A 72,089-nucleotide genomic window follows, 5' to 3' on the forward strand; every position below is an offset into this window, starting at 1 on the left:
CTAACTTCTTATTTTTTTAAAAGCATAATAAGAGTTCAGAAACTCAATTTATTGTTTCATAGTATTTACTGTCATTTAATTAGCTCATCATTTGTATCAAATTTTGGAATAAAGTACACCTGTGATATTGTTTTCTTCAAACTTTGTTTTGTAAAATCAATTTAATACTTTATGGCACATGTTAACAAAACAGAAACAGAACACAGAAAATACTAGAGTGCATTTCATTGCATGCACAAAATAAGGATACATATTGTTTTGTGAAACTTTTGTTTCATTCACATAGAGTGAAATGCAATAAAATATTTAATGATTCTTTGGATTTAACACTTTCAACACTCATATGGTAGACAACTTATATTTATTTATTTTTAAATTTATATTGACTTTTTTGCCTACTTATTTTTAACATCATATTTGATTCCTATCTTGGTTGGAGAATTCAAGAGTACATACATGCTATTTTTCTTTGAACCTTGACCACTTCAGAATAATTTTATTCCTTTAACAATGAAAATACAATTTAACTAAGTATAAATTTATTTTGCTACAATAATTTCACCATTATACTCTTAATCCATTGTCTTCTGATATTTGTATTATAGAGAATTCTAAACTCCTATTGTCTAATTTTTTGATCACTTTTTTTTTTGTGCACATGTAGATTTTCCACCTCCCCCTACTGTTTTAAATTATAATATTTTACCACCAAGTGCCTAGGAGTGAGTCTCATTTCTTTCAATCTGTGTGCACTTTCAATTTATATACTCATAATTATTGTTATTATCAGTGCTACACAAAAAGTAGTCCTTTCCATTTCCTCCTCAAAATTGTCAATTTAAAATTAGCGTCAAACTGTTGAGTTCAAATTTCTCATGCTTAATATAACCCTGCAGCTTCTATACAAAAGTGTAACTTGATTGACTACTTGAAGGACTCAGTTTTGTTCCCAAGGAACTCTTGCTTACAAGCTAAAATCAACACCAAAAGAAGTGGGCTCCAGAGAGCAGAATAAAACCTCACACTGGGATTTTCTGACCTTCTGCCACTGTCCCCTGACTTCCCACACTCCAGCCCTCCCTCCAGCCCACAAGCCTGGATGCACTCACAGCAGGAGTTTTGCACAAGTAGTTCCCTCTCTCTGATGTGTCTTCTTCCAAATCCTCTCTTGACTGGCCTCTCATCATTCAACTTTTGCATGAATATCACCTCCTCAGAGCAATCTCCCTTGACCACATCTAGTCAAACTTCTTAAGAAAAAACCTACTGGGTTTTTCTTCTTAGAATTTACCACTGTCTTATATTTTCTTGTTTATGAATGTTTATTGTCTCTCTCTAGATACAGGAAAGGATCTTATGTATTTCATCCCTGGAACTCTGAGGTTTACAACACTTCCTGATTAATAGACTGCTTCCTTCATTAATAAACAGTTCTAAAATTAAAGTTATCTGGTTGTAATATTTGAAATTATGTACCTACATATTTTTTAGCTTCACAGGCTTAATTCCAAGATGCAGTCATCAGAGTTTGTTATCTGAGACAGATTGCATTTGCCCTTTGCAGTTATTTTTTCTCATAGAAATTACCATTAGTTTAATATTTTGACTTTTATAAAGGATCAATACCAGAACCACTTATTTGAATAGTATCTTCTGTATATATTTTGTAAAGTTATATTTTAAGATTTTAACACTGATCCTAAAAATTCAACAAATATCATGCCATATCTATTCGTCCATGATATGTATCATAAATTTAATAAAAATTTCCTGGACTTAAAAATATACGTTTTCTTTGCCAATACAGATATACTATTTCCCTTAACATGTCCTACTTCCAAGAACTTTAAGGTAAACGAGTTCAAAATTATAATAAGTAGGCCCTTTCAGAGGCTTCACTGGTGGCTCAGCAGTAAAGAGTCTGCTTGCAATGCAGGAATCACAGGAGACATGGGTTTGATCCTTGGATTGGGAAGATCCCCTGGAGGAGGCCATGGCAACCCACTCCAGTATTCTTACCTGGAGAATCCTATGGACAAAGGAGCCTGGCAAGCTATAGCCCATTGTGTCACAAAGAGTCAGATAACTACTGAAGCGACTTAGCACATATGCATGCAGGTCCTTTTAGGTGCTCAGAAGTATCTAACTTTACTTTTAGGTCAGCAAATCATAATCTAATCACTTTCAGAATCAATGAATGTGGACAATCTCCATTAAACAAATACAATGTGCAAAAATATGCATATAATTTCAGTGGGTTCATGGACTTCACTGATTTTATTTACTAACTCAGATTAAGAGCTCCTGCCTTAGATGACTTTTGTTTATGTTCCAGGATTTTCATTTGCATTGCCTCATTTGTAAGCAGTTTGTAAATCTTTAAGAAAGAACTCAAGAATTTGACTTAAATTTGTGTAAGCGATTTGAGCTTTTTGTGACTTGTTCTTATAAAAATATTTATCATATAACCTTGGAAGTCAAGGTCGAGAAAGTCAAATAACTTATTTTTCAATCTTTATTTGCTTCTATAGTCATAGTTACATACCAAGTAATTAGCCCCAGAGGGATACAATATATGGTGAAACTAGACATCTCTTTGTTATAGTTTTTGTTCCAATATTTAAGATTCACATCAAAATTTCCAGCTTGGAGAAATAGATTGTATGCCATGTTCTTTCTCAAAGTCAGTTAGTAAGACTCTTGGTAGCACACTGACAAAGAACTCTGTTATTTTGTATCCTGATGCAATGAGTGTAATGAGAATTCTTTCCAACCAGCATAATGTTCATTATTACAAGTGAGCATGGTGAAAATCACTGATACAGATGCATGTCCATCTTGCCTTAGAACTGACCAATCTCATGACCTGAACTTTGTGTAAAGGTAAATTACATGGTGGATTTTCCCAGTCTGACTGAATTTGAAACTGGATACTTATTTATGCTTGAATGTATACAAACTTTAAGTCTAGATAGACTTAATAAATAATATTTATCTTGTTATTTTTTGCATTTTAAGCATTAACCTTGAAAGAAAATAAATTTATAAGTTAATAAAGTAGTGCAACCAGATCTTTTATTTATTTTTCTCATTAGACTGAAATAATAAGCCGAGTGAACAAAAAATATCAATAAAAGATTTAGCATGAAACATAATTTCTCAGAAGATAATGTTAAGGATATTATGAAAATGTCACATTGCTTGTAACTGAATTGCAGAAAATCAATGGATTTACCTTTGAAAAGCAGAGGTATTCATTGCTTCAAGCTCCAGTCTAGGACCTTAGGCTTGGTGCTGCTGGTCCTATAGAGATGATCTTCTCGTTTGTTATGAATGAAAATGGAAGAATCACTCTAGAAGGAAAACTCAGGTAATTTCTATCTCAACCATATCTATTCCATAGTGTATGTGGAATACAATGCTAGTTCTGCCTATCATTCTTTGCCAGAGTAGAAAGTTTCCAAATAAACAAGCCATAAAGCCCAAAGTAAGAATGAAATATTTAAAATTATAATTCACCTAACTAGTGAAAACTGAACACATTATCTTCTTTAGTTGGGGATTTGTAGTCATCTTTTACATACCATATTTAGCCAACAATCAAATTTTAATTTTAATTAGCATACATTAAAATATAATTAGCAAGTAACAGAATAACAATGCTACAAAAATTCATAAAGATCAAAGGAAGCAGCATTTTTTAGCCACAGCAAAAAGTGTTCTTTCATGAATTTAGGGACTCATGATGACTACTTCATCTTCCCCACATCCACTTCCCAGGCAAATTTTGTAGAGACAACATTGCTTTTTGACAAAAATGATGGTGATACAGGAATGGCTGTCAAAACAAAAGCACGTACTTTCTCAGAGTCAAAAGATCCTCAAACCCCAATAAACACCTTATATAAAGGAACATAACAGATTCCAACACAGCATACACACAACAAAATTAATTCATTTATCAGAGACCAATACAATTTTGAATATGCATTTTCCAGAAGGAAGCAGGGGGCAACAGAAGCCACCTGCAACTGTCAAACCTGTGGAAGTGAAACAATGCATTATAAAATCCCCACTATATAGGAATTATAAGTGAAAAACAAATGTTTTATCCAAAAACAAAGTTGGTTGATGGTCCAACATATAGATATTTATTTGTATATATTTATATAGAGAATGGTAAAAATCAGCTTGCATGAGGCTCAGAGTCTATCTACTTTGAAGTTGTATCACACATACTATAAGCAATTTACAGAATTTGTCATTTGAGTATACAAGAATTGCAAAATCACTTAAAATGCAACGAAATATAGAATGCTTAAAATGTCTTCATATAAACCTCCCAGGATTTACAGGGATTGGCCATAGTCAGCATTTGCCAGCATGGAATAAGAACTACAATCAAGAAAAAGGAGACAAACACAAGAAAAGGGGGAAATTAAAAAAAAAAAATCTATTTTATTATTTCTTATTTAAAATTTTTATTTCTTATTAAATTATTATTTCTTATTTAAAATAATGTTGTTGACTCGCAGTGTTGAAAATTTTGTTCTTGCCCCCAGCCAGGGGTTTTGTTTGATGATAGTTTATGTTCTGTAGCCTTTTGATCTCTGCTTACTTTCTGCAGATAATGGGTCTTTAGTAGGAAATCAGTGGTCTCTGTGGTAAATATTCACTATACCAAGGACAGTCAGGCCAACCCCTGAGCAGTCAGTGAGATGATGCTTTGAGTAGCCGAAAGAAAAGGAAAAATATAGATCTTGCTATTAGAAAATGTTCTATCACTTCACACTAATTCTCTTGAAATAAAAGATCAGCGATTTGCCCAAGAAAACGTTATGAACAAAGCATGAGATAGCCTCTTCGTTTATGCTTCCGAAAGCAGGCACTCCTTGTGTAGGTAATTAGAGTACAGTGGGTGCAGAGTGGTGCTTGGAGTTTAGGGTCAATTTTGCTGTCCGCTCCGTAGATTTTACAGGCGATTTGCTCTTTGCTTTAAGAAGAGAAAGTGATATTGGAAAAAAGTCAGCACTTTAGACTAAAGCAAAGCACCCTTCACAAAGCCACAGACAAGAAGCAGGACAGAAAGTCCATGGCTTGTAGCTATCCTCGCACCTGCGGAAGAAGTTATAAGATATTCGCTCATCTCGAAGATTTCCAATGCTCCTTATTAGGCTGTTTTAAACACATACATATATATATTTAATTAGCTCGCCAGCTTGGCTCTGGTGCCCATGAATGTCTTGGCATGCACTGCAAATAACAACACATACAAAGTATTTCAGTCCCAGGAAGTGGTCTTGTTTGCTTTGTCTGTTTTCAAACCATGCCATTTCACGGTTGGGAACACTGAGAGGAACAAATGCAGATACTTTTCCCTCAAGCAATTCTGTGAGAATTATTCCCTATAGTCATTTGGTTGTTCCTAAATGGGTGTCTAAAAACACATCCCCTCTTTTACAACTGCAAGTGTAAAACCACAGGAGGTGAAAACCAAACCAAAGGCAGCAGGCTTCTCAAGGGCAAGGAGAACAGGTTCTGTAGTGTGTGCATTTGGGCATCTGCTTTTAGAGGAAGAGCTTTCCCAACTTTTTATCCTTAAAATCTGAAGAAAATATAGCATTATCAAGAACTGGACATGTTTGACAGCTCTCTGAGACTACATAAGGGAGGGAATGAAATTGTCCTTTTGCATTTTTCTTCACATATTTTATCCATGAATGTAAATGATATACCTTTACTAGTAATAATCATTACTGATAAGAAAACAAAAATGTGATGGACCTTAAAGCATTTCTTTTCTTTCTTCCCTTATTTTAATTCAAGAAAAGTTAAAAGGGTTTGAACGGGGTGAAGGAAGGCAAATTCAATCTTTTGAATATTTCAGCTAAATCATGTTCAACTCCACATTGGTAGTGATAGAAATTAAGGTGAAAGCACACACTCTCAAAAAGTCACTGTAGAGTAAATATTTAGGGTTCTAAAGGGGTGGTTTAGCAGACTCACATTAATGTTTTCAGTTAGGTTACTTAAGTGTCACCATTGATTTGCCTTTGTGTAGGGGGCGAGTCATGTACTTAACACAGAAACCTGATAACTCAAAACCCAAGGTCAGTGGTGGGTGTCTGGAGCGTGTTGCTTCACTCAAGCTGGTTGACAAATTTCAAAAATGCAAAAGTAAAGGTACAGTCCACGTGTGGCTCTAAATATAAAGATTATAAAAGGAAAATATGTACAATCCATGCAGAATCACTTGCATCAGAGCCAAAATTAAATATGTGTGCTTGTTATCTTTGAAGGGAGACTCTTTGACAGGAATTCATTTATTAAGAGAAAGAAAGAAAGAAAATGATTACGTGACTCCTTAAATTGCCAGCAGTACTTGACACAAAGTATGTCTGATAGTGAATAAAAGTTTAAAAAATGCTAAAAACAATAAAACCAAGGAAAATGATTCACTCTTCAAACATGATGTTTTGTGAAATAATGCTTTCCTTTTCAGTATAAGCATTGCAGATTGGCTCAAACTTGCTGAAACTGTGAATTATGTGCCTCCTTTCTCAACTAATCAACACTTCACAGGATATGTCCATCATTCCTGAGAATGATGAGATTCGAAGGGAACAGCTACCATTCTGATACAACATTTTCTATTATATTGTGTCCATTATTGCAAATTAAAACAAAATTTACATGGGCAGTATAACTGCAAACAAACCCAATTATACACTGTAATGAATATTTTAAGGTTAATATTTTGCATTACCATCAGTTATGCAATAAACCATTGCAACACATAACATTTTTTCAGATTGTAATCATTCATCCACTTTAGGCACTTGCATTGCTAGCATATTGTTCATTAAGTGAAATTTATTTGTCAAGCCAATTAAGTTTTTTTTTTTTTTCTCTACAGTAAATTCTAGAGCAAATCTGTTTTGTCATCAAATCACAGATTATTTCTCTCTTCTTTCTAAAGGTTTTATTTATGTCTGGAAAGAAGGGATATGTGCTTCTTCATCTTTGTAACCCCAAAGATTTCAACAGTGAAATCTGAGAATCTAAAATGCTATACTGAGTCCTATGTAATTTTAACAAATAATCATCATAGTCAATTTCATTTAGATGTACACTGTTCTGAATATAGGACTTCCCAAGTGGTGTTATTGGTAAAGCCAATGCAGGAGATGTAAGAGATGTGGGTTAAATCCTTAGGTGGGGAAGATTCCCTGGAGGAAGGCATGGAAACAGACTCCAGTATTCTTGCCTGGGGAATCCCATGGACAGAGGAGCCTGGAAAGCTATGGTCCCAAAGAGTCAGACACAACTAAAGCAACTTTTCACACACAAGCACACATTCTGAATATAATATTGTTTTATCAAACATACTGTGGTTTATTTCAAAGAAAATTTTAAAAAAACAAGACTTTTTTTGTAAAGTGCAAACTTTGGCTACTCATCATGCTCTGTTGCTGTTATTGTTTTGGAATGATGAGATTCAGGATTGCAGTCAGGAGCCCTGGCTTCTAATTTCCTCCTCAGCCACTCACTTCTGAAATCTCAAAAAATGTATTTATTTCTTTGATGTTTCCTAAAATGAGCATAACAATTGTTTGCATTTTATTGTTTTATATATATTTTCCCATGAGGATGCCAGACATTGTGTTTGGTCATCTGTTTTGCTTTATTTGGCTTCCTTTTGCTCTGTGCTCAAACCAAGCTAGATAACCTGTTTTTCCCTAAAAATGATCATTCATTTAAGCAACTCTTCCCCTCAGATAACCTGCATTCTGCTGGGTCTGTTCCCATCAGGTAGCTGTAAGCTCTCTCTCCTCCAACCTTCCTGATGATTCTGGTTGTGCCTCTCTTATGGCCTTAACAGGGCTCACATTGATTTATAATTCATTATATTTGTATCTTACCCCACTGATTACACTATACACTCATTGAAGGCAGGAATAGAATTTTAGCAATTATTTTTTATTATTTTCAAAGTGTAAAGCAATGCCTTGAGTTTTTAAACTTTTGCCCCCAACATAAAATACCCTGTGAAGAATAAAGGGAGATGCTATTATCTAAATTATGGCTAGAAAATGTGCAGATAACATGCTTCAATGAGGAGCAGTCTAACAGAATCTGAAGATTTTTCTCTGATTCAGAATGTGATTTCATGATATCCTTTGACTTCAGTGTAATAATGATGCCTTTCATTTGTTTTTATGTTTAAAGATTCCTCAGTGCTCTCTCAGGTGAAATTTCTCATGCCTTTGTAAGGTAGGGGGAGGAAGGATTTGCTCCGTTTTGCAAATGGAAAAGTCTAAGAAGTCTTCTTAGAAGTTCCATGAGTACAGGCACTTAGCTTTCTTCTTCAGCCCTTTTTGTTTCTCGAAATAGTGCATCACACTGCCCTCACTGGGATGCAGGTAAACAAGACCGCTGCCCAGGACCCTGTCTGTGACTAATGAGTTTGGCCAATGAGAAATAGGAAAGAGAAAAGCTTCAAACATTTTATCTTCACTATGCATAACAATTATTTCAGAGAATAACAGAAAATTCCATCTACTTCTTTTATAAGAAACAAGACAAAATAAGAACCTATCACAACAACACAGAGTCAAGACCTTAGAGTCCTCGGAGATCAGGTGGAAAAGGAACCATTTACCCATTTACCCACATTCTCAGTCACTGCCTTCCTCCTGCCTTGATTAACTCAGCACAGCCTCCCAGCTGGAAAGCCTGACTAGCCCTCATCTGTTTGCCAGATGGAAGGATTTGGCTCCCTTTTTGCACCTTCCTTTTTAGATGGTTCCATCTGAACTGCCATTTTTTCCCCCTGCATCTACAGCCATGAGGCTGGAAGACACTGGGCAGATTGAACAAAGCTGCACCCTCTCCTTCGCGTCAACCTGGAAGATTCAGCACCTACTATGTCAGGGAATACGTATACATGTGACATACAAATATTGTCTTAGTCCATCCTCTCATTAGGCCCATGCAGTGAGCACACAGATTAGGAAAATTTAACTCAGTGGCATGGAATAACTCAATCTAGGTTACACAGTTAATAGATAGTTAAACAAAGGTACAGAAATGAGGACACAGTGATGCAGTCAGATCAACTCAGGGTCAGGATGTGCTTTTTTTCTGAAACTTCCTCAGGCATCGCAACCTTGCCTCACTGATTCCACATGTTAGATTAAAGTGTGAAGCAATTATTTAAATACACAATAATCTTTTCAGAGAAAATGCAACTGGCTTTAGGGAAAAAAAAAAATAAACTTCTTTCCTCCAAGACTGAACTGATAAATATTGGATACGGAAAGATCAGCTTCTTTATTTTCTTAAACATTAATAAATAAAGTTCGTTTTGTGCCATATAGTATGCCAAATGTCTGATCATATAATAGTATTTTGAAATGTTCACATTATAGTCTTTTACATCTTAAAGGTTCCTCCAAATTCATTTAAATATTTGAATGAGATGTGGTCCACCCTTATTCTTACATGTCTTCTTCTTTCTATGAACTCTTTTCTATACTTTTAATCCAAATTTGATAGCCTGGAACCGGGAAAAGTTAAGCTGATGTTCAAAGTACCACCATTAGTGATGGGAAGAGAAAGACAACCAAAGCTTCTGGCCACCAGGAAAGATATGGGATATGGATATTTAATTCAAAGAAGTAAGTAGAACATTGAGACAACTATCTGGATAATTTATCCCATCTAAATCTTGCCAGCTCTTCAAATATCCTCTTTCTCTGGGCTGAGATTTTTTTGATGGATTAATTTCCTATGTGAGGACAACTCTTGGTTTTGATACAGGGAAGAGTCACAATTCAGGGCACCAATCTACAGATGTAGGTATAATCCTCATAGGTTTTTCTTCTTCTTGTTTGAGTATCTAGTGGGATTAAAAGGAGCAAGAGAAGAGAAAGGACACAATTTCTGTCCTGCTGTGGCTCTCTGATCTGGCTCCAGAATCTTAATTTTCTCAAAGTGAATATTAGTGATGCTTATCCTATGAACAAAGTTAAAATTGAAATTTTCCAATAATAAAAGAAGCTACACTGAAATACCTGTTTTGCCTGTGAAGAGGTCTAGGTTACAGCTCTAGGGACAAACAGGCCTCTTTTTTATTATAGGTGTCAGCTTTACCACATGAAATTAGCTATGTGAGAAAATTTGAGCTATCTTTTAATGTAATTTTTATTCAGGTTTGCACATACTAAATCACGACTTAAGGGGAAGGGTCAAATAATAGGATGATTTTATCCTATAATTTTTTGAAAATAATATATTTTTATTAAATTCGTATGAAATTAGTGCCAATTTCTTATAGAGATCCATTTTTTAAAAGAAATGTGCTTCATTTTGACCTAATACATAAATTGCCTTTTTGCCCAGGCATGTTGGCAGCAGCTGTTTAAATTTCCTTTCCTGCTTTTCTTCAGTCAACAGATTTACACCTCTATTCTAGTTATGAGGCCTCTTGTAGCTGAGGGAGACAAGCACAGCTGCCCATGTACACAAAGGTCTAGGTGACAAGGTGCAGGAGCGATACCCCATTCACCACAGAAAGTTCCAGACTTTTTTGCTTACAGCAGGGTTTTGGGGTTCCAACTTTCTACAGCAACTCAAGAATGGGCACATGAAAGTGAGACTGCCTTCCCCCTGCTAGGACCACAGTGCATCTCAAAACAGCACATTTTCACTGTAATTGACTCATCCAAGTAAGAACTGATTCTGGTGCAGACAGGGTCATGATTAGGACAATAGCAGATAATATTTCTTCACCTCTGACTGTGGTCCCAGGAGGCTGCCACAATCATTCTGCTGATTAAGGAACTGAAACTGAGAGGGGTTATACAATACACTGTTTGCTCAGAGAGTAGGTGAAGGGCTGCTACTCAGGAGTTCTGTCTGAGGCTAGAAACTGATTTGCATCTTAACAAATGTTTGTCTGAGCACTTAAAGAAGCACATTCAACTCAAGAATAATCTAATTGGTGCCAAGGTGGGATGGCTTTGCTGAGGGCCTGTGAGCCAGAGTTCTGATCTCATCACAAGTAAGGACAGTGACCTAAGGAAGCTGATAAAAGGTGCCCCTAGCTTTTGCAATTTGCTTTATTTCAAGCACTGAGAGTTTAACCTGTATTGGATCTTTTAATGCAGATAGGATTCTGAATTCATACAGAAATGCTCTCTCGGACTTTTCTGAAGCACTCATATGAAATAAAACACGTTTAACATGTATAAAATCTCTCAGAGTATTGACTTTCCTTGGCGCCCCTGGGATCATCACTTTGATCTCCTCCAAACTGGGTGCTCAGTCAGTCACATTATAGAGAGAGAGGAAAAGTAATTGCATGAAATTTTATTTAAAGACTTTATATGTGCTTGATTTATTTTATCAATATAAATTTATCAAGATAATACCCATTATGTTTAGACAAATAAGAATAATTTGATGGTCAGATTCTCCAACCAGCTCCCAGAAAATAAGATATAATGTTCTTAATTTCAAGGCTGCTAGCAATTTCTAGGGATACCACTTTCACCATAGTGCTTTTAATATACATACACACTTGTGTGTACATGCATGTGAGTTTGTCATAAGCTTTACAATCACACAGAACTTTTACTTTGCCTTTGTTTATTTGTTAAATGTATTTTCTTTGTTTTCTCTCTCAAGAGCTGTCTGACATTGGCTTATTTTTAAATTTGGGCAATTTAAACTATCTTTTTCTTATGACAAAAGTAATAAATTATCAATGTACAAATGTTATCAATACAAACAAAACAATCAAATAATTTGATGGGCATTTTTCTATTATTTCTTGTCATTTTTCTATGTGAATATCTCAAACTGACTTAAAATTTAGTATTCTTTATGTTTTCACTTTCAAGTTTTATGTCCTATATTTTTTCACATTATATCACATATTGGTTCTTTTCTAATTTCATTAAACTTTCTTTGAAGACATGATTCTAGAAGGTGCTTACTACCCATTGTATGATTTTGTCATGCTCACTGGGACACTTCCCTCCTACTGGTCCTCTGAGTATTTCCCATTGTGGGTAGAGCTCTGTGATATGCATTCCTGTTCACAGGTCTGGGTCTGCCTCACTCCTGAGCTCCTTGGAATTTCTTCCCAGAGCATCATCTCAGGGTCAATCTCAAGTCCTGAGACTGATCTTTCTTGACAATTTTCCTCCAGAAGGGAAGTATCAATTCAACCTGCAAGCAATGATACAGCAGAATACCTGAGTCACTGTAACCTTGCTGACATGTGTTGATTATTAAGTGAAAGTGAAAGTCGCTCAGTCCTGTCTGACTCTTTGCAACCCCGTGGACTATACAGTCCATGGAATTCTCCAGGCCAGAATACTGGAGTGGATAGCCTTTCCCTTCTCCAGGGGATCCTCTCAACCCAGGGATCGAACCCAGGTCTCCCACATTGCAGGTTGATTCTTTACCAGCTGAGCCACATCTTTGCCAAATTACATGTGTCAACTTTTCAAAATTGACTATGGATTTGACTGGGAATGCAACGAATCTACAAATACTTTTGAAAAACTTGACATATTTCCAGTACTGAGATTATTCATCCAAAAACAGCATATTTTCTCATTTATTCAAACCTAAACTCTTCTAACAAAGTGTTCTAATTGTTTTCATATTTGTACTACTTATTTGCTATTCCCTTAAAAAATTAGATATGTTATATCCTTTTCTTGTTACTATTAAGGATTATATATTATGCTTCGAATATTTTCTATTTGGTTATTGCTGTCATATGGAGAACTGATTTAAGTTTATATCTTTACCTTGAGCTTATTGATATTACATGATCACTTTTGATTTCTCTAAGTCATTTGGAGTGGATTACATAATCATTTGCAACTCTAAAATGGACATGTTCCCTTCCTTCCCTGAGTATTAGACACGAATATTTCCTTGTCTGTTACACCACTTATTAGTTACACTTGATTTAATCAAACAAATGTTTTAAATTATTTATAGTACAATGTTATTTTCATTTGTATATTTTGTAACTTTAAACCTTCTTTAGTAACTTTAAATCATCAGGCCTCTGATTTTATGCTAATCTTCCTGTGTCAAATTTTTCTTTTCTGCTCAGCTCTTTAATTAATTGAAGTTCATTTGGATATGTAGCCTAAATTGTAATATCTTTTTTGTTATTTATTAAATAAATTCACCTTTAATTATTATATTTTAATTCATCAGATGTTATTGTATTTTATGATTTTAGAAACTTCTCTGTTTATATTTATGTTCCTTTATTGCCCTCTTTATATATGGTTATTTCAGAGAACCAAAAAGTGACGAACTCACTCATGTGCCAGGTTTACTCTGCTAGATGTTTAAAGTATATTATGACACAAGGCTGAAATATTATTTGGGGCACATGTGTCACTACCTCAGTTTTATAGATAAAGACTCTGAGGTTCAGAGAGATTTGTGTGCAGCTCACTCAACAAACAAGGTATCTAGGAAACAATCTGTTATCTATTACTACTATGCCATTCTTATTATAAGGTTCTAAATCCATTTTGCTTTTCTCTCTCTTTAAAGCTTTTAATAATATTCTTGTTTATGTTTTCAGATGCACCTATGGGGTCACAAAGAGTTGGACAGGACTGAGAGACTTTCACTTTCCATAGTTAATTTGTGATTTAAAAAAATTCTGAGGGTCTTTTCTGAAAACTTGAATTAATTACAATAGCAGACAGTGTGTATAACTTCAGCTACCAAAAGCACATTACTTATTCAGATCACAGTTCAAAGACTTAAAAATCCTTTGGAATTTTATTGTTTTGTTACCAATAAAGTCAACCATCTAGTTATAACCTTGGTCAAGACAGTTGGTGGCTAATGTGGTATGGTTATGTAGGAGAAAATTTATCATCAATTAATGTCACTATGACAGAACAAAAAAAGGAAGCTCTGAAATTACAAACAATAAAATTAGTCAGGAATGAAGACCCATTCTCCCTTCTTTAGCTCATCACCTACACACAGCCAACTTACTTGTCACTTATCGAGAGCTGATCAGTGACACACTCTCTATGTATATAATTTCATTTAATTCTCAAAACTGTGAGGATTATTCCTATTTAATAACTGAGGAAGCAGAGGTACACGCAGCTGTGAGTGATGGACATGAGATGAGAACAGTCTAACAACTGTGCCCACCACCTCCCCTGGTGAGAGAACCAGCTGGTCTAAGAAGTATGTTCCCCTGGATTTCTGCCTATTTGGCACAGATGTAAAGAATCTGCCTGCCAATGCCGTAGATGAAGGAAACGCTGGTCTGATCCCTGGGTCGGGAAGATCCCATGGAATAGGAAATGACAACCCACTCCAGTATTCTTGCTGAAAAATCCCATGGACAGAGGAGTCTGGCAGGCTACAGTCCATGGGATCACAGTCTCAGACACGACTGAGCAACTGAGCACGTGCAGCTGAAATGAATACACCTGTGTCAGGCTATAGGTGGCAGCACTGTTCCTTGGAAGAAGGAGCCTGTGCCTTTCTTGAGAATTTGCGCTATTCTGACCAACAGAGTGAGGTCTTTCCAGCAACTTCTCAACCCTTTGGTCATCTATCTAGATAAAGCTTCTCTGGCAGCTTCCTGAAACCTTAAGGAGAATGAAATAATTTGTGACAAGATCTTAAAACACTGGCAAATTCTGCTTCATGGCTCCTCAATCACAGAGCCCTAGTAATTACAAATTAACCTTGCAGAACCCCAAAGTGGCCATGCATTGAAAAACCCTTACAGCACACAATGGAGCCTTGGTTTTTCAGAACCAACTAGTTACTGTATTTCAACCAGTTAAGTTAAATATAGTTTACAAGAGAATTTAGCCAGTACAGACTCCTACTCTGCATAATTCAAGCTCCAACATAGCTCCAGCAGATCCTTTGACCTGTATTATCCAAAGCATTGCCTCAAATCTATTTTTCATCTTATTCATAGCTGCTTGATTTACATAGCAGCCATTTAACTGATAGAATTACAATGATAAAATTAATTTAACCTGTATAAGCAGCCAAGTTGGATCATTAAACCAAAATCAACATTGAGGTCTGGTTTATACATGTGGCTCTCTACCTAGATGTCGTGTACCATTTCCTCATATTTTAACTCAGGAAAATAATCTCCAGCAAGACACTGAGCCCCTCATCTACCTCCCCTCACCAGCTCTGAAATCTGCTGTAAGATCATTCCTCTAACTTTGACCACTTTTGGAAAGCTGCTACATTTGTAAGCCAGAGAGGAGCTTCTGGAGCCCTTGGATTCTAGCAGCTGGAGCAGCAGCTGCCTCTCAATGCTCAGGTTCACATCATGTTGAAAACACAACAATCACATTTCTGAGTTCAGAGAATCAGTATTCCTGCTGAGCAACCACACGTGGAAACATAACTACACCTTAACTTTGGCCAGTTTTCTTATGAGTGCCAGCTTGAAGAGAACAGCATCACAAAAGTCCAAAACAATACTGGAAAAAACAATAACAAAAGACCAGTTTCTAAAAGTGTATTTTTTAGTATCACACACATCCACACACATCTCACAGTACATAATAAATTTTTTTCTCTCACTCATAAGAACTTTTTAGAGAGAATGATTCTCATAATTAACTGCACATAAAAATGGATATTTCTGCTTCTAGACTCAGACATTTGTTCTGGGATATGAATGTTTTAATAAGCTTCCTTGTAAGTCTGGCACAGGAATCTGCACTTTGAAAAGCACTGTTTAGGAGTCTTGATCATTTTTGAAACAGAGGCAATGTAATCGATTTATGCAAATATAAGAAAAAAGAAGACAAAAGCAAAGTTATATCTGCCCTCTCTCTCTTCCTTTTCTCCCCAAACAAGATGTCCACTTGTTCTAGACACTTACAGGAAGGCAAAAGAAGTGGTGATCTCTGTAGCCAAAAAGTCATCTTTAGGGTGACTACTATTTTGTATGTGTGTCAGGTTTCCCAGAAAATGGGACTTCTAGCACTGAAAGGAGGAAAGCCCCAGGGAAAAGGATACAATGAGGACTTCAAAGTAAGTGTAAACAAGTTGCTGTGGGGACCTGAATGAGGAAACAGCCAATTCTAAGACAACAGGAGAAAGTTTTATAAAAGAATCTGCATTTGAGTATGAGTCCAGCAAAGAGGGAAAGAAAACATCATTTTCAAAGTCACAGAGGTAAGAAACATCTGAAAACATTCAGGAAAGAGCAATTTAGAAGATTATGTGTGAGAGCTAGGAAATCAGGAGAAACAGCTGGAAATGAGACCTTGAAAATCTGAAGGTGCTTTGGAAACAATAATTATTTAATACTTATGTTCTGTTGTGATGTGTTCCACATATTGAGATATGAGCATATTCAAGATTTCCTCATTACCTGTGATGGTGTTATTAAGAGAACTGGGGAACACCAGAGGAAGAACATTTCTTTTTGGTGAGAAAGCTAAAATAATAAATTCAATTTTTTAATATTTAGGGACCTGATCTAAATATTTATTGCTGTGAAACAAGTCACCCTAAAACCTAGCACCTTAAAACAACAATGTATTATTATGTCTCACAGGTCTGGGGGATGGTCAGCTGAGGCTCACATCAAAGGCAGGCTGCCTTCAGTCAGCACCACGTCTCAAGGCAGCTGCACTTGGTGCTCAATGGCTGGCTCTAAGGCCACAGCAGAGGTTGCCTATCCTCTTGTAGGAAAGGTCTGGAATTGGCTGGTGAGGCATTACTCCTTCCTATCTCATTGTCACAGTAGTCACAGTCCAGTCCAGGCTCAGGGTGGGGCCAAGGGGCACATGTGTCAACAGCTGCTGTCAACCACTGTGCAGGGGCTCTGCTCTGCAAAGGGCTCCTGGGACAGACATGGTGGTAATGGAGGGGGGGTGGTGGTGATGGGGACAGCACGAGCCCTTGTCTGGCTCTCCAGAGAGAAGTCAGGATCAGACTGCCAATTTGTTAGGGGAACCACTGACCAAAACCACCTGCCTTGGCCAGGCACAACAGTAATCACTCGTATGAGTTATCTTACAACAAGAAGTTCTGGTAAGGAATGTGGAACTAACAAGCTACCACTGACAGGAAGGATTTGGGAAAGGTCAAAAGAAGAGAGGAGATATCAGTCCATATGTTCGACCTGTGAGGTCCTATCCCCTCCCAGAATCCTCTTCGCTGGAACCCATTTTGGCTGAGTGATGTGAAAGCCACCAGCAAGGACCCCGAGTCACTAAATATGGGCCAAAAAGGATGATTGGCCACAGACAAGCTGGAAACTAACCCCATTACCATAAGCCCAAGACTGCAAGTCATGTGGCAGAACTTCTCCTGGGTTCTCATACGCTGCTGCTCTCCACCCAGGTGCCCCTTCCCAATAAAGTCTCTTGCTTTGTCAGCACATGTGTCTCCTCGGACAATTCCTTTCAGATTGTTAGACAAAAGCCCACTTTCAGGCCCTGGAAGGGGTTCCCCTTCTTGCAACAGATTGAGAAATTTTCTAAGGAAAACTTAGTAGTTAAACCGCAGAAATGGATGAGATTGGAGCACTGAGAATGGGAAAAGAACTACGTTTAAGAGAGGAATTAAGTTGGAGAAGTCCACAGAGAGAAAGGGGAATGCTAACAGTCAACTAGAAGGGGCCAGAGGGGAGTTCAGGAGACCAGCAGCAGTGACCTTTAGGGGTGTAGCTGCCAGGCTAGGGTGGGACTGGGCCAGGCTGCATTCACAGCTTCATTGGCTTGTTGGCAAGGGTGTGGAGAGGGGATCCATAGAAGGGAGTATAGACTGGGTGGGGAAGGACAAAAGTAGGAAACTGGGGTGGTCATGGATGGAGGGGATGTTTGGCTTCTGTATGAAGTAGATGTTCTCCATGAGACAGAAAGAAATGAGTAGAGAATGCTGTAGTTTACTGAGGTACTTGGGGATCTGTTCTCAGTGCAGATGGAACTAAACCAGTTCATGCTAGAACCAGGACTTGTTACCCTCAGAACACCTATAGGACATTCTAAATGTTAGTTATGGGTACAAAGATTGGAGAAGAGAAACAACTAAGGGATTGAAAAAGCTAAGTTCTATTTATTTGCTTTATGAGTTTTCTTCAGTATTTTGTTTCTAATCGTGGATTATCAAATGTAGGAAGAATTAAAAGAATTAAAAATAAATACCATAAAGATACAGCTCAATTGGATAGTTACATGCTCAATAGCTTTTGAAAAAAAAATCTGGTAAAGTAGCTATATATTTTGTGATATACAGATAATAAAATACTATTTTTCCATATTTTTAACATAAATTTCTGCTCTAGGAAAAATGAGTAATTTGAATGTTATAATATATATTCAGAGCTATTTTCAGCTAATACTTTTCCTTCAAAGAGAGACAAAACTACTTTGACAGAAAGAAGTATGAATTAGGAACTGAGTATTTCAAGCTAAATAGTTCAGTCAACTAAGTAAAAACTGTGATGAAAATAAAAGGCCAACGTCCCAGCTTTTGGTAACAGGTTGGTATTATAGTGTCACAGTACCATGGATGACGCATGCCTCCCTATATCAAGTGAAAAAACAAAAGGCTAATATAGCTGTTGGTCTGTAAAGGCAAGATTTCAATTATTTTGTCTTCATCATGTCTTGCCTTTAATGAAACAGGAAAAGAAAGATACATGGTCAGTGGAATTTACAAATATTTTGTTTTCTCACAACTGAAAATATAAAAACTATAAACTCTTTGAAGAATGGAAGTACATCTTCCATTTTTGTATCATTGTGCTTGGCATACAAGCTCTCAAAAGGATGGAGAGTGAATAAATGAAGCATGGGTATTGAAATCAGCTTTATTTGAATATAACCTGAAAATCATAAAGTGAAATTACAAATCAGGATGTGGGTGTTAGAGGAAATATTATATAGATATTTAACCCAAATACTGTATCTTATGCAATAATTGTGCAAGCACAGAGACTTACACATGAATAAAATGAGTGGCTCTGCCACCATAGCTTCTGCACTAGAAGTTAGAAAACATAAAATGTATATAAAATATTTTCCAGTATTCAGTGGTAGAAGAAAATAGAAATGAAAAACTTTGGTGTGTTTCAGATTGACCTTTGCTATTGCTGATAATTTTTAGTGGAAAAGGCTTTGGATGGATACAGGCTTCCTTGAGCAGTACACCTTGTTCCTTTAGAAGAAGCAATGGGTGAGGCTGGTGATGGGGTGGAAAATGAGTGGTGATTTCTCTTTGAAAATTGTCAGATTTGTATAGCCTTTACCATTTAGCACCAATCACAAGACTAAGAAAAATATATTAAAATGAAATGAATCTTTTTAGAGTACATTTTTCAATCCAAAATGTAAAGAATTTAGAAATAGAACTTTTCATCCTATGGTTAGAATCCTTCATCTGGGATAAGTAATCTGTCTGATTCCACAAAATGGATTTATGATTTCTAGCTTGGAATATTCTATGTAGGCTAATAACTTCAATTCCATGATTTGGAGTCCTCATCAATTAGGTTGTAAATTGTCTACTGAGTGATCTCTGTAATTTTGCATATAGCGTTTAGGTTCTTCTTTCGACAATGAGAAAGCAAGGAAGACAATGTCTCCAAAAGTATAAAATCTTCATCAAATAACAGCTAAAAAATTATAACTGTTAGGGGTCTCTGTGTGTGTATGTGTGTATACATATGTATGTGTACATATATATATACATTTAGCTATGTTTTTTTCTTCCTTTGGGGAACAAAAGAGATGATAAAGAGGAAAATAAGACAAAGTCACACAAATCTGGCTTCAGAGAAGCTGTCTCCTTTCAGCCCGGCATGAGGTGCCATGAGCAAGACATGCTGGAATAGCTGCTTACCTACATCACAGGGACCCTTAGTCAAGCTCACAACAAATAGTTTCCATTAGCACATGAAGCCCAAGGAGGAATCTAGGGTGGCACATGTTATTTTTAAAATATTGTTTATAAATAAGGATTTAAAGATATGTACATGCATATGCACATGGGCTTCCCAGATGTCTCAGTGGTAAGGAATCCTGCCAATGCAGGAGGCACAGGAGACACAGATTTGATCCCTGGGTTGGGAAGATCCCCTGGAGAAAAGGAGGAAATAGCAACCCACCCCAGTACTCTTGCCTGGAAAATTCCATGGACAAAGGAGCCTGGCAGGCTACAGTCCATGTGGTCTCAAGAGTTGGACGTGACTAATAAATATATATATATGTACATATTTTTACATATAAATTTAAAAATATATTTAAATGTTTATTTATATATAAATCATCCTGATAAAATGATGAAATTTTAAAAATTTAATAGCTAAAAATAATTTGAATGTTAGCAATATAATTTTGTATTACAATAGTAGTATCAATAATTCTTCAATGATAAGCTATAAAGAGACAAACTCAAAAATGAGAAATTCAATATTTTATGCTCCCGTCATCTTATAATACTGCATCAAGCATTTGAGCAGGATGCAGAACAGTCTAGGGTAGTGTAAGGTACTGCTCATTCCATGCCAAGGTTAAAACTTCAGTGAGTTTCTATTGGCTGAATCATTGCATAAATTAATGCTATTCAGAACAGCTTTAACTTGCACAGCTGACTTAGGAAATGTGTGACTAAGCTTCTAAATTGGCATCGAAGCCACATTGACAGGAGCTGCCTTATCACTGTACCATTTTCTGCCTTTCACCCTCCTTACTTCCTCCCATTACCATAATTACTTTCATCACAGGCAGCTGAAATTTCTCCTTCAAAATCAGAAGCCCTTGGTAACTGGTCCTGCTTAAAGCTATGGGTCCCTGAGAATGTGGTGTGTCTCTTTCATTTACATGTTGATGAAATGAAAGTCTCTTAATTTGGGTCATTATCGATACATAAATCTGTAGAGAAAATGAACATGCATTTATAATGCAACCAAATGGACATGATTTATTGTGCTTATAGAGTGTAAATACAGAAGAAAAAAGAAGCCCAGCCCTCAAATTCCCTGGACATGAAGCACTGCCAGCGACTAATGGGGCAATCCACACCCTCAAGAAAGGTCAGCCTCCGGCTCTCATAGCTCATCCTCATTTTAACTGAACTAGCTCTCCAATTTTAGAGAAACCGTCACACATAAATCTGTCTACAACGACCCATCTTCCTGTGGAGGGTTTGTGAGTGGTAAAATGGGTTTCCATACCTGATTGTGGACTTTGTTTGGGGATTTTGGCTACCTCTTGAGGGCTGGAAGTGGAGGGCACTCGCTGGTTGGCAGAGTTGTGCATGTTGCTGGGAGCTGCCACGGAGACATTCTTGCGAGGCTTCATATCCTGCAGCCACATGGGCGAGGCCTCGAAGGCCTGCATCCTCCGGGCATGGCTGTTGGCGTTGACTTTTAGGTAGGCCTGGGCTTTGTGTTCCTGAAGCTCTCCATAATTGGCGTCAGTCACCCTGCACTCATATAAACCTTCATCCTTTTTCCTCACTTTGGAAATCTGAAGCTTGTGAGAGATGTCATTGCCTTGGACTTTCACTGTCTGAAAAATTGCAAGTAAAAAAACAAAGTGCTACATCAAGTGATTTGGTTCCCGTATCTTGTCCTGAGCCTGCTAAGGTTGGAAAATTAAAAAGTCTTACTGGCCTCACAGCCATAGTCAGAAAGGTTTTGATTTCCTCAGCAGTCTAATTAGAAGATCTTATTTATCTTACTCTATTAACACCTAGATTCACAAGATCATGGAAACATGAGTTCAGTCCAGCTGGACCAGATTCCATCAGCCACGTGGTTTGCATTTGGTCCCATCATGGGACTGGCCTCTGCCAGGTGAGCTCAACTGAATGAAGCAGGACCAAACACATTCAGTTTACAAAGCCTCTCTTCTTCACTGTAGGCTACCTACCACTCTGAGAGATCACAACAACATGCTGTTGGTCACAGCTGAGTTTAAGTGAGAATGTGTTTTTAATCCCCACTTCAGGATGATTACTAAACGAACTGACAAAATAGACTTGGATAGTAAAGTTTTTACTCCAGCTGTTGGTGTAGTCTGATCTATAGTCATGGGGTGGTGTGAGTCAGGGAGAAAATTAATATCACCTGAAATCCTATGACTCGAAGTACATGCCCCTTCTACCACAGGGTCTGTGTGCTGCTGGAACTTGAGATGCCATTAATTAAACACTGCTTTGATTTTCAAAATAGAAACTGCCTGTCACTTCTGATATTGTTTATACCAGATTAACACCAAGAATATATATATATATATAGTTATATAGAATATATAACATTCTACATAATATGCAATAGATCTGTAAGCATCTTTATCAGAAGAGGTAAATTTTATATATATCATATTATCATATTATCCATGACTGACAGAATGATGGACTTCATATGACATTCAAGATCTGGATTTGGATAATTTTCAAATTAATTTCAAAAGACAAAGAAGAGAAGTGAGAAGGCAGAAAGTTATTCCTGTACTGAGCATTACACTTTCAAATGGCCATAAATAATTTAGAAAATTTGGGAAGTGTTCATCTGGTTTTTACATGTAGTTTTTGTATATATAAACAGTTTTCAACATCTGAACCATAAACATAAGTATGCATTTATGTGCATGAAAATTACATATGAATATTATTAAGACTGTAAAACTAATGGAAAACAATAGTTTCAAATATATTTTCAACTGAGTCTCCTGATAATGTTGGGGTAGTCAGAATGCTTATATACTCTTATTATCCCATTTTATAGTAAAGTGAGTCTTAGGGGGTTTGGGTCAGTGCTTTTCAATGTTGGCTGTACACTAAAATCATCTGAGGAGGCTTAGAAAATACTGTCATTTGGATTAATGCAGAAACGCTCTGCATCTCTCCAGGGCAAAGCTCATTCTGTAGTTTGTGAAAACTCACCTGGGAATTCAAATTAACTGCTGGCTTGGGACCTACGTTCAAGGTCACATACCAGGTGAATTGGGAACACACTGCTTTCTACCTCTGTGTTTAGAGCTCTTTCCAGTCGACTAGATTGTATGAACTCTGGGCATTGATAATGCTGTTAGCTGCATGCTTCCCTAGGTCAAGATGTGTGAGGCTGCTTTACCACCGGTCTTTGGAGGATTGGGGTATGGGTGAAGAATGAAAGATGGATAGGAAATAAACAATCTATCTAATTATATGGGTATATAAAAATGAAATATTTAAGAAAAACATCATTAATAACTGATCTTACCAATAAAGCTTTTCTAGCACTGTCAGAAAACAACAGATTCTGTGATATAATAATAATTAAATTGAAAGAGTCTAAAAAGTCAGTGAGTTTATGAAAAGAAATTGGGAGTTTCTGGTTTATATCTTATTTTTGATATTTTCTTCCATGCTGAGATTATATATTTAGATTAGAGAATTTGATTTTATTAGCATATTTTTACACTTTTAATTATGATGTAACCCCAATATTCTATCACTTTATATGCTCTTAAAAAGCCTCAGAATAAATTTCCTTTTAAAATGTGAGTAATTGTATTTTTAGATTCCTTATACACATATTACTTCTAGTAATGGAAATTTGTTTACTAATTATCAACAAACTGAGCAATTCTATTAGTATAAAGTGATTATAGATGGCTTCCTCTGAGGTATAGTAATGTTTTTTTTCTAATTTCAGACAATTATGAGCAGTAATAAGCAGTAGAGTAGAAACACATCTCTGTATTTTCAACAGGTTAACATCCTCTAACAATGCTTTTATATTTATATTGGCTTTTGGTCTTATAGTACATGATTTTGAACACTGGCATTAGAAATACATTATATGAATTATGAATGACATTCAAAGTTGAGTTATTTTCATTACAACTTCAACACCCTGTTGGATGCTTTAATTTTTTTTTTTTTTCCTGCCTGGGACAATTTTCGTCTTTTACTTGGTATTGAAGAATAATTATTGGTATAAATTTGAATGTATATTATTAGTATTGCTGCCTTTTACAGTTAATAAGGGCAAGGAAGTGTCACATACCTCTTTGGGTGCAAAACGATTCCCAAGTAATTTTTCAAATATTTACGCCATTAAGATAAATAATTTTATTGTATGAATTCTAAATCTGCTTCAGTGTGTTTGTACCCAGTGAGGTAAGCTAAGACAGAGCCAGAGGGCTCTCGTACTGCGTGTGCAAATTTCCTCTATCAGGGACAGTAAGTAAAAACACTTGAAAACCCAAATTCGCTAACTGGTGCCCCGGGCCCGAATGCAGCGGTTGCGTTGACACTCACGCTGATCTTGGTCCCGTCTCCGTCAGGGTCCCGGTCTGGCAGCAGCTCCGCCTGTGGGGAGGGACGGGAAGGGGGGGCACACGGATGCTCAGACCTCGCCCAGCTGGAGCCCTCCGCGGTGCAAACCTGGAAGGAGGGGCGCTGCCCCAGCCACCCGCCAGGGGACCAATCCCTGTGGCTGCGCTCGGGGACTCGAAAGCGGGGATTCGGGGCTCTGAAGGTTGGGGGCTGGGGGGCAGGGGCTTGGGAAGTGGGGGATTAGGGACTCCGGAGAGTGGGAATTCCGGGGGTCGGGGACTTCAGAGACAAGGAACCCCGGGGGTGGGGGGGTGGGGGGAATCGGAGTGGGCGTGCTCGGACTCGGGGGACGGGGACTCGGGAGCTTGAGGGGCTGCCTTCGGGTCAGTGCCCGGGGTGCGCGAGTCTGCGGGGGATGGGGGACCTGGGAACTCGGGGGACTGCATTCTGTCATTCCCTGCTGTCACTCCTACAGACCTTCACACGCCCCCGCACATCCGCAGCCTCTTTTGCAGAACTACCTCCTTCTAGATTCAGACCGTCGTTTCCCTATCCGCCCCCTCTTCTCTCTTCCCCTTCCCGCCCCCTCTCCACTCGAGTCGCCTCGGGTCCCTCCGTCACTCCCCATTCCCTTTTTTTCCGCTGTCAACCAGTCTCTCCTTCTTTCCCTATCTCCCACCTCCCTCCTCGGTCTCCTTCCACCTCCTCTCTCCCCCTCCACTCCCCCTCCTCTGTCTCTCCTCCTCCTGTTCAGTCTCCCCCTCCTCTCCATCTCTCTCCTCCCTCCCTCCCTCTGCGTCTGGCAGAGGTGCTACGAACCCACGGGGGTGGGGGTGGGGGTGATGGAAAAACCTACAGAATTTGTCTCCATCCCACTATACTGAAAGGATAGCGTGTGTTCGGGGATGTATCAACGCAGCAGTGCCATCACGGGCTGCTGACAATGTCCAGTACTAAAAGGAGGAGTCTATTCCCAGTTCTTAACCGGGAAAGACTGGACAACCTGCCTTCCCTTGGTTTTAACGCGGTGTCGCTAGGACAGGGTTCACCCCCTGGCATCCCTAGGCGTCATCCTTGCCGCTAGGCGAGCCAGGGGTGTTCCCAGGGGCGCCCCAACACCATCGTGGTCAAGATCCCAGCTGGACACTCAGGAGTCTAAGTCAGTGAGTGGGCTGGACACGAAGCAGGTAATTCGGGCTACGCGACTCCGCTACCTGTGCCCCGGCCATATCGGCCCCAGGGTCCAGGTCCTCCGGCCCCCGCAGGAACCACCACTGGATCTCCAGGTACACCGAGGCGGAGCCGCTCTGGAAAGCGCAGGACATCTCCACATTCTGCCCCTCGGTTGCTGTCACATTCCGCGGAAACTCGGTAAATTTTGCTGCAAAACAGAAACGCACCCTTTTGGAATATGCACTCCACTCTTGACAGCATCTCTTGTGAGCTCACTACATTTTCCTGGGTCTTTGAAAAAAAAAAAAGCAACAAAACCCCCCTTTATGACATCCCCGAGGCTCCCCCCACCGCTTTCCTTGGCCTCTTTATTGCTTATTTTTGGTATCATGCCTAAATCATTTTGTTGTTGATCAAATCCAGATAACAGAAAGGTTAACAAGCTTGCAGATAACTCCCCTCTGCTAGCCAGGCTGCTCACAGTTAGATACAAATACCTTTTTTCAGACTGCAGTATTCCCCAAAACTTACTGAGGGATTCAGGGAAGTACATTTTACACAAATCTGTCAAGCTGATACATGAAGAGAGCCTCTTATGTCCAAGTTTCTAAACAATCTGTGACTAACTGGATGTTCCATGTAATAGAGAAAAGATCACGATTATCTGTCAAAATTTACATCCCTGATATATATCACAACACATTATCAGTTGTGATTGGAGGGCTACAGCATCGAAACAAGTTGCACACTTTCTAACTGTGGATATTTCTTTCTTTCTTTCCAAATTAACCTTTATATCTGTTTCCAACAAGCTATTGTATTGTAAATTGTCATACATCATGGGATGTAAGAATCACACACCAGGGCTTGGTTCAGATTTAAGATTGTTCTAAAGTTACTAGAGACTTTTTTTTTTTTTGAGCCTTTTCATTACAAGTCTTGACACTGCTAGTTTGCAAGATTCATGGAGTCATGGTGAAACTCACAAAAATATGTTTCCTCTCTCCCAAAGGCACTTTCCTAACACGGAACGCATTGGATGGTTGTTCTTGTCTAACAGGCACTCTGAGAAAGGATGATGCTTCCTTAGAAGTCTAGGAGAGATTTGTAGCTTAAGGAAGTGCACAGCTTCAATGCGTACTCATGGGGAGGAGGACTGGGGGACTGCAGAGTCGATTCAGGGTGGATGCACTTTGCCCCCACTTTTTTTTGCCCCCACTTTTTAAAGCAAGGCGCCATCAGTGTCTCTTTAAAAAAAAAAATCCCAACACGATCTCTACTGAAATAGAACTGTATTTATACTTAGAGGAAACGGGAGATGTTAATTAGACATTCTGATCTGAAAAGGACTTTTCCGTTGATGGCATTTCTGTCTGCAGAAGTGATGCAGTCTTCTGGCAGCAGAGATGTGATCTGTTCATGGTGCTGAAATGATCACTGCAGCCTGCGAAGTCCTGAACAACTGGATTCAGCAGGCTGCTGCTGCTTGTAATGCAAGTCGTGCCTTTTTATGGGTCCTCAGAGGAGTCTGTCCTTTGATAAACACACACGCAAACGAAGTCACACGGACAAAGAAAAAGGAAACTCTAAGCCCATACTTCCTACATAGAGGAGGGCTCGCTATGGAGAGACCCCATTCCCAGCTCTGTTTGCGATGATAATGTATGCAAGAGTCGTTACCCTGTGCATGCACACAGAGGGAACACACACACACACACACAAACACACACACACAAACACACTTATAGCTCTGTGTTTGTGCTCACCGAGGAACCCACCTCGTTGTCAGGAACCAACTGGATTTGCTCTCAAATCTAGCTGGGCTACTATTAATAAACTTTAAAGAAAAATGCCAAAGAGAACACTATTCTTTGTTACTTGCTAAGAACCTGACTACATCTGCCTGGCCATTCTTTGAACGCAAAGACACACACACACACACACACACACACACACACACACGGACACGGAGAGCAAATGCATATTTGCCAGTGAGCACAGACTTACCTTGAGAAGAAAGCCCTTGCTGTACATATAAAAAGGAAAAGAAAACAAATCCAACATATGCCAAAAAGATCCCCATCATTCCAAAAAGTGTAAGGGGCGGGGGGGTCACATCGGTATAGCCAACAGCCAAAAAGCTTCAAAAGAAAGGAATGCCACTGTCAGGCAGGCTTGGTCTCAGCGCCCAGGGTGCGGCGCCGCAAACATCCCGCCGCTCGCCGGCTCCGACTGCTCTGGGGACTCGCAGCGGGGATTGGGAGTTGGCGGCGCGGTCCAGGGCTGGGTACTGGGCTCGGCTCTGGCGGGCTGCGCTTGCACACCCGGACCTCGGTGCGGAGTAGTGCTCGCCGCTCGGCTGCCAGCCTTCCGCTTCCTGCGGCGGGTCGGCGTCAGCCAGCGGTGCGGGGCGCGGGGCGCGGGGACAACGCGGGGCGGGGGCCTCGCGGGCTCGCGCCGTCTCCCCTCTTCGCGCCGCGGCGCCGTTAACTCCGTGCGCGCCGGGCCGCGTTCGATCTACGCCAGAGTCTCGGAGAGCGGCGGCAGCGATCCTTCTCCACGCGTTGCTTCCGGCCGAATGAGCCTCTACCGCCTCGGCGGAGCCCCGGCGCGCGGACTGCGGCGGGGCTACGAGTACCGAGCTGGGGCCGCGGGCGGGAGAGGAGGATGGAGCTCGCCGGAAAGGAGAGGGAAGGGACTGGGAGAAAGACACTGCGCCGGGGCGACGGAAACAGCCATTGGAGGGAGATGTCGCTTAACCAGTTATTAACTGCCTTAACTAGGAAGAGCACAAGCTATTATTTCACATGGATTTATTGCTGAGCAACCTCCCGCGGAAGAGAAGCGGCTTCTGCAGGGTCCGTATCACTCTTGCTGGTGAATGGAAGAGACGAAAAGTACAAAAAGTCACGTGTTGAGGGAATTTTCCAGAAAGAAAAGTCGTACCACTTTTACTTTTATGCTTTCATTTATTTGTTTTTGCTAATTCATATACTACTTTGCTTTCCCAGCCTCCATCTCACGTGTATTCTGGAGGTGGGGGAGGGGTCTCAAATACCATTAGGGTCTTTATTGCACGATCTATTTTTATTTTGTTTTGTTTTTCTTTTGGCTAACACAGTAATGATTTAATGTTCCCTAAGATTCTATTAATAAGAAATATTGTTTTAGGAAGAAAAAGCACAGTAAGTTTTACGGTTTGGAACAAATCTAGCTATCTTCCATGGAGAAGATTTGAGATGTGTGTTCTGTTTCTTTATAAAACAATATCTGTCGCTTTAAATACTCTGTCCACCGTTAGGCAGTGAATTTAAATCTTAATAAAATTAAAATTATTTGCCCTTTAAGCACAGTACCAGATATTTTATTCTCACTCTTACTTCTATGCAACTTTACCACAGATTTTTAGTATTATTTGGAAATATGACTAAGTGTTAGCAATGCTGTCAGGAAAGCAATGCATATATGCATTTTCATTTTATTGCTAAAAATGTGTAGTTGGCTAATTCCTTCACAGACCAGAAAAAAAATTTACTGTCGGATTATTAAACCACTTATCTGCTGAATACAGCAGTAACTTAAATGTTCAGAAAATTAAGGCACAATAACTTCATAACAATATTATTTTCTGGAGATATATTTATTTTTCACTGTGGTTTGGCAGACTGTAAGACTTGGAGAAAGATTTGTTCATGTTTAGGCTAACATGACGCTTTATCCTTCCTCTATTGAGCAAAGAATTCTGAAGGATGTCTTTTCAAGAAAATAAATATTTTTACATCGAAACACTCTCTTATGGAGAATGTGTTCACAATATAGAAGAAAGAAATTCCAAGTTAATCCAGCTACTCAATACAATATTATCTGAAAAATAAAAGTTTGAAGATATTCGATCCTCAGAGGTTAATCACCTCCAGCTTTAAATTATATGCCTAACAAGATGTGTGCAGTGTTTAATCACCAGGCTTTAGCTTTCTTTGAATATTTCACATAAACATGAGATTAATATGTTATGGAAATGACCTGACTTGAAGGTTATCTACTATTAGAACTGTTTCTAATACAAAGAAAAGGGTGTCCATTTTAAGCAAAGGAAGTTCTGAATTAATTTAGCAAAGCATATCAACTCTTTTTAAGGGTAACTTGGTCAATGTAACTGCAGAAGTACAATAAAAATAAGTTGAAGATGTGAAAAGTAGAATGAGAAACGTTTTTATAGGACAGAGAAACTATCAAGCTTCTTTAAATAAAGTTATAAGCATTTAAGCAGTGAAAGAAGGAAACTGATGGAAAGGAAGGAAAGAAGAAAGGAAAAAAGTTAGTAAGAAATGAAGAAAGAAGGGAGATAAAATTGGGGAAAAAATGTATGCTCTTTTCCTTGTGAAAATTGCCTGATATATATTTTATTTTCAGTCTTGCCAGTGAGACCAAAGTGTCTTCTTAATACTTGGTACATCATCACAAGGACATTTGCATTACCTCCTTTAGAACATTTGCCTTATTAAAGACAAATGTCTCTATATGAATAGTTTGAAATAAAATTGAATTAAAACCCAAATATATTCAGTATACCAAATGACACAGTTCTAAGTCCCATTGTTTTAAATAAGTCCTTGTAAAACATTATATTCTCCTGTAAGATTGGAAGCAACTTCAAGGAAAGACAACCTGTCTTCATCCACTTGTGAGAGAGATATTTCCTGCTCATTACTATGCCTTATCCTATAAAATGATTGCGTATATCTTCTTTGAAAATACTGATGAAATAGATGCTACAAAAATTTATGATCTCATTTTTATTATTGTGTTCTTTCTCTTTGAATTAGCTTTTGGTCTTTTCTTTTCCTTTTTAAAGTTTAAATATCAATGGGCGTGTGTGTGCTAAGTCCTTTTAGTTTTGTCTGACTCTTCAAGACCGTATGGACTGTAGCTTTCCAGGTTCCGCTGTCCATGGGATTGTCCAGGCAAGAATACTGCAGTGGGTTGGCATACCCACCTCCAAGGGATCTTCCCGACCCAGGGGTCTCTTAAGTCTCCTGCATTGGCAGGCAGGTTCTTTACCACTAGTGCCACCTGGGAAGCCCATCAGTGGACATGAATTTGTGCAAATTTCAGGAGATAGTGGAGGACAGAGGAGCCTGTCATGCTACGGTCCATGGGGTCACAAACAGTCAGACACATCTTAGTGACTGAACGTTGCCACAGCTATTTAACCCTAACATTTATAATAGAAATGTTTATATGCTTCTTTCTCAGCTTGAGTTAATTCCATTGTCTTCCTTTGGTTTTTATTTTTCCTTCTTTCCCTTTCCTTCCTTCCTTTCTTATTTTCATTGGAATTTATTCTGTGTGTATAAAAAACTTGTTTAACTTTTGTCTTTCAAACACTGTTCCCTTATGAGTCTGTAGGCCTTTACAAATGCTTTCAGAGCCATCCATCCATCCAAGAGTTGACTGGAGAGGGGCTCATCAAGTTCGGTGATTATAGAATATATCATTTCTTTCTCCTGGGAAGGCTTTTAGGCATTTTTGCATCTTGGACTTAATGGGAAATCGCCACATTTCACTGCCATAGGCTTGTTATAGTGTGATATTTTATATTACATTTCCATCATCTCTCCTAAGTTGGGGCTTAAGTGCCCAATGTAAACAATTTTCATTGTCTGAGTAAATGTAAGTCACAAAATTATGTATTTTATTTATAAATAATCGTTAAAGCCAGTCTGGAATAGGAAGCTCACCCTTAGGAGCTGGAGGCGTAAACTTCATCTTTTCATCTCTCTTGCAGACATCTCACAGTGCTGTGGAGTGAGCACACTTTTCCATTCCTACATCTAAACAGCCTCCCTCCGTGGTCTTGAACACATTCCTTGGAGAAGCTCAAGACTGAGTAAGAGAGAATATTTCAGGGTATTGAAGAAAATTTTCATTTGTAACCTCATGCCTGCATTATTTTTTATCATTTGGGAAAATAAGAGGAATTATTGCAGAGTCCTTAAATATGGAAGCAATATTGACAATTCAAAGAACCTGTTTCAACTAAAGAAAATAAGTGTCAAAGAGAAAGACATTAACTTCTATCAACTAAGGATGGGCTTTTAAAATCTGTTTTCCTCTGAATTCTAGCAGCTTTGGTAATGCTGGGTTTACCAGTATCCTCTACATTGTCGAATTTCCAAAGATTGACAGAGTCAAGGATACACAATAATGACAAAAAAAAGTATGAATACTATTCTTTCCAGACATACGCACAGCATATCTTCACAAAATAAGTGAATTTCAGAACCAGAATGGTACTCAGTAAGAAATGAATCCAAACCATTCTATATATGAGGGATCAGGGCTGCTAGTGATAGTCACTTGTATCTCACACACACACACACACACACACACACACACACACACAAAGTCAAGGGCTTATTTCTTTAGGCTCTTAGCTCCAAAATGTAAGTGAAGTATTGAAAGGTAGGGCAGAGGATTAAACATTTTAAGACAAACAAACAAACAAACAAAAGTTTGTTGTTCATGCTCTTGGTTCTATTTATACTGAAAAAGTGTGCATTGAAAATAAAATTAACTCCACCCAAACTCTTTCCTAGGCATGAGTACACAAGTCATTTGAATTTTCAGACTCTGAAATCTTTGAATCTTTGAATTGGGTCTTTGAATCTTCTTTATACAACTTGTTGTTTCATATCTCATCTTATAAATGATTCTGAGAGTGAGGTTACTGATGGTTGTTGGAAATGAACAGCAATATCAAAGCGCCAGATGGCCTATATGGACTCTAACTGTACATCATACAACTGTTCATTTTAAACTTCTGCATGGCATTTCTCCCTTTATCTTTTCCATCTGTACATGACTAAACTATAAATTACCTAGATCTAAATTATTCTGTGGAGCTCTATGTAACTTTGGAATTGAAGTTCATGAAGTTAGAACTCTTAATTATTCATGAGGTCATGTTATGTCATTTTGAAAATGTAACATCTGGCCTGGTGGTGGCCCCTGGAAACAGCAAAGGGAAGTGTCACATTTTCTGTAAAAGTTAATATTACAGTCCACTTAGATGCTCTCTACAAAACTATGGACCCTTTTTTTTAAGATTGTGATAGTTGATGTACATTATTATGTAAATTACAGGTGTACGGCAGAGTGATTTACAGTTTTTAAAGCTTATACTCCACTTACAATTATTATAAACTATTGGCTATATTCCTTGTGTTGTACAATATATCCTTGCAGCTTATTTATTCTATACATATATAGTTTGTAATTAATTAATTAGGGCATGTCATTTCTTAGTTGTGTCATGTGGGATCTTTCCTTCCAGTGCAGACTCTCTAGGTGTGGTGCACCAACTCAGTAGTTGCATTGCATGGGCTTAGTTGCTCTGTGGCATGTGGGATCTTACTTCCCAGACCAAGGATCAAACTTGTATCCCCTGCATTGCAGGGCAGATTCTTAACCACTGGACCACCAGGGAAGTTCCCCAAAGTAGTTTGTACTTAATCCTCCACCCTTATCTTGCCCTTCCCAAAACTCATTGCCTCTTATACCCACAAATTTTTTTCTGTTAAGTCCTTCATTAGAAAATATGTTAATGTGAATAGTATATGTCCATCCCATAGTAAAATATCTATAGCTAGAAACCATGAGGTAAGGAAAGCTGAGGATCTCGTAACTGAATCTGCTATCTCCAGACTATTTCTTCTTATTTCAAAGTCAAAATGCAGCTTTTGAGATATTTATTAATTTTAACGTATGCTTTTTATTCATTAAAAATTTTGTGAGGTTGATTAGACATGAATAACTACTTTCTACATCTATTTTTGTACAATGGGTAATTATTTGGGGAAAGAAACCCAAAATACAAGAAAACCAGCAATTTTTGATAGAGTCTGTAATTTCCATGGTTCTTTATAAAATAAATAATAACTTATAAAGTGCTGTAGAAAATCTTTCAAGAAGCAAAAGAAATTTATAAATATTTAACTAGCCTTACATTTTTAAGTATGCATGTTTCCTAATTATTTACTTTGCAGACTGAGTTCAAGTTTCTCCTCAGTATTTGTTATTGCTATATCCTCAAGCAAGTGACATCTTCCCTAGATGTCACCCAGTTTCCCCATAAATAGGGTTTTATATCTTGTGAGGAAATATCAGGGGTCCCTAAATTCCAGGACATAATGCCTGATGATCTGAGGTGAAGCTGATGTAATAATAACAGAAGTTAGTTCAGTTCAGTTCAGTCTCTCAGTCGTGTCCGACTCTCTGCGACCCCATGAATCGCAGCACGCCAGGCCTCCCTGTCCATCACCAACTCCCGGAGTCTACACAAACCCATGTTCATCGAGTCGGTGATGCCATCCAACCATCTCATCCTCTGTCGTCCCCTTCTCCTCCCGCCCCCAATCCTACCCAGCATTAGGGTCTTTTCCAATGAGTCAACCCTTCACATGAGGTGGCCAAAGTATTGGAGCATCAGCTTCAACATCAGACCTTCCAATGAACACCCGGGATTGATCTCTTTTAGGATGGATTGATTGGATCTCCTTGCAGTCCAAGAAACTCTCAAGAGTCTTCTCCAACACCACAGTTCAAAAGCATCAATTCTGCGGCGCTCAGCTTTCTTCACCGTCCAACTCTCACATCCATACATGACCACTGGAAAAACCATAGTCTTGACTAGATGGACTTTTGTTGGCAACGTAATGTCTCTGCTTTTAAACATGCTGTCTAGGTTGGCCGTAACCTTCCTTCCAAGTAGTAAGCGTCTTTTAATTTCATGGCTGCAGTCACCATCAGCAGTGATTCTGGAGCCCAAAAAAGTAAAGTCTGACACTGTTTCCCCATCTATTTCCCATGGAGTGATGGGACCAGATGCCATGATCGTAGTTTTCTGAACGTTGAGCTTTAAGCCAACTTTTTCACTCTCCTCCTTCACCTTCATCAAGAGGCTCTTTAGTTCTTCTTCACTTTCTGCCATAAGGGTGGTGTCATCCGCATATCTGAGGTTATTGATATTTCTCCCGGCAATCTTGATTCTAGCTTGTGTTTCTTCCAGCCCAGCGTTTCTCATGATGTACTCTGCATATAAGTTAAATAAGCAGGGTGACAATATACAGCCTTGACGTACTCCTTTTCCTATTTGGAACCAGTCTGTTGTTCCATGTCCAGTTCTGACTGTTGCTTCCTGACCTGCATACAGGTTTCTCAAAAGACAGGTCAGATGGTCTGGTATTCCCATCTCTTTCACAATTTTCCACAGTTTATTGTGATCCACACAGTCAAAGGCTTTGGCATAGTCAATAAAGCAGAAATAGATGTTTTTCTGGAACTCTCTTGCTTTTTCGATGATCCAGCGGATATTGGCAATTTGATCTCTGGTTCCTCTGCCTTTTCTAAAACCAGCTTGAACATCTGGAAGTTCACGGTTCACGTATTGCTGAAGCCTGGCTTGGAGAATTTTGAGCATTACTTTACTAGCATGTGAGATGAGTGCAATTGTGCGGTAGTTTGAGCATTCTTTGGCATTGCCTTTCTTTGGGATTGGAACGAAGACTGACCTCTTCCAGTCCTGTGGCCACTGCTGAGTTTTCCAAATTTGCTGGCATATCGAGTGCAGCACTTTCACAGCATCACCTTTGAGGATTTGAAATAGCTCAACTGGAATTCCATTACCTCCACTAGCTTTGTTCGTAGTGATGCTTTCTAAGGCCCACTTGACTTCACATTCCAAGATGTCTGGCTCTAGGTGAGTGATCACACCATCGCGATTATCTGTGTCGTGAAGATCTTTTTTGTTAAGCACTCAATAAATGTAATGCACTGAATCATCCCCAAGTCTCCCCCAAACTTTGCGCCACCATCTGTGGAAAAATTGGCTTCCACAAAACCAGTCCCTGATGCTAAAAATATTGAGGACCACTGTACAATAAAGTGTCAGTAAAAGTTAATTATTACTTTATTTTCATTTACCCCTAATTTTGACTCATGAACCTTTTCATGAAAATCAGACTGAATTAAAAAGAAAGTCTAGTTAAATCTTACAATGAGTTGTTAGGAGGAAAGTATGGGAGTCTTCTCAGCTTCTCCAAAGGCAAGCAGTGGTAAATTAATACTGTATTTCTGAAATAAAGATCCTGAAGTCTGAGAGAAACACTGGAATTCAAAACATCAAAGCTAAATAAAAACCTGTATTCATGAGATGTATATTAGGAGGTGCCAAGGCAACAGTTCAGAGATCTAGAATTGGTTTATCCCTGTTATACCACAAAATTATACTAGGGAAAGGGCTTTGGCTTGACTCCAATATGTATGAGGTTTCAGCAAACCAAACCAGATATGTTAATAGTGACTATTAATAAATCTTTATGACAATGAACTTAATTGGAATCAGTCTAGCTGTAGTAGAAAGGGTTCAGTGAGTTAGATAAGGGATCACTGTCATCATAATAACTCTGTGTCTTCCCAACTCAACCTCAAGCCTTTTAAGGGAGTGTCCCAGAAGTCTTATGATGGTTAAAGTCATAGTGACCACACTGGAATGGTCTTGGTTCATGTCAGTTGTCTCACCACAATTGTTTACAGCACATACTTTTGTTTTAAGAAACCAGCTCCTTTTGGATGATAAATGATATGACCATTTTAGTTAAAGAAGAAAATGAAGCTTTTAGATTTATATAAGCTTCAGGATCGTGACTGGGTAGCTTGCAAGATACAAGATGAAAGACTAATACTTCTTTTTTTTTTTTTTAGGTTTTCTAACTCTTTATACATTATATATATATATATATATATATATATATACATATAAGCTTTTCTACTATGCTTGATAAAGGATTGAGAAAAAATATCAGAAAAAAGAAGAGATGGAGAAATTGGAAAACATAAACTAAATGAAATGGGAGCACTGAATATGAAATAGAAAAAATGAAACAGTCTAGGTAAAAGTAAAAGATCAATATACTAAAAGCCAGTTGTTTTTAAACATGGTTGCTCATTAGAAACATATCTGGAGCTTTGGAGAAAAAAGCAATACCTGGGTATTTCTATTTTTCAAAAAAATCCAAGATAATTTTTATATGTATCAGGATTTTGAAAAGTGATTACAGGTTTTTCTATTAAATGGTCGTCTTGGTGATATAGAATTCTATTATTTTTCTGTTGACCAATCATGATACAATGGTATTAAGTGAGTAATAGTTACATGTTCACGATAGTAAAAGATGTTTATCAGTTTTTACATCAATAGCCAGACCAAAAATAAAAATAATTACAATTGCAAGTCACAATGGGAACATGATTAACCTAATATAAATATATATGTATAATTATAATATAAAATAATTACATACAACTTGAGGGGTCCAGCAGAGTGATGTGGTAAGTGGAAGTGCATGTATGCATATGTTTTCATCCACCCCACAAGTCTATGTCTTTTGGTTGGTGACTTTAATCCATTTACATTTAAGATAATTCTTGATATGTATGATCCTATTACCATTTTATTAATTGTTTTGGGTTTATTTTCTGTAGGCCTTTTCCTTCTCTTGTGTTTCCTGCCTAGAACAGTTCCTTTAGCATTTATTGCAAAGATAGTTTGGTGTTGCTGAATTCTCTTAGCTTTTGCTTCTCTGGAAAACCTTTGATTTCTCCATCAAATCTGAAGGAGTTCCCTTGTATGTTGTCATTTTCCCCTTGTACCTTTTAATATTTTATTTTGTATTTCATTTTTGTCACTTTGATTAGTATGCATACCGGGGTGTCCCTCCTTGGGTTTATACTGCCTTGGATTCTCTGTGCTTTCTGGATTTGGTTGAATATTTCCTTTGCCATAGTAAGAAGTTTTCATCTATTATCTCTTCAAATATTTTCTTGGGTCCTTTCTTTCTCCACCTTCTGAGATCCTAATAATAATAATAATAATAATAATAATAATAATAAACCATCTACTTCTGCTCTATTGACTATGCCAAAGTCTTTGACTGTGTGGATCACAAAAAAATGTGGAAAATTCTTAAAGAGTTGGAAATACCAGACCACCTTACCTGCCTCCTGAGAAATCTGTATGCAGGTCAAGAAGCAAAAGTTAGAACCAGATATAGAACAAGAGACTGGTTCTGAATTGGGAAAGGAGTCTGTCAAGGCTGTATATTGTCACCCTGCTTATTTAACTAATATGCAGAGTACATCAAGCAAAATGCTGTGAGGGATGAAGCACAAGCTAGAATCAAGATTGTCAGGAGAAATATCAATAACCTCAGATATGCAGATGACACCACCCTTATGGCAGAAAGTGAAGAAGTAATGAAGTGCCTGTTGGTGAAAGAGGAGAGTGAAAAAGTTGGGTTAAAACTCAACATTCAGAAAACTAAAATCATGGCATCCAGTCTCATACTTCATGGCAAATAGATGGGGAAACAATGAAAACAGTGAGAGACTTTGTTTTCTTGGGCTCCAAAATCACTGCAGATGGGAACTGCAGCCATGAAATTAAAAGATGCTTGCCCCTTGGAAGAAAAGCTATGACCAACCTAGCCAGTATTTTAAAAAGCAGAGACATTGCTGGCAAAGATCAGTCTAGTCAAAGCTATGGTTTTTCCAGTAGTCATGAATAGATTGAGAGTTGGACTATAAAGAAAGCTGAACACTGATAAAGTGATGCTTTTGAACTGTGGTGTTGGAGAAGACTCTTGAGAGTCCCATGGACTGCAAAGAGATCAAACCAGTCAATCCTAAAGGAAATCAGTCCTGAATATTCATTGGAAGGACTGATGCTGAAGCTGAAGCTCCAATAATTTGGCCAGCTAATGAGAAGAACTGACTCATTGGAAAAGACCCTGATGCTGGGAAAGATTGAAGGAAGGAGAAGAAGGGGATGACAGAGGATAAGATGGTTGGATGGCAAAACCGACTCAATGGACATGAGTTTGAGCAAGCTCTGGGAGTTGGTGATGGACAGGGAAGCCTGGCATGCTGCAGTCCATGGGGTCACAAGGATTCAGACACAACTGAGCAACTTAACTGATAATGAATGTTAGTGGTTTAATGTTGCCCCAGAGGTCTCATGTTGTTCAGTTGCTAAGTTATGTCTGACTCACTCTGACCACTCCCCCCACCCACCCAAGAACTGCAGCACACCAGGCTTCCCTGTCCTTCACTATCAAACTCAAGTCCATTGAGTCAGTGATGCCATCCAGCCATCTCATCCTCTGTCTCCCTCTTCTCCTCTTGCCCTCAATCTTTCTCAACATCAGGGTCTTTTTCAATGAGTTGGCTCTTCACTTCAGGTGGTCCAATACTTTATTGGAGCTTCTGCTTCAGGAGCAGTCCTTCCAATAAATATTCAAGGTTAATTTCTTTTATGACTAACTGGTTTGCTTTTCTTGCTGTCCAAGGGACTCTCAAGAGACTTCTCTAGCACTACAGGCTGTATTCGTTTTTTTTTTCTCCATTCATTTTTTTTTTTTTATATATATTCTGTTTTGTGGTAGTGATTTCCACCATTCTGTCCTCCAAGTCACTTATTTGTTCTTCTGCCTCAGTTATTCTGTTATTGATTCTTTTTAGTGTAATCATTCATCTCGGTTTGTTTTTTAGTTCTTTGGTAAATATTTCTTGTATCTTCTCCATTCTATCTCCAAAATCCTGGATCATTTTCACTATCATTATTCTGAATTCTTTTTTCTGAAAGGTTGGTTTGTTTAGTTGTTTTTCATTTAGATGTTTTTCTGTGAGTTTATATTGTCCCTTCATCCTGGACATAACTCTCTACATTTTCATCCTGATTAACTTTCTGTGTTTTTTTTTTTCCTAGCTACTGTAGGACTGTGGTTCTTCTTGCTTTTTCTGTCTGCCCTCTGATGGATGAGGCTAAGAGGCTTCTGTGAACTTCTTGATGGGAGGGACAGGGTAGGAAAAACTAGCTCTTGCTTTGGTGGACAGGGCCGTTCTCAGTAAAGCTTTAATCTAATTATCTTCTGATGTATGTGGTTGTGCTACCTCTCTGTTAGTTATTTGGCTTTAGATGGACCAATCCCTGGGATCCTTAGGATCTTTAGTAGGGTTAATGGTGAATTCCAAGAGTACTTATACCAAAGGGAGTCCTCCATGATTGCTGCTGCCAGTGCCCTCATCCCTGTGCTGAGTCCCTGACAAGCCATGCCTCCACAGGGGACCCTGCAACACTAGCAGGTAGTTTTGTTTCAGTCTCCTGTAGGGTTGCTGCTCCTTTCCTCTGGGTCTTGGTGCATGCAAGATTTTGTCCATGCTCACCAAGTTTGGAGCCTCTGTTTCCCCGAGTCCTGTGGAAGTCCTCTAATCAAATCCCACTGGCTTTCAAGGTCAGACTCCTTGGAGATTCCCAGTCCCTTTGTTGGATCCCCAGATTGGGAAGCTTGACAGGCGGCTCAGAATCTTCACAACAGTGGGAAAACTTCTTTGGTATTATTTTTCTCTAGTGTGTGGGTTGCCATCCAGTGAGTATGGGATGTTTTAATTGTGATTTTGCACCTCCTACCATCTCACTGGGGCTTCTTCTTTGCCTTTGCACATGGGATTCCAGTGTCCTCCTTTTTATGTTTGTTCTATAGCTAGTTGTGATTTTGGTGCTCTCATAAGAGAAGATGAGTGCACATCCTTCTACTCTGCCATCTTGAACCAGAAAGAGACAAGGTAAGACTTATTTAAAAGGCTTGGGTTTAGTAGTGAGGTTTTTTTTAGGTTCAGTTCAATTCAGTAGCTCAGTCATGTCCGACTCTTTGTGACCCCATGAACCACAGCACGCCAGGCCTCCCTGTCCATCACCACCTCCCAGAGTACACCCAAACTCATGTCCATCGTGTCGGTGATGCCATCCAACCACCTCATCCTCTGTCGCCCCTTCTCCTCCTGCTCTCAATCCTTCCCAGCATCAGGATCTTTTTCAAATGAGTCAGCTCTTCGCAGGTGGCCAAAGTTTTGGAGTTTCAGCTTCAACATCAGTCCTTCCAATGAACACCCAGGACTGATCTCCTTTAGGATGGACTAGTTGGATCTCCTTGCAGTCCAAGGGACTCTCAAGAGTCTTCTCCAACACAACATTTCAAAAGCATTAATTCTTCATCACTCAGCTTTCTTTATAGTCCATCTCTCACATCCATACATGACCACTGGAACAACCATAGCCTTGACCAGACGGACCTTTGTTGACAAAGTAATATCTCTGCTTTTCAATATGCTATCTAGGTTGATCATAACTTTCCTTCCAAGGAGTAAGTGTCTTTTAATTTCATGGCTGCAATCACCATCTACAGTGATTTTGGAGCCCCCCAAAATAAAGTTGCTGCTGTTTCCACTATTTCCCCATCTATCTGCCATGAAGTGATGGGACCAGATGCCATGATTTTAGTTTTCTGAATAGTGAGCTTTAAGCCAGCTTTTCCACTCTCTTCTTTCACTTGCATCAAGAGGCTCTTTAGTACTTCTTCACTTTCTGCCATAAGGGTGGTGTCATCTGTATATCTGAGGTTATTGATATTTCTCCTGGCAATCTTGATTCCAGCTTGTGCTTCCTCCAGCCCAGTGTTTCTCATAATGTACTCTGCATATAAGTTAAACAAGCAGGGTGACAATATACAGCCCTGACATACTCCTTTCCCTATTTGGAACCAGTCTGTTGTTCCATGTCCAGTTCTAACTGTTGCTTCCTGACCTGCATACGAGTTTCTTAAGAGGCAGGTAAAGTGGTCTGGTATTCGCATCTCTTTCAGAATTTTCCACAGTTTATTGTGATCCACACAGTCAAAGGCTTTGGCTAGTCAATAAAGCAGAAGTAGATTTTCTTGGAGCTCTCTTGCTTTTTCGATGATCCATTAGATGTTGGCAATTTGATCTCTGGTTCCTCTGCCTTTTCTAAAACTAGCTTGAACATCTGAAATTTCACGGTTCACATATTGCTGAAGCCTGGCTTGGAGACTTTTAAGCAAGAATTTTTTGAGTTTGGATGAAAGGAAATTTTGATTCACAGTCAGAGTGATATAAATTCTGAGAGTGAAAATCATCTTATATTCTCTTCGGACAGACCCATAGGCCCTGTGGGGATAGTCCCCAATGGCTAGACTGAATCATCAATTAGTCTTGGTAATTGCTAAGAAAGAGCAAAAGGGCTTTGAGTTTAAAGAAATATGAGTACAGGAAACTGTACTTTGAAAAAAATACCTTGCAACTTAAGAAAGAAAGAAACAGATAACGGAGGTGTATAGAATTTCCTGGAATTTGTTCTGTATTTGGAGGACAGTTTACTAAATCATGAAATGTGCATTCATAACTTCATTTTGAGAGTAGAGGGCTGTGTGTGTGTGCGCGCATGCATGTGAGTGTGCATGCATGCATAAAGTGTGTGCTGCAGCAGTGAAATACAGGGAAGGAATGCAACAGGGGAAAGGGTGGTAAATATAAGAGTAAAGGGAAAACTGAAGCTGGCACTCATTCTTTTATAATTTTTTGGCCAGAAGACTATATTAAACCACACATGCTTGTCCCAGCATGCTATGTTCTCCATGCAAGAGGTACACAAACCTTCTTAATTTATTGAGGATTCAGCAGTTCCTCCCTTAATCTCTAACCTATGACCTATACTTATCCTCTCATCCCTTAGTTACTTCAACCCTCATTTGGATGGTTCTTTCCAAATACTGGTATCTCATATCTGTAGTTTCATACAAAATAAAAATATTGTTTACCCTACTAAAATTACCCGATTTTATTGTCTCATTATGAACTATGCCATTTTCTAGAACAGTTGTACCTTGGAAATAATAAATTCTGGCATATCATCACTTACCAAAACCTTCTATTCTTTCAATCATTTCACTCCACTATCCCAACAATGTTGGTTGGTCGACTATCTTGCAAAATCTATACAAAATTCCTCTTCTGACCCTTCTGCATGCATCGTTTTCTCCAATCTTCCCTTCTTTCCCTCTCAAACTTAGATTCAGTATGCTACCACTTTAACCAGTCTTGGCCTCACTTGTTATATAAAGAAGCTGATATAAAAATTCTGCAAGTTTCTGAGTATGTCTAGTTTAATGTTCATTCAGAAACAAGGGAAATAGCCATAGGATTGGTTAATAGACTCATCAGATCCAAGATTCCATTTATGACCTGATTTCAATAAGTTACTAAACTGGTAAACTATGGTGATATTTTAGGTCTCAAGGTATTTGTATGTAAGGAAGTTTCTTTAAGGAGACCCAGAGAATTCTATGATCAACAGATTTTTGTAGTGATTTATAATTTGAAGGAATGAAGATATACATACATTTATATTGTACATATATATAGGAGGGAAATTACAGTTTGTAGTGTTAAGCACATCTTAGATTTAATAGACATATCAATCTGTTTAAAAATTGTAGCACTATCTTGCTACTGCTCCTACTAAACAGCATGAGCTTTCCTATGTTGCTTTATAGGCAGCCAACACTTGGCAATATCAACTTTTTTTTAGTTGTAGCTATGCTAATATAAAAATAGGAATGTGTGTAGATGTGTTCTAAGAAACTTGTAAAAACATATTTATAAAAGCACTACTATTAATAACAAAACTAGAAATAAACCAGATGTTTATCTACAGTAGAATAGATAAATTGTGTATTCATATATCAAACATCAAAGAAAATTGACAAACACAGCTATAAACAACAAAATTGACACACCTCATACACATATTGAGCACAAGAAGTCAGAAAGAAGAATAATGTACTGTATTGTACTATTCAATACAATTACAAAAAACAAACAAACAACAACAAAAAAAGCAGAGCTGAAGTCAATATTGAAATTGTAGAAAGAGACTTGAAGGGGGCTGGTCATATCTATTTTTTGTACTGGGAACTGGTTTTGTGTGTATTCTCAGTGTGATAATTTATTGATTTGAACATTTATGTTTTCTGTAGTTCCCTTTAATGAAAAGTTAACAAGAAATGCAAAATCATTATCATTAAACTGACATCATTAAACATTCATTTTCACCAGCCTCAAACGGCCCCTCAGTGAAGCCTGTAACTCTGCTATTTTCACTGCAGTAATAGCAAATCTATTATTTTCCTAGTTGGTTTACTCCCATTCCCCACAGCTACTATTTCAGAATTTTGCCAGCTTCTTCAACCATCAACTTCAGAACTCCTCTTGCATGATGTGCAGACACCCTACTCTCACCCCAAATATTAAATAGAATCTCTCAATCATAAGAAAGTGAAAGTCGCTCAGTTGTGTCCGACTCTTTGTGACCCCATGAACCATATAGTCCATAGAATTCTCCAGGTCAGAATACCGGAGAGGGTAATCTTTATTTTCTCCAAGGGATCTTCCCAACCCAGGGATCGAACCCAGGTCTCCTGCATTGCAGACGGATTCTTTACCAGCTGAGCCACAAGGGAAGCCCCCAGTCATAAGAAAAGTTCATCCAATTTTCTGCCATCGTACACACAATCTTCCTGCAGGATTGAAGTTAATTACTTAAAGAGGACAAATTTATTGGTAAGAATTAAGTTTTGCTCAGAGTGATAAAAAGCAAACAAATAACAATAATCTTAACCAAGATTGAACTTCAACTCTCTGTCCTGTAGACAATATAGTGAGTGGATATCAGCTGTTCAGAGCCCATCAGGCTTTCTACTCTTGGGAGCCTCAAAAAGGTAGAATGTTCCTTTTGTCCTCATGGTTCAACACAACCATATCTGCTTTCCAGACAGCAGCATAGAAGAAAGGAAAAGACACAGGGCAAATATGAGGATGGGCAGAGGACTTGTTATGGACAATGCCCATTCCTCTAGGTCTGCTTTTCCTGATTTTATGTTCTTTACACCACACACACTTTAGTGGAATCACATTATTCCCAGGCCATCCTCATGGGCTCTCTCTCCTATTTGTAATACATTTTATTTATAAGAACTTCTGTGAAGTTCAGCAAGCTCCAGTGCAACAAACCCATCTATGTGCACACGCAAAGGATGACTTATACACACTTTCATTCACTATTTAATCCAGTGTAATCCGGATTTTGCCAACAAAAATTCCCTGAAATTATTTCACTGCAATGACTTAAATCTATCTTGCAAAATAAAACTCATAGAGATTTCCCATGCCTTATCTATTTTGATTTCTTAGCATCATTTCATTCTAAAGACTACCCCATTCTTCACAGATGGTCTTTTCCCTTGATTTCTTAACATCTTTCTCTTGATCTCTTACCCCCAATCAAAGGACATTGAGAGTTTTCAGGGAACCATTTTTAAAGGCAATATTTGGGGTGAGGGCTGCAATGTGCATGACTATCTTGTGCTTGACTAGTGGTGAGGTGGCAGGAATCTTAAATCCTCAACTTTCTGGTTCCAACCAGTCTGGGGTCTAGTGTTTGTGCTCAGGAGACAGTCACCAAGACTCCTACCCAAGTACTGGTTTGGGTACTCCTACTTGGGTAGGAGTCTTCTTAGTTTCTGGAGAAAAACTCAAAGATATGCATCAGATTGTTGTTTATCCTTTGAGGAAGAACTTGGACTCTGTTTTATCATTGAGTATTGTTTAAGCTACTATTTGTTTTCTTGCTGGACTACTTTTCCTTTGGTTCTGAATGCCCTCACTTCCCTAATCAGTAACTGCTTAAGGTGCTTTGGGTCCTCCAGGTGGCAAAGTGGTAAAGAATCTACCTGCCAATGCAGGAGACACAGAGACATGAGTTCCCTTCTTGGGTCAGGAAGATCCCCTGGAGGAGGAAATGGCAACCCGCTCTAGAATTCTTGCATGGGGGAATCCCATGAACAGAGGAGTCTGGTGGGTTACATCCATGGGATCACAAAGAGTCAGACACAACTGAGCAGACAGGTAAGTCTACTCTTTGGAGCTAAGGGAAAGCCTAAGGGGCCTTTTGGTACAAACAAGAAATACCTATGAGGACCCTTCAGGGTTCTGCTTAATTTCACTTGCGAACATCCGTTGGATCATTGAAAAAGGAAGAGAGTTCCAGAAAAACATTTACTTCTGCTTTATTGACTATGCTAAAGCCTTTGACTATGTGGATCACAGTAAACTGTGGAAAATTCTTAAAGAGATGGGAATACCAGACCACCTGACCTGCCTCCTGAGAAATCTGTGTTAAGGTCAAGAAGCAACAGTTAGAACTGGACATGGAACAACAGACTGGTTCCAAATAGGGAAAGGAGTACATCAAGACTGTATATTGTCACCTTGCTTATGGAAATTATATGCAGAGTACAACATGAGAAATGCTGGGCTAGAGGAAGCACAAGCTAGAATCAGGATTGCCGGGGGAAATATCAATAACCTCAGATATGCAGATGACATTACCCTTATGGCAGAAAGTGAAGAAGAACTAAAGAGCCTCTTGATGAAAGTGAAAGAGAAGAGTGAAAAAGTTGGCTTAAAACTCAACATTCAGAAAACTAAGATCATGGCATCTGGTCCCATCACTTCATGGCAAATAGATGTGGAAACAATGGGGAAACAGTGACAGACTTTCTTTTTTTGGACTCCAAAATCACTGCAGATGGTGACTGCAGCCATGAAATTAAAAGACGCTTGCTCCTTGGAGGAAAAGATAACAAACCTAGACAGCATATTAAAAAACAGAGGCATTACTTTGCCCACAAAGGTCCATCTATTCAGAGCTTCCCTGGGCTTCCCTGGTGGCTCAGAGGTTAAAGCGTCTGCCTTCCTATGTGGGAGACCTGAGTTCGATCCTTGGGTCGGGAAGATCCCCTGGAGAAGGAAATGGCAACCCACTCCAGTATTCTTGCCTGGAGAATCCCATAGATGGAGGAGCCTGGTGGGCTACAAGCCACAGGTTTGCAAAGAGTCGGACACGACTGAGTGACTTCACTTTCACTTTTATTGTTCAGTCAGAGCTATGGTTTTTCCAGTAGCCACGTATGGATGTGAGAGTTGGACTATAAAGAAAGCTGAGCGCCGAAGCATTGATGCTTTTAAATTGTGGTGTTGGAGAAGACTCTTGAGAGTCCCTTGGACTGCAAGGAGATCAAACCAGCAATCCTAAAGAAAATCAGTCCTGAATATTCATTGGAAGGACTGATGCTGCTGAAACTCCAATAATTTGGCCACCTGATGCAAAGAACTGACTGATTTGAAAAGACCCTGATGCTACGAAAGATTGAAGGAGGGAGAAGAGGAAGACAGAGGATGAGATGGTTGGATGACATCACCAACTCAGTGGACATGAATTTGTGTAAGCTCCAGGAGCTGGTGATGGACAGGGAAGCCTGGCATGCTGCAGTTCATGGGGTCGCAAAGAGTCAGACATGGCTGAGATTGAGCTGAGCTGAACTGAACCTTTTTTTCAAGGCCCTCTTTTCCACCCTGCTCAGTACTGCTAAGTACTCTGTCCTATGCCACCTTCTGTTCACTCTTTACCTAATTCTTAACAACTTCAGCTCTTTCAGTTTCATTACACTATAGGCAACTCCCAGGCCTGTAATTTTATCTAAAGCTTCTCTACTTAGATCTAGGATTACCTGATTATTGACAATATCCCCCAGCACACCAAATGCACATCTTCTTCCCAAATCTGTACTTATTTTGTTTTCTAACTCAGGAATGGCCTTATACTGTAAATCACTCTGCAATTTAAAGAGCTCCAAGTCATCTTGCTTTTTTCTTTCTTTCTTTCTCTTTGTTCTCTGAGCTACAAGTGCTGCTGATTTTACCTGCTTGAATTACTTGAATTTCAATTCTTATCTTCAATACCAGGGCACTATAATCACTTACCTGCATCACATAAACTTTTGAATGTGGTTGTCTCCTTCCACTCTTCACTACCCCGTGCCTTTTCCACTCTGTAGTAATAAGGATTTTCTGAAAGTGCAAATCAGATATTGTCACTATTTCAACGTGGTCACTGGAATAATTGCTGCAGTCTTAGGGTTATTTCTACTACCAGATTCCGGCCTACCTCTTTAATCTTATCTCTTGTCACTGACACATTTAAATTTTGTGTTCCTTTTCATATTTGGTGATGAACCATGCTTCGTAAACACACAGTGTTCTCTCTCTGAACAGTATCTTCCCCACCCGGACCCCTAACATTCCTAGTCCCCACCCTTACCCTGTGACTCTAAATCAACATAAAACTAATGCATTTCAGATTCTTTCATACTAGAATACCCTTGTCCTATGATTCTTAATCACTCTCTATTTCTCTTATAAAACTTATCATACTGTTTGGCAATTTCTTCTTTAATATTCTGCTTTTCCTGACAGGCTATTAGCTCTGTTTATGTAGAATTTGAGTTATTTTGCTCAATGTTTTTTCTTCAGTACTTAACTTGGTGTCCCTGGGAAGGAATAGCAAATACAATTCAGTAAAACATTATATACCTAGAACCTGGATATGTTTTTGTTCAATGCCTGAGATAAATAATTGCTTGTTAAATAATGAAACTAGTCTAAATCCATTATCCCTACTTCAAGAGACTTTGGAAATATGTCCAAGTCAGTGATTAAAAATACATGAAGAGACAAAGTTACAAAGACCACTCGATAGAGAAAATATAGTATTCAACAAGCAGTGATTTAATAATTGGACTTCTGTATGTATTGATAAAATAATGCACCTAGACATATATGGTACACTCTTCACAAAATTTATCTCAAGAAAGTGTGATAGAAACAAATCTAGAATGCAAAGCTGTATAACTTCTGAGCCTGGCAGGCTATAGTCCATGGAGTTGCAACACGTAGGACACAACTGAGTGACTGAGCATGCATGCACTGTAGCATTCCTCAGCATCTAATTCTCTGTATTATGTTGATTACAGTTGGCAAAACTTAAAGTGATGTCCTTATTACTGATCATTCTATAACTTAAAATACTGAGTAAAATATCTAAGTAAGGTTAAAAACAACTGTATAACTTCTAGAAAAAAACAGGATAAAGTCAACATTGCTTTGGGTCTTGTGATCATTTTTTTTTTTTTAGATATAATGCCAAAAGCACAGTTCGTGAAAGAAAAATGGTTAAATTGGAACTCATGAAAGTTAAAAATATCTGCCATGTGAATGACATTGTTAAGATAAAAAATAGACAAGCTACAGGCTTGAAGACAATATTTTAAAAACATATTTGATAAGGAACTTACAATATTTGATCTCAAACATACAAAGAACTCTTATATATCAACAACAAGAAAACAACAATATTAAAATATAGCAAAATATTTGAACAGATACCTCACCAAAGAAGGGAGGATATTCAAAGAGGATATCTGCAGAGAAAACATGAATATCAGCTTGTGAAGAGACTTTCAGTGTATTTGTCATTGGAGAAGTGAAGCTATAAAACTACAATACCTATTGGAATAACTAAAATCCCCAAACCTAACGATACCAAGTACTGATGAGGATGCAGAGCAACAAGAACTCTCATTCACTGCTTGTGGGAATGCAATATGGTACAACCACTTTACAAGACATGCTTACAGCTCTTTGCAGAGCTAATCATTGCCTTAATGTATGATAAGCAGTAGTGCTTAAAGATGTTTACCAAATTTATTTGAATGCATATATCCACACTTAAACCAGAATGTACAATTATTGTATAAATCTTCATTCATAGCGTCTAGATGCAACTATGATATCTTACAATAGGTGAATGAATAAATAAACTACAGGACATCCCTATAATGGAATATTTTTAAGCAATGAAAAGGAATTAACTATAAAATTTGTATGACAACATGGATGACTCTTAAATGCATATTATCAAATGAGAAAAATTAAGCTGAAAAGACTGTGTACAGTTTGATTTCAATTATATATTATTCTGTAAACAAAACAGTGGTTGTCAGGGGCTCAAAGAGGGTGAGAGGGTTAAATAGATGAACATTACATTTTTATGGTAATGTAACTATATTGTATGATACTGTAGTGGTAGATATAAATTTTTTTTCAGAACTCATAGAACTTTATAGTACAAAGTATGAGTCTTTGTACTATAACTTTGCACTATAACCTTTAGCATATGCACATTTAAAGCCTCGGTTGAAGTTTTCAGATTCCAAGATAAGATGCAGAATATAACAAAGGGATCTAACTATTACATTTGTGTGAAATGAAGTTGCTGAAAGTAGTAGGGCAAAGGTGTTGAGCTCAGTAATTTTTGGAATTGAGTAGAGTCTATAGAAAAGTATAAAGGGGAGAGGAAATGATCTCAAGCACTGTGTTCCAGCTGACAGAGTTGTTTTTTCTGAGGGCATGAATTAACATTTCATAAGCCACTGCATATTACACTGGAATTAGTGTGAACAGGTGGCAGGTGACTGGGAGCCAATCTTTCACTGTTGGAATGGGAAGTTTCAGACAACCAACAAGAGGAGGCTAGAAAAATCATGAAGAACCATGTGGTCATGGGTTAGAGTTGGAAACATTAGTATGAACTCATGAGTAACATAATTAAGATGAAGTTGATTGCCCAAAGAAATCTATGTGTGTATATACATGGTTAGTGCATACTTATTTATATTCCATTTTCATCACCTGAGACGGTCTAGGTGCAGTAGCAATGAGCACAACCTCCTCTCAGAATTTGTTTTCTAACACCCTTCTCCAATAAACATAACCAGAAATCCTTGAAGAAATGGCTCATTCTAGGACAGTGGCAGGAAGTACACAAAGAATACCAGAAACATTGTATGGTGCCAGAGAGTAAGCAGGTGCTCAAAACAATAATAAACAGTGATGGGGACAAAGAAAAGAGATTCCAGAGCCAACAAAGAATTCTGTGTCAAGGCTGGGACAATTTGAACAAAAAGTAAGTGAAGTAGTATTTATTATAACCCAAAGCATAAAATAAATATATGTGAACCTATACTTCTCAGATGGCAGAATCTGTCTGCCAACAATGCAGGAGGCACAAGAGACCTGGGTTCGACAGTTGGGTCAGGAAGATCACTTGGAGTAGGAAATGGAAACTGGCTCCAGAATTCTTGCCTGGAAAATTCCATGGACAGAGGAGCCTGGTAGGCTACCTGGGGTCACAAAGAATCAGACACAATGAGCACACATACTTATATAGGTGTGGAGTAATGAAATGGTATTTAACCTTTGAAGTCTACCCCCCCAAACCCATAAACCCATAACCAAAGTCTAATTATGAAAAAAAAGTCATGAGATAGATGTCAGTTGAGGGCCATTTTACACAACAACTGGCCATCACTCTCCAAAATTGTCAAAACTATGAAAAATAAAGCCTGAAAGATTGTCACAGTCAAGAGGAACCTAAGGACAAATGATGGCTAAATGTATTGTGATAAATTGAATGGAATCCTGGAACAGGAATATTGGGTAAAAACTAAGGAAATGTGAATGAATTATCAACTTGTTTATTATTTGTAATAAATATACCATACAATGTAAGATGCTAATTACTAGGGAAACTGAGTATAGAGTGTACAATAAAGTAATTCTCTATATACTCTTTTTCAAAAACTATATATCCATTGTCAAAGTTCAGAGAATTATTGACAGACACAAAAATGAATTTAACCACTACTAATTTTTTTTTTTAATTATTTTGTTATCTTGAATTTGATGGGCCATTTTACCCTACATCATTTTTCTTCAATTAAATTATCATTTTTAACTTTGGTTATTAATTCAGATCCATTTTATTTGTTCCTTTTACACAGTTTATCACTCTTCTTCTGTCTTCGCTATCTATTATCTCTTCTTTCATTATATTATTTTCTGATTTTTCTGCTGCATTTTGAATAGCTTCTTATGATCCACTTGCAATTACTAAATCAGTTCTCTGAAATGCCTCGTAGGCTGTCCTCAGTTCCTGGTGAGATCTTCAATTCTGCTTTGATGTTCAACGTTATCACAGGCTACTCTTGTTTTCATCTCAGTCTATATTGTCTTATACTCTAGTTTTTTTATGTTTCACTCATTTTCTTTAATTTGTCATTTAAATTGACTATACAGAGTGTAACAACATAAAAATTGTTCATTTCCTTTGTTATATATCTCAAGCTCTATACTCTTTTATGAGTTGGAATTTTGGGAATATCTCCATAGTTTTTCTATAGATGTCCTAGATTTCCCTTATAGATGTCCTGATATTTTTTTCTTGTTTTCTGTTTATTCAATTTGTTTGCAGATAAATCTGACAGATATAACTGTCCCATAATTGTATTATTGCTTTATTTACAGACACTTGGGGCTGCTTTGTGTGGCCCAGTTTAGACTTCTTGTTATAAACCCTCTGTATGCCATGTATTTTCAGAGTCTATTGCAATGTCAGATAAGCAATTATTAATTTAGTAGATCTAATGTTTTTCTTTCATACTTCCTAGGTGGCGCTAGCGGTAAAGAACTCCCCGGCCAATACAGGAGATGTAAGAGATGCAGTTTTGATCCTTTGGTTGGGCAGGTTCCCTGGAGGAGGAAATGACAACCCATTCCAGTGTTCTTGCCTAGAGACTCCCATGGACAGAGGATCCTAGTGGGCTATGGTCCACAGGGACACAAAGAGTTGGGCGCAACTAAAGTAACTTAGCACACAGATCTAATACTTTTCTTTCATACGAGACTATAAGACCCAAGAGGGCATCAACCACATCTCTCTTATTAAACACTGAATTCACTGTACTTAGCTCAATAGCTACAACAGACTCTCAACATTGTTTGCAGAATGAACGAAATTGAGCAGTGAGTAGAAAGCTAAGACTATAGGAAACTCCAGATAGGCTATAGTCCACATGTGGAGTCAACTATTTTAGGTATCTCTTGGTTGGAAATATCTAAAGTGTATATTCTTTTGATTCATAAAATTAAATATTATTCATAAAATTAAATATTATTTATAGTACTCTATTATTGATGCATTTATACAACAAACTGTATAATTCATTTTGACTCATCTCTTCAATTTTTAGACTTATTTTCCTTTCAGTGGGTTAGAAGTAAGTTATATGAAATTTGCTTGTTTATTAACAAATTTGGTTAGTATGTGCTAAGTTGCTTCAGTTGTGTCCAACTCTTTCCATAGACTGCCAGGCTCCTCTGTCCGTGGGATTCTCCAGGCAAGAATACTGGAGTAAGTTGCCACGTCCTCCAGGGGATCTTCCTGACTCAGGGACGGAACCTGCATCTCTTACATCTCCTGCTTTGGCATGTGAGTTCTTACCACTAGTGCCACCTGGGAACCCCACAGTCAGTGAGGTTTTTCCAATTGTTTTTATGGGAGAGAGGTATTGTGGAGAATATGGTAACAGTTACAGGATGACTTAAACATGTAAAAAAGTCAAATACCTTAAAAGAAGCACTTCAAGAGTCTTCTTAGAGAGCTAACAACAAACTGGAAGGTGCTATATAATTTAATTTGCTGTCTTCTGTTCTACTTGGAAAACTGTGATCTTGCCTACTTATGGTGGTCTAGAAACAATTGTGCGGAAGGATACTTGACTGAAATAAGAATATGATAGTGCAATTGGGATTTGTTTTTAAATAACAAAAATTCCCACCTGCATTTTACTATTCTTTTAATGAGTGAGTTTTAGTGTGTTCACAGGATTCCACTGACTTTTGTGCTCTGATTCTTTTTTAATGTTGTAAAAAATGTTTAATATTGTAAAAAATGGTGAGGGTTACAAAAATTACACAACTTAAATATTTACATTAGACTTCTCCATGAATTTAGGATTCAGATTTTAGGTTCTATTACTTTTGGTTTTTAAAAAATGTGTACTTTGGAATGTATTAAGTAATGTGAAATATATGAATGCATAATAAAGAATCTGATGACAATGATATTAGGAAATAATCAGTGTTTAATAAATGATCCAAAATGTGTAAGGTATTTGTTTAAGTATATATCTACATATTTATAATAGTGAGAATACTTTATCCCAAAACACATGGAGTTTTCTAAAACTGTACTGAGAATGATTTTTCACAACTTAAACATTTTTCTTGCTAATGAAGAAAATTAAAAAAAAAAATTCAACATTCAAAGAAAGAAGTTATCAAAAATAAAATTGCATGAAAATGGTTGGAGGGATGGAATTTTAAGGAGGAAAATTGTTGAATTAGCAAGTAGAACGGAGAAGGCAATGGCAACCCACTCCAGTACTCTTGCCTGGAAAATCCCATGGATGGAGGAGCCTGGTGGGCTGCAGTCCATAGGGTCGCTGGGAGTCAGAGACGACTGAGCAGCTTCACTTTCACTTTTCACTTTCATGCATTGGAGAAGGAAATGACAACCCACTCCAGTGTTCTTGCCTGGAGAATCCCAGGGACAGCGGAGCCTGGTAGGCTGCCGTTTATGGGGTTGCACAGAGTCGGACACGACTGAAGCGACTTAGCAGCAGCAGTAGCAGCAGCAGCAGCAGCAAGTAGAAAACACAGAATTTGTAAGTATGTTTAGCATGTGGTTCTTTTTTATATGCTTAATATATATTTTAAGGATAAAAATAGAATCATCCAGAAAATAATAATAAAAACAATAGCACACTTGTCAGCCAGACAAAGCATACTTTATCATACTTGCTTTGACTTGCTCTCCATTTCATCCAAGAAATATTACAGAGTTCAAAGACACTGTATTATCATGCCATTTTTATTTCTGCCTTTCCTTAGTTAACTACTATTTAAGGGTTATGATTTTTATTTATTTCAATATATTTTCTATACATATATGTACCCATAATGTAATTTAATTATTATTATTTTTGACTATACTTAAGTATTATTATATTGAACATATATTTTTATAACTGTCTTTTTCAATCCAAATCCATAATAATACAAAATAGAATGAATATAAATATTAACTCTTTTGTTTTATTTGATGTTTTCTATTAGAACGTTTATTTATTTATTTAATATATTTATTTTAATTAGAGGCTAGTTACTTTACACTATTGTAGTGGTTTTTGCCATACATTGACATGAATCAGCCATGGGTTTGCATGTTTTCCCCATCCTGAACCCGCCTCCCACCTCCCTCCCCATTGCATCCCTCTGGGTCATCCCAGTGTACCAGCCCTGAGCCCGTCTCATGCATCAAACCTGGACTGGCGATCTGTTTCACATATGATAATATACATATTTCAATGCTATTCTCTCAGATCATCCCACCCTTGACTTCTCCCACAGAGTCCAAAAGACTGTTCTATACATCTATGTCCCTTTTAATGTCTCACATATAGGGTTATTGTTACCATCTTTATAAATTACATATATATTCGTTAGTATACTGTACTGGTGATTTTCTTTCTGGCTTACTTCACTCTGTATAATAGGCTCCAGTTTCATCCACCTCATTAGAACTGATTCAAATATTCTTTTTAATGGCTGAGTAATATTCCATTGTGTATATGTACCACAGCTTCCTTATCCATTCGTCTGCTGATGGACATCTAGGTTGTTTCCATGTCTTGGCTATTATAAACAGTGCTGCGATGAATATTGGAGTACATATGTTTCTTTCATTTCTGGTTTCCTTGGTGTGTATACCCAGCAGTGGGATTGCTGGGTCATATATCAGCCCCATTTCCAGTTTTTTTTTTAAGGAATCTCCACACTGTTCTCCATAGTGGCTGTACTAGTTTGCATTCCCACAAACAGTGAAAGAGGGTTCCCTTTTCTCCACACCCTCTCCAGCATTTATTGTTTGCAGAATTTTGGAGAGCAGCCATTCAGACGGGCGTGAGATGGTACCTCACTGTGATTTTGATTTGCATTTCGCTGATAATGAGTGATGTTGAGCATCTTTTCATGTGTTTGTTAGCCATCTGCATGTCTTCTTTGGAGAAATGTCTGTTTAGTTCTTTGGCCCATTTTTTGATTGGGTCATTTATTTTTCTGGAATTGAGCTTCAGGAGTTGCTTGTATATTTTTGAGATTAATTCTTTGTCCGTTGCTTCATTTGCTATTATTTTCTCCCATTCTGAAGGCTCTCTTTTCACTTTGCTAATAGTTTCCTTCGTTGTGGAAAAGCTTTTAAGTTTAATTAGGTCCCATTTGTTTATTTTTGCTTTTATTTCCATTTCTATAGGAGGTGGGTCATAGAGGATCCTGCTGTGATTTATGTTGGAGAGTGTTTTGACTATGTTTTCCTCTAGAGTTTCTAGTCTTACATTTAGATCTTTAATCCATATTGAGTTTATTTTTGTGTATGGCCTTAGAAAGAGTTCTAGTTTCATTCTTTTACAAGTGATTGACCAGTTTTCCCAGCACCATTTGTTAAAGAGATTGTCTTTTCTCCATTGTATATTCTTGCCTCCTTTGTCAAAGATAAGGTGTCCATAGGTGTGTGGATTTATCTCTGGGCTTCCTATTTTGTTCCATTGATGTATATTTCTGTCTTTGTGCCAGTACCATACTATCTTGATGATTGTGGCTTTGTAGTAGACCCTGAAGTCAGGCAGCTTGATTCCTCCAGTTCCATTCTTCTTTCTCAAGATTGCTTTGGTTATTCGAGGTTTTTTGTATTTCCATACAAATTGTGAAATGATTTGTTCTAGTTCTTTGAAAAATACTGTTGGTAGCTTGATAGGGATTGCATTGAATCTATAGATTACTTTGAGTAGTATACTCATTTTCTCTATATTGATTCTTCTGATCCATGAACATGGTATATTTTTCCATCTATTTGTGTCGTCTTTGATTTCTTTCATCAGTGTTTTATAGTTTTCTATATATAGATCTTTTGTTTCTTTAGGTAGATATATTCCTAAGTATTTTATTCTTTTCATTGCGATGGTGAATGGAATTGTTTCCTTAATTTCTCTTCCTGTTTTCTCATTGTTAGAGTATAGGAATGCAAGGGATTTCTGTGTGTTAATTTTATATCCTGCAACTTTACTATATTCATTGATTAGCTCTAGTAATTTTCTAGTAGAGTCTTTAGTGTTTTTTATGTAGAGGATCATGTCAGCTGCAAACAGTGAGAGTTTTACTTTTTCTTTTTCAACCTGGATTTCTTTTATTTCTTTTACTGCTCTGATTGCTCTGGCTGAAACTTCCAAAACTATGTTGAATAGTAGTCATGAGAGTGGGGACCCTTGTCTTGTTCCTTATGTTAGGGGTAATGCTTTCAATTTTTCACTATTGAGGATAATGTTTGCTGTGGGTTTGTCATGCATAGCTTTTTTTATGTTGAGGTATGTTTCTTCTATGCCTGCTTTCTGGAGAGTTTTTATCATAAATGGGTGTTGAATTTTGTCAAAGGCTTTCTCTGCATCTCTTGAGATAATCATATGGTTTTTATCTTTCAATTTGTTAAATTGGTGTATCATGTTGATTGATTTGCAGATATTCAAGAATCCTTGCATTCCTGGGATAAAGCCCACTTGGTCATGATATATGATCTTTTTAATATGCTGTTGGATTCTGTCTGCTAGAATTTTGTTAAGGATTTTTGCATCTATGTTCCTCAGTGATATTGGATGGTAGTTTTCTTTTTTTGTGGTATCTTTGTCTGGTTTTGGTATTAGGGTGATGGTGGCCTCATAGAAATAGTTTGGAAGTTTACCTTCCTCTGCAGTTTTCTGGAAGAGTTTGAGTAAGATAGGTGTTAGCTCTTCTCTAAATTTTTGGTAGAATTCAGCTGTGAAGCCATCTGGTCCTGGGCTTTTGTTTGCTGGAAGATTTCTGATTACAGTTTCGATTTCCATGCTGTGATGGGTCTGTTAAAATTTTCTCTTTCTTCATGTTCAGTTTTAGAAAGTTATACATTTCTAAGAATTTGTCCATTTCTTCCAAGTTGTCCACTTTATTGGCATATAGTTGCTGATAGTAGTCTCTTATGATCCTTTCTATTTCTGTGTTGTGTGTTGTGATCTCTCCATTTTCATTTCTAATGTTGTTGATCTGATTATTCTCCCTTTGTTTCTTGATGAGTCTGGCTAATGGTTTGTCAATTTTGCTAATCTTCTCAAAGAACCAGCTTTTAGCTTTGTTGATTTCGGCTATGGTCTCTTTTCTTTCATTTGCATTTATTTCTATCCTAATTTTTAAGATTTCTTTCCTTTTACTAGCCCTGCAGTTCTTCATTTCTTCCTTTTCTAGTTGCTTTAGGTGTAGAGTAAAGTTATTTATTTGACTTTTTTCTTGTTTCTTGAAGTAAGACTGTGTTGCTATGAACCTTCCTCTTAACGCTGCTTTTACAGTATCCCATAGGTTTCAGGGTGTCGTGCTTTCATTTTCATTCATTTCTATGCATATTTTGATTTCTTTTGTGATTTCCTCTATAACTTGTTAGTTATTCAGAAACGTGTTGTTTAGCCTCTATATGTTGGAATTTTTAATAGTTTTTTTCCCTGTAATTGAGATCTAATCTTACTGCTTTGTAGTCAGAAAAGATGATTGGAATGATTTATTTTCTTTTTTATTTAATTTATCCAGGCTAGATTTATGACCCTGGATGTGATATATCCTGGAGAAGGTTCCGTGTGCACTTGAGAAAAAAGGTTACATTCATTGTTTTGGGGTGAAATGTCCCACAAATATCAATTAGGTTTAACTGGTCCATTGTATTATTTAAAGTTTGCATTTCCTTGTTAATTTTCTGTTTACTTGATCTACCCATAGGTGTGAGTGGGGTATTAAAGTCTGCCACTATTATTGTGTTACTGTTAATTTCTCATTTCATACTTGTCAGCATTTACCTTGCATATTGTGGTGCTCCTCTGTCGGGTGCATATATATTTTTAATTGTTATATCTTCTTCTTGGATTGATCCTTTGATCATTATGTAGTACCCTTCTTTGTCACTTTTCACAACCTTGATTTCAAATTCTAATTTACCTGATATGAGTATTGCTACTCCTGCTTTCTTTTGGTCTCCATTTGTGTGAAATATCTTTTTCTAGCCCTTCACTTTCAATCTGTATGTGTCCCTAGGTTTGAGGTGGGTCTCTTGTAGACAGCATATATAGGGGTCCTGTTTTTGTATCCATTCAGCTAGTCTTTGTCTTTTGGTTGGGGCATTCAACCCATTTACATTTAAGGTAATTATTAATAAGTATGGCCCCATTGCCATTTACTTTGTTGTTTTGGGTTCAAGTTTATGCATCCTTTCTGTGTTTCCTGTCTAGAGAAGATCTTTTAGCATTTGTTGAAGAGCTGGTTCGGTGGTTCTGAATTCTCTCAGGTTTTGCTTGTCTGTAAAGCTTTTGAATTCTCCTTCATATCTGAATGAGATCCTTGTTGGGTACAGTAATCTGGGTTGTAGGATTTTCTCTCTCATCACTTTAAGTAAGTCCTGCATTCCCTTCTTGCTTGAAGAGTTTCTATTGAAAGTTCAGCTGTTATCCTTATGGGAATCCCCTTGTGTGTTATTTGTTGTTTTTCACTTGCTGCTTTTAATATTTGTTCTTTGTGTCTGATCTTCATTAATTTGACTAATACGTGTCTTCGGGTGATTTGCGTTGGGTTTATCCTGTTTGGGACTCTCTGGGTTTCTTGGACTTGTGTGACTCTTTCCTTCCCCATTTTAGGGAAGTTTTCAACTATTATCTCCTCGAGTATTTTCTCATGGCCTTTCTTTTTGTCTTCTTCTTCTGGGACTCCTATGATTTGAATGTTGGGGCGTTTCACATTGTCCCAGAATTCTCTGAGATTATCCTCATTTCTTTTAATTCTTTTTTTCTTTTTTCCTCTATGCTTCATTTATTTCTACCATTCTATCTTCTACCTCACTTATCCTATTTGCTGCCTCAGTTATTCTACTTTTGCCTCCCTCCAGAGTGTTTTTGAGCTCATTTATTGCATTATTCATTATTGATTGGCTCTTCTTTATTTCTTGTAGATCCTTGTTAACATTTCTTGCATCTACTCAACCCTTGTCTCCAGGCTATTTATCTGTAACTCCTTTTTTTTTCAAGATTTTGCATCATTTTTACTATCATTATTCTGAATTCTTTTTCAGGTAGATTCCCTATCTCTTCCTCTTTTGTTTGGTTTGGTGGGCATTTATCATGTTCCTTTACCTGCTGAGTATTTCTCTGACTTTTCATCTTGTTTAGATTGCTGTGTTTGGGGTGGCCGTTCTGTATTTTGCCAGTTTGTGGTTCCTCTTTACTGTGGAGGTTCCTCCCTGTGGGTGGGGTTGGACAATTGGCTCTTCAAGGTTTCCTGGTTATGGAAGCTTGTTTCGGTGTTCTGGTGGATGGAGCTGGATTTCTTTTCTCCGGAGTGTATGAAGTGCCCACTAGTGAGTTTTGAGGTGTCTATGGATTTGGTGTGACTTTGGACAATCTGTATATTGAAGCTCAGGGCTATGTTCCTGCATTGCTGGAGAATTTGTGTGGTATGACTTGCTCTGCAACTTATTGGCTCTTTGGTGGTGCTTGGTTTCAGTGTAGCTATGGGGGCTTATGGATGGGCTCTTGTTAATTAATGTTCCCTGGAGTCAGGAGTTTAATGGTTTTATCAAGTTTTGGATTTGAGCCTCCTGGCTCTGGCTTTCAGTATTATTCTTACAGTAGCCTCAAGACTTCTCCATCCATACATCACTGATGATAAAACTTCTAGGTTAATGATGAAAAGATTCTCCACAGTGAGGGACACCCAGAGAGGTTCACAGAGTTACATGGAGAAGAGAAGAGGGATGAGGGAGATAGAGGTGACCAGGAGGAGAAGAGGAGGAATCAAAAGGGGAGAGAGCAATCTAGCCAGTAAACAATCTCTATGTTCTCTCCACAGTCTGGAACCCTCAGAAAGGTTCACGGAATTACATAGAGAAGAGGAGAGGGAGGGAGGCGATAGAGGTGAGCAGGAGGAGAAAAGGGGGAATCGAAAGGAGAGAGATAGATCTAGGCAGTATTCTGTCCCTAAGTGTTCTCCACTGCCCAGAACACCCACAGAGATTCACAGAGTTGGGTTGAGAAGAGAAGGGAGAGGGAGGAGATAGAGGTGACCTGGGGGAGAAAAAGGAGAGACAAAAGGGGGAGTGAGTAAATAAGCCAGTAATCACATTCCTACATAAAAATGGGTACTGAAGATTGGATTCTTAAATGTACAATATTGATAACAAATACCATAAAGCAAAGATTAAAAATCTAGAGTAGAGGTTAGACTCTCAAAAATACAATATTAAAAAAAAATCAGAAAAAAGTATAAGAAATATATATGAAATATATGAAAGTGAAAGAAAGTGAAGTAGCTCAGTCATGTCTGACTCTCTGTGACCTCGTGGACTCTAGCCTACCAGGCTCCTCCCTCCATGGGTTTCTCCAGGCAAGGATATTGAAGTGGGTTGCCATTTCCTTCTCCAGAGGATCTTCCCGACCCAGGGTTCAAACCCAGGTATCCCACATAGGAAGGTAGACCCTTTAATCTCTGAGCCACCAGGGAAGCCCATGGAGTTTCTTTAAAAATAGGTTCTCTCTCTCTTTTTTTTTTTGCAAGATAATAGTAGGTTATAAAAATGAAACTTAAAGGAGCAATAGAGGACTTAATAGAAAGAAACAAAATTAAAGAAAAAAATTTATAGTAAAAATATATCTAGGAACTTCTCTGGAGCTGTTGTGGGCAGTGTGGGGCAGTTCAGTTTTAGATAGTTCCTTGTTCCAGCTTATACTTCTCAAGATCTACAGACCCCTTCCAATGTAGTCAGTGTTAACTACAGGGATTTTAATCTGTTGCCCTGTCATTTCCAAAGCAGTTCCCTCTGTTTATTTGGCTCCTTCTGTTTGCAGGTCTCTTCAGTATCTAATTTTCACCCTGACACAAGGGGGTGAATGTGGTCTCTTGTTTAGGCTCACTTGTTCACTCGTGCTGTGGGGAGGGAGGAACACTGCAAACAAATATCACTGGCGTGTGTGGGGAGTGTTCACAGTGTCTCGGCCACCCTCGGTTTGCCCCCGCTCATGGCGTGTGTGCTTTCACAGTCTACACTGCTCAGGTTTCAGGTTGCTCTGCAGTGAGTGGGCCCTGGGTTGCATGCACTTCCCAGGTCTAAGCCACCCAGGTTCAGGTTCTTGGGTACTCCACAAAGACGCAGACTCGGTTGGGCCTGTGTTTTGTGTCCTTCCCGGGTCCTAACAGCTTAGGTGACCAGGTTATTGACAAGTGCACTCTCCCTACGTGCAGTGCGTCTTATCACCTTCCCGGTCCCAGTCGCTCAGTTTCTGGGGTACGCCCATCTCCCATGTGCCATGTGTCTCTTCTGGGGAGCTGATCTCTGGCTACAACCCTCCTGTCGGATGTCAACTGTCCAGAATCTAAGGAAATCTTTGGTTAGAAACTGGAAGCCTGTTTTCAGTTTGGTAGGGATGCCCTCTCTGGGGCTGAGTTTGCCCCTTTCCGGCTCTGGCTGGAACCCGCCTTCTCCCTGCGTCTGGCGGGGGATGGGCCAGTCCACAGCCGGCTAGCTCTTCTCTGGTATTCTGTTCTGTGAGCAGGCCCCCAGTGCCTTAGGTTAGGGTTTTTCATGGAATAGTTCTCTCCCTCTCTCTCTCTCTATCTCTTTTTTTCCCCTCTCTTTCTCTGGCTATCCCACAGTTTAGGTTGCCATCTCACACTAGCTCCCTCAGATTGTCCTCAGGGCATTCAGGCCTGGTTCTTACCCTACGCAATGCAGCCTGCTCCTCTCCATTCAGCCCCCGCTTGCTGGTGGCAGATGTGAGCGTCTGGGGTACTTCTCTGCTGGGAGTTGCCTTTAGGCATGTAATCTGTGGGTTTTATTTATTTATTTTTCCTCCCATTTATGTTGCCCTCCGAGATTCAAAAACTTCCCCCAGACTCACATGGGAGAGGGTTTCCTGGTGTTTGGAAACTTCTCCTCTATTAAGACTCCCTTCCCGGGATTAATCTCCATCCCTAACTCTTTTGTCTCTCTTTTTATCTTTCATATTTGTCCTACCTCCTTTTGAAGACAATGGGCTGCTTTTCTGGGTGCCTGATGTCCTCTGCCAGCGTTCAGAAGTTGTTTTGTGGAGTTTGCTCAGCGTTCAAATGTTCTTTCGATGAATGTGTGGGGGAAAAAGTGGTCTCCCCATCCTATTCCTCTGCCATATTAGGACCGCCCCCCAATATTAACTCTTTTGAAATGAGTAGACTGAATGAATATTACTGGATTAATAAATCCATAAAAGTTTAACAATTATTCTTTTCAGATGCTTAAGGTTAATAGTGACTTTTCATTTTTGCAATATATTTAAGAATTTACTATGATGGAATTTAATTCTCTCACAATTAAAGTGCATATGCAATATGTTTGAGGACAATATGTAAAAAGCTCTACAATAATGGAGAAAATAGTAATAATATAAAGATTGTTTTTATAAAATTAGGGATTGAAATTATGCATTAAAAATCAGTAACTACTAACTAGTTATACATTTCTGCATCTCTCTCACTCTACTTTTTGGCAATACCTCACCATGTAGTTTTAGCTCTGTTTTTAAGTATCAATATTCAAAAAGTTTCTATTGCACAGGATAGAAAAAGCTTTCAGCATAAAAATATTTTCAAAGCTAAACTAATTGCATATCTATATCTAATGACAATTGCTATAAATATGCTGCTACAAACATTGGGGTGCATATATTTTTTTGAGTTAGAATTTTTCTTTTCTTTGGTTATATATGCAAGAGTGAAATTGCTGATTCATTTGCTCTCTGAGAAACCTCCACACTGTTCTCCATGGTGGCTATATCAATTTACATTCCCACCAACAGTGTAGGAGAATTCCTTTTTCTCCACACTCTCCAGGATTTATTGTAAACTTTTTGATGATAGTCACTTTGACAAGAATAAGCTGATTATCTTCTTTGGAAAAAATGTCTATTCAGGTTTTATGCCTACTTTGAAATGGGATTGTTTATTTTTGATATTGAGTTGTTTGAGCTCTTTGTATATTTTGGATATTAACCACCTAGTAGACATATAATTTGTAAATATCTTCTTCCATTTAGTGGGTTGTTTGTTGTTTTGCTAATGACATTCTTCATTGTGCAAAAGTTTTTAAGTTTAATTAGGTTCCATTTGTTTATTTTTGTTTTTGTTTCCTTTGACTTAAGAGATGGATCCCCCTAAAAAATATTGCTTTAATTTATGTCAAACAGTGTTCAGCTTGTTATCTTCTAGGGATTTTATGGTATCAGATTTTACATTTAGATCTTTAATCCATTTTGAGTGTTTTTTTTTTTTATGGTATGAGAAATTGTTCTCATTTCATTCTTTAGCATATAGTTGTCCAGTTTTCCCAGCATGACTTATTGAAGAGACTATCTTTTCTCCATTATATATTCTTATCTCCTCTACTGTAGATTAATTAATCATAAGATTATGGACTTATTTCTATAAAAATTTTGAATCACCATGCTATACACTTGCAACTACTATAATATTGTAAATCATCTATAACTCAGTAAAACATTTAAAAATCTTGGTTGACAGTAAAATTATAAACAAATTATTTCAATTTATTTATATTAACTGATCAACATTATACAACATTTTGTAATTTACTTAGGCAATGAAGGTATGTTTCAAAGGAGCTTTTTAAACTTTGTACAAGATTAATTTGTAGGCTTTATGTAATAGTGATGTTTACTTCATCTTTGATTAAACAATGATGAACAATAAGAAAAGCAAATGGCATATCCTGCTGTAGGAGCTGCATAATACAATTTAAGCTAGACATAATACAATTCTCAGTTGATTTCCTTAAAACAAAGCTTTATTGTAAATATCCAATCATTCTTCAACATGGTGATGATGGTGAACCTAATTAGGAAAGGAATGTAGATGACTTTGCAACGTTCTGGGGGCTTGTACTGTAAAAATATTTCAGAAGCCTATTCTTTCAAACTGTTATAAGGTTCTTTTATTTTTTTAATTTATTTTAATTGGAGGCTAATTACTTTACAATATTGCGGTTTTTGCCATACAATCACATGAATCAGCCATGGGTGTACATGTGTTCCCCATCCTGACCCTCCCTCCCACCTCCCTCTCAATCCCATCTCTCAGAGTCATCCCAATGCACCAGCCATGAACACCCTGTCTCATGCATCAAACCTGGATTGTCAATCTATCTCACATATGATAATATACATGTTTCAATGCTATTCTCTCAAATCATCCCACCCATGCCTTCTCCCACAGAGTCCAAAAGTCTGTTCTTTACATCTGTGTCCTTTTTGCTGTCTCTCATATAGGGTCATTGTTACCATCTTTCTAAATTCTATATATGTGTGTTAGTATACTGTATTGATGTGTTTTTTTTTCCTGACTTACTAGACTCTGTAAAATAGGCTCCAGTTTCATCCACCTCATTAGAACTGATTCAAACGCATTCTTTTTAATGGCTGAGTAATATTCCATTGTGCATATGTACCACAGCTTTCTTATCTATTTGTCTGCCCATGGACATGTAGGTTGCTTCCATGTCTTGGTTATTGTAAACAGTGCTGTGAGGAACATTGGGGTACACGTGTCTCTTTCAATTCTGGTTTCCTCAGTGTGTATGCCCAGCAGTGGGATTGCTGTGTCATATGGCAGTTCTGTTTCCAGTTTTTTAGGGAATCTCCACACTGTTCTTCATGACTGAAGCGACTTAGAAGCAGCAGCAGCAGCAGCACACTGTTCTTCATAGTGGCTGTAGTAGTTTGCATTCCCATCAACAGTGTAAGAGGGTTCCTTTTTCTCTGCACCCTCTCCAGCATTTATCGTTTGTAGACTTTTCAATAGGAGCCATTCTGACTGGCGTGAGATGGTATCTCATTGTGGTTTTGATTTGCATTTCTCTGTCAATGAGTGATGTTGAGCATCTTTTCATGTATTTGTTAGCCATCTGCATGTCTTCTTTGGAGAAATGTCTGTTTAGTTCTTTGGCCCATTTTTTTATTGGGTCATTTATTTTTCTGGAATTGAGCTGCAGGTGTTGCTTGTATATTTTTGAGATTAATTCTTTGTCTGTTGCTTCATTTGCTATTATTTTCTCCCATTCTGAAGGTTCTCTTTTCACTTTACTTATAGTTTCCTTTGTTGTGCAAAAGCTTTTAATTTTAATTAGGTCCCATTTGTTTATTTTTGCTTTTACTTCCATTACTCTGTAAGATGGGTCATAGAGGATCCTGTTATGATTTTCGTCAGATAATGTTTTGCCTATGTTTTCCTCTAGGAGTTTTATAGTTTCTTGTCTTACATTTAGATCTTTAATCCATTTTGAATTTATTTTTGTGCATGGTGTTAGAAAGTGTTCTAGTTTCATTCTTTTACAAGTGATTGACCAGTTTTCCCAGCACCACTTGTTAAAGAGATTGTCTTTTCTCCATTGTATATTCTTGCCTCCTTTGTCAAAGATAAGGTGTCCATAGGTGCGTGGATTTATCTCTGGGCTTTCTATTTTGTTCCATTGATCTATATTTTTGTCTTTGTGCCAGTACCATACTGTCTTGATGACTATAGCTTTGTAGTAGAGCCTGAAGTCAGGCAGGTTGATTCCTCATGTTCCATTCTTCTTTCTCAAGATTGCTTTAGCTATTCGTGGGGTTTGTATTTCCATACAAATTGTGAAATTATTTGTTCCAGTTCTGTGAAAAATACCGTTAGGAGCTTGATAGGGATTGCATTGAATCTTTCAATTGCTTTGGGTAGTATACTCATTTTCACTTTGGGTAGTATACTCATTTTCACTATATTGAATTTTCCGATCCATGAACATGGTATATTTCTCCATCTATTTGTGTCATTTTTTATTTCTTTCTCAGTGTGTTATAGTATTCTGTATATAGCTCTTTCACTTCTTTTGAGAGATTTATTCCTAAGTATTTTATTATTTTCATTGCAATGTTGAATGTAAATGTTTCCTTAATTTCACTTTCTGTTTTCTCATTGTTAGAGTATAGGAATGAAAGGAATTTCTGTGTTTTAATTTTATATCCTGCAACTTTACTATATTCATTGATTAGCTCTAGTAATTTTCTGGTGGATTTTCTAGGGTTTTCTATGTAGAGGATAGTGTCATGTGCAAACAGTGAGAGTTTTACCTCTTTTCCAATCTGGATTCCTTTTATTTCTTTTTATTCTCAGATTGCTGTGGCTAAAACTTCCAAAATTATGTTTAATAGTAGTGGTGAGAGTGCTCATCCTTGTCTTGTTTCTGACTTTAGGGGAAATGTTTTCAATTTTTCACCATTTAGGATAATGTTTGCTGTGGGTTTATCATATATGGCTTTTTTTTTTTTATGTTGAGGTATGTTCCTTCTATGCCAGCTTTCTGCAGGGCTTTTATCATAAATGGATGTTGAATTTTGTCAAATGCTTTCTGTGCATTTATTGAGACAATCATATGGTTTTTATCTTTCAATTTGTTAAATTGGTGTATCACATTGATTGATTTGCAAATATTGAAGAATCCTTGTATCCCTTGGATAAAGCCCACCTGGTACTGATGTATGATCTTTTTAATATGTTGTTGGATTTTGTTTGCTAGAATTTTGTTAAGGATTTTTGCATCTCTGTTCATCAGTAATATTGGCCTGTAGTTTGTTTATTTTTTGTGGCATCTTTGTCTGGTTTTTGTACTAGGGTGATGGTGATCTTAAAGAAATAGTTTGGAAGTTTGCCTTCCTCTGAAATTTTCTGGAAGAATTTGAGTAGGACACGTGTTAGCTCTTCTCTAAATTTTTGGTAGAATTCAGCTGTGAAGCCATCTGGTCCTGGGCTTTTTTTGTTGTTGTTGGATAATTTCTAATTACAGCTTGATTTTTGTGCTTGTGATGGGTGTTTTAAGATAGACCCATCTATCTTAAAATAGTCTGTTAAAATATTCTTTTATCTCTTCCTGGTTCAGTTTTGGAAAGTTATACTTTTCTTAGAATTTGTTCTTTTCTTCCAAGTTGTCCATTTTATTGGAATATAGTTGCTGATAGTAATCTCTTATTATACTTTGTACATCTGTGTTGTCTATTGTGATTATCCCGTTTCTTTTCTAATCTTGTTGATTTGATTCTTCTCCCTTTTTTTCTTGATGAGTCTGGCTAATGGTTTGTCTATTTTATTTATCTTCTCAAAGAACCAGTTTTTTGCTTTGTTGATTTTGGCTATGGTCTCCTTTTTTTCTTTTGTATCTATTTCTGCCCTAATTTTTATGATTTCTTTCCTTCTACTCACCCCGGTGTGCTTCATTTCCTCTTTTTCTACTTGCTTTACGTGTAGAGTTAGGTTATTCATTTGAGTTTTCTCCTGTTTCTTGAGGTAGCTTATATTGCTATGAACCTTCCCCTTAGCACTGCTTTTACTGAATCCCATGGGTTTTGGGTTGTTGGGTTTTCATTTTCATTCCTTTCCATTCATGTTTTGATTTCTTTTTGATTTCTCTGTCATTTGTTGGATATTCAGAAGTGTGTTGTTTAGCCTCCATATGTTTGTATTTTTAATAGTTTTTTTTTCCTATAGTTGACATCTAATCTTACCACATTATGATCAAAAAAGATGCTTGAGATGATTTCAATTTTTTTTTGAATTTACCAAAGCTAGATTTATGGCCCAAGATGTGATCTATCCTGGAGAAGATTCCATGTGCAGTTGAGAAAAAAGTGAAATTCATTATTTTCAGGTGAAATGTCCCATAGATATCAATTAGGTTTAACTGGTCCATTGTATTATTTAAAGTTTGCATTTCCTTGTTAATTTTCTGTTTACTTGATCTACCCATAGGTGTGAGTGGGGTATTAAAGTCTGCCACTATTATTGTGTTACTGTTAATTTCTCATTTCATACTTGTCAGCATTTACCTTGCATATTGTGGTGCTCCTCTGTCGGGTGCATATATATTTTTAATTGTTATATCTTCTTCTTGGATTGATCCTTTGATCATTATGTAGTACCCTTCTTTGTCACTTTTCACAACCTTGATTTCAAATTCTAATTTACCTGATATGAGTATTGCTACTCCTGCTTTCTTTTGGTCTCCATTTGTGTGAAATATCTTTTTCTAGCCCTTCACTTTCAATCTGTATGTGTCCCTAGGTTTGAGGTGGGTCTCTTGTAGACAGCATATATAGGGGTCCTGTTTTTGTATCCATTCAGCTAGTCTTTGTCTTTTGGTTGGGGCATTCAACCCATTTACATTTAAGGTAATTATTGATAAGTATGATCCCATTGCGATTTACTTTGTTGTTTTGGGTTCAGATTTATAAACCTTTTCTGTGTTTCCTGTCTAGAGAAGATCCTTTAGCATTTGTTGAAGAGCTGGTTTGGTGGTGCTGAATTCTCTCAGCTATTGCTGAGAAGCTCTTGTTTTAAGAAGATCATATTCGAATGAGATTCTTTCTGGGTACAGTCATCTGGGTTGTAGGCTTTCCTCTTTCATCACTTTAAGTATGTCCTGCCATTCCCTTCTAGATTGAAGGGTTTCTATTGAAAGATCAACTGTTCTCCTTGTGGGAATACCCTTGTAAGTTATTTGTTGTTTTTCCCTTGCTGCTTTTAATATTTGTTCTTTGTGTTTGATCTTCATTAATTTGATTAATATGTGCCTTGGGGTGTTTTACATTGGGTTTACCCTGTTTGGGACTCTCTGGGTTTCTTGGACTTGGGTGGCCATTTCCTTCCCCATTTTAGGGAAATTTTCAACTATTATCTCCTCAAATACTTGCGCATGGCCTTTCTTTTTGTCTTCTTCTTCTGGGACTCCTGTGATTTGAATGCTGGGGTGTTTCACATTGTCCCAGTAGTCTCTGAGGTTGTCCTCATTTCTTTTAATTCTTTTTTCTTCTCTGCTCCATTTATTTCTACCATTCTATCTTCCACCTCATTTATCCTATTTTCTGCCACAGTTAATCTACTGTTCGTTCCCTTCAGAGTGCTTTTGACCCCAGTTATTGCATTATTCATTATTGATTGACTCTTTTTGTTTCTTCTAGGTCGTTGTTAAACTTTTCCTGCGTCTTCTCAATCCTTGTCTCCAGACTATCTTAACTCCACTTTATTTTCAAGATTTTTCATCATTTTTGCCATCATTATTCTGAATCATTTTTCAGGTAGACTCCCTATCTCTTCCTCTTTTATTTGGTTTGGTGGGCTTTTATCTTGTTCCTTTACCTGATGAATATTTCTCTGCCTTTTCATTTTGTTTAGGTTGCTGTGTTTGGGGTGGGCTTCCTGTATGCTGGAAGTTTGTGGTTCCTCTTATTGTGGAGGTTCCTCCCTGTGGGTGGGGTTGGATGAGTGGCTTGTCAAGGTTTCCTGGTTAGGGAAGCTTGCATCAGTGTTTTCGTGAGTGGAGGTGTGTCTCTTCTCTCTGGAGTGCAATGCAGTGTACAGTAGTGAGTTTTGAGGTGTCTGTGGGTTCCATGTGGCTTTTGTCCGCCTATATTTTTGTGCTCAGGGTTATGTGCCTGCATTCTCAGAGAATTAGCTTGGTATGTCTTTCTCTGAAACTTGTTGGCTTTTGGGTAGAGCTTAGTTTCAGCGTAGGTATGGAGGCTTTTGGATGGGCTCTTGTTGATTAATGTTCCCTGGAGTCAGGAGTTTTCTGCTGTTACCAAGTTTGGATTTGAGCCTCCTGCCTCTGGCTTTCAGTCTTATTCTTACAGTAGCCTCATGACTTCTCCATCCATAGAGCACCGATGATAAAACATCTAGGTTAATGGTGAAGAGATTCTCCACAGTACAGAGTTAAGTAGAGAAGAAAAAGGGGAGGGAAGAGACAGAGGTGACCTAGGGGAGAAAAAGGAGAGTCAAAAGGGGAGAGAGCATTCAAGCCAGTAATCACACTCTTAAGTAAAAATGGATACTGAAGATTGACTTCTTAAATGTACAGAATTAATAACAAATACCAAAAAGCAAAGATTAAGAATCTAGGGTAGAGTTCAGACTCTCAAAAATACAATATGAAAAAAAAAATCACAAAAGTTATAAAAAATATGAAATTTGCTTTAAAAATAGGGTCTTTTTTTGGCAAGGTAATAGGTTTTAAAAATGAAAATTAAAGGAGTAATAAAGAACTTAAAAATAAAAAAATAAAAATAAAAAGTGATAATAGTAAAATATATCTAGGGATTTCTCTGGAGCTATTGAGGGCAGTGTGGTGTCAGTTCAGTTTCAAATAGTTCCTTGTTCTAGCTTATACTTCTTCTCAAGGTCTATAGCTCCCTTCCAATGTAGCCAATGCTAACCACAGGGTTTTAATATGTTGCACCTGTCACTTCCAAAGCAGTTCCCTCTTCTTTGTTTATTTTGGCTTCCTCTGTTCGCAAGTCTCTTCAGTATCTAACTTCCGCCCTGATACAAGGGGGTGAAGGTGGTCATTTATTTAGGCTCACTTGTTCAATTGTACTGTAGTGAGGAAGGAACACTGCAAACAAATGTCACTGGCATATGTGGGGAGTGCTCACTGTGTCTGGGCCACACTAGTTTTGCTCCATTCACAGCATGTGTGCTTTCCCGGCCTACACTGCTCAAGCTCCAGATTGATCCGAAGAACTGTCTGAGGCAGGCCCTGGGTTGCGTGCATTTCCCAGGTCTAAGCTGCTCAGGTCCAGGTTCTTGGGTACTCCACAAAGGCACAGACTTGGTTGGGCCTGCGTTTTGTGCCCTTCCCAGGTACGAGCAGCTCAGGCAACCAGGTGCTTGGCGAGCGCACACTCCCCAGGTGGGCGGTGCATCTTATCACCTCCCCTGTCCCAGCCGCTCAGTTTCCTGGGTGTGCAGTGGAAGTGCCATCTCAGGTGTGCCGTGTGTCTCCTCTGGGGAGCTGATATCTGGCTGCAATCCTCCTGGTGGATGTCCACTGTCCAGGATTCCAGGAAGACATGGTTATCAACTGGGAGCCTGCTTGCAGTTTGGTAGAGGAAGCCATCTGTGGGGCCGAGTTTGCCCCTTGTCTTCTGGTTCTGGCTCTCTCTCACCTGCCTCCCTGCCTCTGGCAGGGGAGGAGCCAGTCCACTGCTGGCTCTCTCTCCTCTGGTATTCGCTCAGTCCTTTATCTGTGAGCGAGCCTGGCAGTGTCTTAGGTTAGTGCTTTTTGAGGGAAAGTTCTCTCTCTCTCTCTTTCCTCTTTTTTTTTTTTTCTCTCTCTGACTATCCCACAGTTTTGGTTGCTATCTCACGTTAGCTCCCTCAGATTGCCCTCAGGGAATTCAGGCCGGGTCCTTACCCTAAGCAATGCAGCCCGCGCCTCCCTGTTCAGTCCCCACTTGCTTGTGGTGGATGTGAGCATCTGGGCTACTTCTCTGCTGGGAGCTGCAGTTAAGCACATAATCTGTGGGATTTATTTATTTATTTCCTTCCATTTATGTTGCCCCCTGAGATTCCAAAACTCCCCACAGACCCACTGGTGAGAGGGTTTCCTGATGTTTGGAAACTTCTCCTCCTTCACGAGTCCCTCTCTGGGATGTGTCTCCATCCCTAATTCTTTTGTCTCTCTTTTTACCTTTTATATTTTGTCCTACCTCCTTTTGAAGACAACGGGCTGCCTTTCTGGGTGCCTGGTGTCTTCTGCCAGCGTTCAGAAGTTGTTTTGTGGTATTTGCTCAGCTTTAAAATGATCTTTTGATGAATTTGTTGGGGAGAAAATGGTCTCCCCGTTCTATTCC

General features: G+C 38.1%; 1 protein-coding gene across 3 annotated transcripts; it reads right to left on the bottom strand.

Annotated features, from left to right (window-relative positions):
• Positions 1 to 4,904: 4,904 nt before the first annotated feature.
• On the bottom strand, positions 4,905 to 28,078 carry VSTM2A (V-set and transmembrane domain containing 2A). 3 transcript variants are annotated; one of them, XM_081531108.1, is made up of 5 exons: positions 27,517 to 27,595; positions 25,551 to 25,717; positions 24,319 to 24,369; positions 21,242 to 21,578; positions 4,905 to 4,993 (listed from the first exon to the last, which is right to left on the bottom strand). In XM_081531108.1, exons 1-5 carry the CDS (start codon positions 27,593 to 27,595, stop codon positions 4,905 to 4,907), a joined length of 723 nt encoding a protein of 240 aa, XP_081387234.1. The 3 variants fall into 3 exon arrangements, with proteins under 3 accessions (XP_081387234.1, XP_081387235.1, XP_081387233.1); XM_081531109.1 differs by lacking the exon at positions 4,905 to 4,993 and adding an exon at positions 5,039 to 5,115; XM_081531107.1 differs by lacking the exon at positions 4,905 to 4,993 and having other exon boundaries at positions 20,962 to 21,578; positions 27,517 to 28,078.
• Between the last annotated feature and the right edge of the window lie 44,011 nt (positions 28,079 to 72,089).

Source organism: Giraffa tippelskirchi, chromosome 10, assembly GCF_054371585.1.
Source record: "Giraffa tippelskirchi isolate mGirTip1 chromosome 10, T2T-mGirTip1v1.2.pri, whole genome shotgun sequence".
NCBI classification, from domain to species: domain Eukaryota; kingdom Metazoa; phylum Chordata; class Mammalia; order Artiodactyla; family Giraffidae; genus Giraffa; species Giraffa tippelskirchi.

Excerpts from the sequence above, each read along its gene's own strand:
- VSTM2A (XM_081531107.1), bottom strand. The coding sequence starts at position 27,595 with ATGATGGGGATCTTTTTGGCATATGTTGGATTTGTTTTCTTTTCCTTT. Across the intron at positions 25,718-27,516 it reads GCAAGGGCTTTCTTCTCAAG|CAAAATTTACCGAGTTTCCG; the intron begins GTAAGTCTGTGC and ends TCTGTTTTGCAG. Across the intron at positions 21,579-24,318 it reads GAGACGGGACCAAGATCAGC|ACAGTGAAAGTCCAAGGCAA; the intron begins GTGAGTGTCAAC and ends GCAATTTTTCAG.